General features: G+C 44.3%; 1 protein-coding gene across 4 annotated transcripts; it reads right to left on the bottom strand.

Annotated features, from left to right (window-relative positions):
- Positions 1-216: 216 nt before the first annotated feature.
- TMEM178A (transmembrane protein 178A) lies at positions 217-46,713 on the bottom strand. Of its 4 annotated transcripts, XM_037136496.2 has the most exons (5): positions 46,273-46,710; positions 45,415-45,857; positions 13,599-13,712; positions 11,358-11,495; positions 217-1,189 (listed from the first exon to the last, which is right to left on the bottom strand). In XM_037136496.2, the coding sequence occupies exons 2-5, from the start codon at positions 45,812-45,814 to the stop codon at positions 948-950; spliced, it is 894 nt and encodes a 297-aa protein (XP_036992391.1). In that variant the 5' UTR covers positions 45,815-45,857; positions 46,273-46,710; the 3' UTR covers positions 217-947. The 4 variants fall into 4 exon arrangements, with proteins under 4 accessions (XP_036992391.1, XP_053522783.1, XP_036992328.1 ...); XM_053666808.1 differs by lacking the exon at positions 11,358-11,495 and having other exon boundaries at positions 46,273-46,713; XM_037136433.2 differs by lacking the exon at positions 46,273-46,710 and having other exon boundaries at positions 45,415-45,887.
- Positions 46,714-60,948: the final 14,235 nt, after the last annotated feature.

The raw sequence follows: 60,948 nt of genomic DNA, 5'->3' as shown, positions 1-60,948 counted from the left end.
TATGGTGACATTTTTTTTAAATTTTTTTAAATGACACTTTTTTTGCATAGCAAGTGTGTGGTTGCTACATACAAAAGACAAATAATAACAACCAACCTAATCGAGATGGAGCAATCAGTAAGGCTTCATTATTGTCTTATGAAAACAAGGTTCTCATCTGTCTGTGCGGCTGGAAAACCTATCGCCACAGCTGGAAGGCAGGAAAGCACACCCAGATTAACAAGGGGCCAGTCGTTTAATGGGGAAATCCAGTTAACATAAAGAGACAGAGGGTGGACAACAGATAGGACTTCAAACAGTACTGCATAGTGTCACGGATTAGCTCTTACACGGTTGGTCTGTGTTCCTTGTGATTTTGGTTCCAGTACAAAGACGGAGAAGAGACTTCAATTCAAAAAATAAATAAGGCAACAGAAGAAGAATCTTCCTGTGACACGAAACGGTCACAAAAACAGACAGTGGGTGCTGACAGGAGACACCATTAGGACAAGTTCTGAAGGTGCTGCATTGAAATTTAACAAGCATGGTGCAATGACAAGGAAATTATACTTGCTTTGTTACGAATCCTTTTGCAACTAGAAATGACTCTCAGGTAGGCGTTATACACAAACTTGCTGAAATAAATGGCAACCATACAAAGTTTTCCATTGCAATTTCCTCTTTTTTTCCCTAAACCTAGAAATGTCTCATGGCACCGCTCCCATTTCTCACAGTCAAAGCATAAATAGTCATTAAAGCACTTGAATCCACAGTAGTCTTGTCCTAAGAAAGGTATGGAGGTTTTGCATGATTTTCTATCAGTCATCCAGAAAGGGCTGGCAGGCATCCGGTTGGAATGTAAAAGACCGCTTTGTGCTTGGGATCCTGATGCGAACTGTGCTCTGTTCCCCTCAGGAGTTGTCCGCACTGTGGACGGGCCACCGAGCAGTGAGCTTGAGTGTGGACAGTCATACCGTGGAGTCCCTGCCAGACTTTAGATGCGCAATCTTGGTCCGGCTAATAAATGGATAGGCGATGCAGAGACCTCCAGCTGCCACAATAAAGCCCAAACTGCACCAGGCACAAAAGATAGACCAGCTGTAGCCGTGTTCCACATCACGGGGAAGGCTATAAATTAGCTTTGGGAGGCGGTTCAAATCATAGGAGATGCTGGCAGCGTAAGTGCAGAGGGAAATGGTGCAAAATATCCCTGTAAATAATACAAAGAGAGCAGAATGATCAGTTACAGGGTCGCCTGCTATGAGGCAAATGCCACAGAGGCCTTTGTGAAAACCAAATCAACCAACGAGGCAATCGCTTCAAATTAATAAAGGATCTACAACGTTTTGACTTGAATTACTTTATTCAACAAAGATTGGCAAGTTCAGACCGTAGGCTAGGCACTGGAGATGCAGGAGCGAAAAACCCAGGGGAAAATTCTAATAACTTGAATTATTCAGAATTATCTTGTTTGAATGGTATGTATATTTAAATTTGTATTTGCTCTTTATTATTAAAAACAACTTAATATCGATTCTAATTACTTTCAAGGACAACACTCTTCTATAAGCACTCAAAGCCTATATAAAAATCTTCACTTCCCCTTGCTCTATACCTGACCTGCCACATTTTTATATACTGCAATCATCATATAAAATCTACTTTCTTTTTCAGTTACCATGAGCATAAGTCACCATGTTGCCTGTAAATAACATTTTAAATGAAGTTTTACAAATTCTAAATCATTTTTTAAGCCACACAGTCTGGTACTTACTGAAACCTCAACAAATCATGTGGGGTTTTTTTTTTTAAAGATTTTATTTATTTTAGAGAGAGGGAAAAAGAGGGAGACAGAGAGGGAGAGAAACATCAATGTGAGAGAGAAACATTGATTGGTTGCCTCTCATACACACCCTGACTGGGGAGTGAACTCGCAACCAAGGCATCTGTCCTGACGGGGAACCAAACCGACAACCTTTTGCTCTGTAGGATGATGCCCAACCAGCTGAGACACACTGGTCAGGGCTGCTGGGGGATTTTGTTTCTGTTTTTTTCTTAATGAATGAATAAAGGTTTTAAATAATATAAACTAAATCCAGGAAGTTGGAGATGATGTAAAAATAGCTGAATAAGGAGATCATATACTTCAGACATTCATAATGTAGGCATTTAGGATGATATAAATGGACAGACCCAAAATTTTCCTTGTTTATATCAACATATGTATGTATAATTGTTCTTCCACTAAAATCAGACTCTAATATAAATCCCCCAAACACAGGCTTTCTAGTACTTAAGTGATGCTCCAAGGATGGAGATGCTCCTAGTCCATTTCAATGGACCCCCAAGGATGTTCCTTATGGATGGGCAGGGGATTGGAATGAGGCCCTTGCTGAGCTGAAGAAGGGTAATGAAAACCGGCCCCAGTGACTTATGGGAATGCCAAGTTCTAGCCTATGTCCTACACAACTCTTCCTCCTCCTTTGGTTTATCCCCTGTGCACAGTGGGGGTTGCACCCATCTGCTGGAGAACCATTTCGGTAACCTTAGGGATCCATGCAGCCTCTCCATAGGAAATAGAGACACAGATTTGGTAACTGAAAAGAAAGAGCTAAAACTAAGATACTGCTCCTTTTTAAATAGAGCTTTTGGGGATTGGAAACACAGAGAAACAAACTCGGAGCAGGCGGCAACTGGGAAGAAATCAAGATCTGAATGCAATTTTTTAGGCGCTGGAATTCTGCCTCCACTCAAATCACATAAAAGCACATAGCCTGAATCCTTTTCCAAATGTTCATTTAGAAAAGAAATGTTTTCAATTAAAAGAGTGCTTGATCTGAGATAATTTGATATTTCCTACTCTGCCTAATTGTTTTTAAACTCTAAAGTGATTGCTTTTCTACAAAGGATAAAAGCTTGTCTTCCAATTCCTTGCTCCAGAATATAATGGCAAACATATCACTTTGAGTTCTCCAAAGAAAGATTGTGATAGGAAGAATTCTTTCATAAAGGAATGAACCAGGCAAAAAAGAATACTCTGCTCTTTTCAAATCTTGTCAAGAGTGAATGTTCTTGCATCTACATGACTGTTTTCACTGGCACCAAAACAAAGACAGTGTTTATATATAAGGAGGTCTTTCTAACAAATTCTGGAAAGAGAACAATAAGGGAGTTAGAAAATAATTGATCTTTGGAGTATCAACAGGTACAATATAATAATAGAAAAGAAACTCCATTCTGCCTTTAACTGTCTGCACCCAGCTGAATGCCTAAAAGCAAGGCTTTTTACAAGTACCATGGTTTTAATGACCTCTGAAAGCTCGAGTTCAAACTCAGACTTTTAAGCATCCTTTGATGTCCAAATGCATTAGGCTGAGGTTCAGGAAATGCAATTCTGGTCCCCAGATCTACTACTAATCATGACCTTGAAATTACCTAGCTTTGCTGAGCCTTTGTTTCTTCATCTAAGAAAAAAAAAGCATAGGACTTCGTTACTAAAGTCCCTTACAGTGTCAATTTTCTTTGATTCAGTTACTCCAAAATATGGCATAAAGCAAGAACACGTCCCAAACGTCCTAGTGAACCCAGTGCCTGGTAATATGCAACTAAATCAAAACTAGATTGTCATGGATTTTTCTTTCCCTATATACTCCCTTTGATTTTGATACTAAATGTTGATTTTATTAGCACCGTTCCCCTGCCAACTCCATAAAATTGCTTTTGGTGAAATGAAGTTCAGCATTAACACTTCAGTTCACCGGGAATAGATAAGGATTATCAGAAACAATCTAACCTGAGGATTTAACCGGAGGCTAATTTTCTCTGTCCTCGGTGTTGGGAGTGGTTGTGCTTTCCTTGGGCACTCGGTCTGTGCTTGCTTCAGGGACACTGTGAATGAGGTTGCTAATGAAATGCCTTTCTTGGACTGAGTGGCCTGAAAGCTGAAACCTCCTAAAACTGAATCAGCAGCCCACCAGGAGCAGAAGTCAGGAACTTTATGGCATGCTTCTTTGCTACTAAGCTCACCCCTAGATCCATCTCACCTTGCAAACCTGATTGCTTATCTGATTTTTATAACTTACTTGCATTTATTTTATCATGAGATAATATACGAACTTCTGCACCATTTAAGTTCTTTCTGGATTAGGGCATTCACCAAACCTTGATGAAAACCTGCTTTACTTTCTGAGGTTTTTTACACCCTCAGCTGGAAGTGGCAGAAATGGTTACTATGAACCCACAAATACACCCCTGTCTGCCCTTCTCCCAACCCCAAAACGCCCCCACTGGCTACTAATGGCAATTTTTTCTCTTTCCAAGATGTCCTTGAAGTTGTTCAGAGAGGAAAGCCAAGATTAACAGAAGAGCATATCTAAGAGTCCCTCCTTTTCAGAGGCTCACATCTCTAAAGGGGTCGCAAACATATAGCTGCCACCACTATTATTTGTGGGACGGGCAGGACTGCTTCTCATTACAAGGAAGTGCACTGAGAGTAGAAAAGGCATTGTTTCCAAAGCTTTTGCAAAAGAGACCTAACCTATGAAAGATATTTCAAACAAGTGAAAATAAAACCTCCTAGCTGCAAAAACACCATGAACGAGTGCTGTTTAAATGATGAAAACACTCATGCTGTGCCTGGATTATTAGTCTTAGGTCAGTTTTCATGCTGCGGAATCCATTTTGGTTCTGTATGAGCATCTTACCGTGCTCACACGTCTTGGTTTTCTAGGGCTGCCATAACAAAGTGCCACAGACGCGGGAGGGGAAGCTAAAACAACAGACATTTATTCTCTAACTACCTGGAGGGGAGGAGTCTGAGACTGAGGCGTGGGCAGGGCCGGTTCCTTCAAGGCCTCTCTGCCGGGCACGGGTTGGGCCATCTTCTCCCTGTGCTGCCCGTGGTCATTCCTCTGTGACTGGGTCCAAACTGCCTGTCACAAGGACCCCAGCCACGTCGGATTAGGGCCCACCCTAGGACCTCAGTTTAACTTAATGACCTTTTTAAAGACCCTCTCTCCGAATAGTCACATTCTGAGGTAGTAGAGGTCTGAACTTCAACATATGAGTTGTGAGGACACACAGTTCAGCCCATAACATTGTGTGTCCATATACATGCACGTGTGTGTGTGGTCATGTATGCAGTATACAAGGTCTAGCAGAAGTAATGCCTGCTTGGGTGTGGTTGGTAGGTTAATGATATGGGGGTAATAATTTATAGTTTTAATTTGAACATTTCACCTACAATGTCATATGGTATGCTTGAGTGTGATACTACTTAACGGAACTGTATGCTTATGATTTTATAATAAAAAGAGGGTGTTATTTGTGTGAGGCCCTGTACAAATAACCCTTTTATGGGCCTAAGCAAGATTTTCCTATTTAAAATGTTATTTAATCAATTATTCAAGAATTATTTATCAGTCATCTACTATGTCCAAGATCAGTTCTGATCATCTTAGAGGTAGCTCAGTTGAATGAGTTCCTGTGGTCACAGCCATGACTGGTACCGGGTCGCTGTGATCAGGAACCCCGAGGGTTCTGTCCACTCCACTTTCTAGCACGCATCTCAGGGAAAAGTGCAGAGACCTCCCAGATGCCCCGTAAGTTCACCACAGAGTCTAACACTGCCGGGCACATGGAGCCAACAAATACAGCTGAACAAAACTGAGTTCTGCAAGACACTGAGTGCTTCCTGCCTAAGCACCAGTTCACCCCCAGTTGCCTGTGTAGTCTTACCTATATAGCAAATGATTTTAAATAATGCTGCATTTTTATCAGTGGCAATCTAGTTAATGCTGGGTATGGGATGGGGGTATGAAAAGAGAAAGTATCATTGCTTCATTCAAAAGTTCCAAATCCAGCCCTGGCTGGTGTAGCTCAGTGGATCGAGCACAGGCCTGTGAAGCAGAGGGTCGCTGGTTCAATTCCTGGTTGGGGCACATGCCTGGGTTTCGGGCCAGGTCCCCAATAGGGAACACATGAGAGGCAACTACACATTGATGTTTCTCTCCCACTCTTTCTCTTTCCCTTCCCTTCTCTCTAAAAAATAAATAAAATATTTTTTTAAAAAGCACAGAAGTTCCAAATCCAATGGTCCTTCCTGAAAATCCATGAGGAGAGCAGTCACCTCTCCGTTCTTCTGGTAGGCTCAGCCTTCCCTGTGCTTCCCCTTGACCAGCTGGGAGTTACCCGTGGCTGCCACGCACACCCTGCAGCCCAGCTGGTGCTGCCCAGGGAGACGGTTCTTGAGTTCCGAGCTCAGTCCTGGCCCTGAGGGCTATTGCTGGTACCATCTTCAAAAACACGAATAATTACTGGTTCTGAAGAGCCCTGCATGCAGCTACTTTTCTAATAAAATATTAAAAGGTTTTCCGCTAATATTCTTCATTAGAAAATACCATGATTATCACAAAATTATAGGGCTGCAAGGGATATTTTTGGGTCAAGACAGATGAAAAATTATACTGCCATCCCAGATCATCAACCTAATTTTCCTCCCTAAAATCTTCATGGTGCCTGTGGCCAGCTGGTGAGATGTGATTAGGGTAATGGGGCCCACTGTGTGGACCACCCTCCTCGGCTGTGCCTACAAGGCAGAAAGAAGTAGAAGTTACTTCACCCTGGTTAGCCTGCTGGATAAATAACATAACCGCAGCACCCAAAGGCCTAGACACTGACCTTTTTCCCCCTTCAAACGATGATCTGCCCATCATTCTGGTCTCTTTGCAATTCCATAAAAAAGTGCCTCATCCTAAGATTGCTCAAAAAGCCATTCCTAAGTTATATTAACTAAATGACTGAGCAGGAGTGATAGAGACAAACAAAATGTTATTTTTTAAAAAAGAAGTAAATAACAGACTCACAACCTGCAATTATTAAATCCCCTGAACATCCACTCTTTTCCTGCAAGACTGCAGGAATCTCATAAAAAGGCCAAGCCTGACTTGATGGAACATAAAGCTATTTATAGTCCTTATTGATCCAGCTGAGCATATGTTTTGCTGCAGACATGTTAATGTGTTTGATCTCAGACCTTGCTGAAAGTGGTGGATAATATATGCACCCTGTTCCCTTTCTAAAAGAAAGCTTTACAGTCCTGAATTCCCAAACACACCTGGCCCCAAGGGCTTCAGATAAGACATTACGGACCTGTGGTTTTAAGTCATAATCAGTGGATAAACTAAGCAGCCTGGGCTCCATCTCTGCTTCGTCTGCTGCCGTAACACAGACCGAGTGTCCTGCCTAGTGAGCAGGGGCAGCCCGGGCACAGCCGGTGAGGGTGAGCGGAGCCAGTGGGCAGTGAGACCCCATCAAGGAGGGACTGAGCTTTATCCAGCTGTTGAAACTCCCGCTATATTAAAAGATAGTAAAAGCTCTACAACAGGACACGAAACTTGTATTTAAAAATGTTTGCATTGAAACTGAAATAAACTCAGATCCGAAGAACAGACTGTTGGTTGCCAAGGGGAAGGAGGGCTGGGGGACTGGGTGAAAAGAGTGAAAGGATTAAGGAGTACAGATTGGAAGTTAGACAACGTCTCGGGGACGTAAAGTACAGCAGAGGGAATGTTGTCGGTAACAGTGGAATGGCCAGGTATGGTCCAGGTGGGTCCTAGAAAGATCGGGGGATCACTTTGTAATGTACGATTTTCTAACCACTACACTGTACACCTGAAAATAACACAAAAGAATACTGAATGTAAACTGTAGTTTAAATTCTTTTTAAATGCTTGCATTGAGTAAATTCAGCCTTTAAGATACTGACGACAAATCATTATCATAATTACGTGACCATGGCTATCGAATGGAACGCATCATTTAATTGATGGAAATATTCACTCACAGAGCCCTGAAAGCGGAGTGTCCTTATAACCGGCAGCAGTTTACAGCGGAAGATAAACGTCTTATTCCCTCTGTCCTCCACCAGTGACTGCCACTGTAACCTCAGGGGACGTGAAGTCAAAGGGCTACATTTGAAGCCCTTGAGGGATGTGACACCTGGCCCTGGTCCTCTGGAGGACCCCCTGAGAAGCCCCAGGAAGGAGAAAAGGGGGGCAGAAAAGGGGAGAGAATCTGGCCCCCTGACGAGAACTGGCAGCCGGCAGCATGGCTGCTCCACTCGGGTGTAATCAAGAACTGTCTGTACGCAATAAGGCAGAAGGAGAAAGCTCTCAAACTGTCACCGCACTGATGTTCTTCATCGAAGGTTTGGCTGATAAGTTCAGGTGGAGAATGAAGACGCCAGCACATTAGAACAGGCTAAGTTTAGCATCAAAAATCTGTGGGAGTGATGCTGACAAGGGCTGCTGAAGAGACGTCTGCTTAATTAAAATGAATTCTTTTAACCCTGATGGCTCTACTTCCCCGCTACTGCATTTGAACATCCTACAGCTAATTTATCTCATGCACTGTATTAACATAGTTATCTCAGTGTTTACGAAGGTAATAAAGAGGCATCTGTAGTCGAAAAATAAAACAAGCCTCCTTAAATCCCACAGTAAGGGATCAGATGAATACATCCCAGACTATCCACTCTGTGGAAGAACAGGCAGCTGTTAAAAACCGAGCACAGAACTATGTAGCGACATCAGGAAAGGTGATGGTGTGATGTTAAGTGGAAATCCACAGACTAAATATATTCCATGTCATGGTGTGACTGCAAATATCTTTGTTTCTCTATCTTTCTTTCTCTTTCTTTCTTTCTTTCTTTCTTTCTTTCTTTCTTTCTTTCTCTCTCTCTTTCTCTTTTAACAATCAAGTACATGGGCAAGAAAAATAATTCAACAATCTAATTTTCCAGGTGGTGGGATCTATAAGTGAATTTCCCCTTTATTTCAAAATTGTTGTTTGGACAACCAAAAGCACAAGAAGAAAAACAACATGTGTGTCTCTTAGTCCTTCAGGACTGGTCATCAACCTTGAAGTTCATAAGTGTTGGTTGGGTATTTTGGGAGGGGCCCTTATGGGTTTTTATTATTATGACTATTGTTTTGTTTGTATTATTTTTGTGTAACAATTGCACAGGGGACCCCTGAGCGAGTCTGGCTCCAAGTTACAGTCCATGTGTGGCTCAGAAATAAGGGCTGAGCAGGGAGGGGTGGAACTGGCTGAGGAAAGCCAGCGAGTTCACCTCTGAGTCAGCCCACACTGAGCTCCCACATGTCTTCCATTCAGTACCAAATGAGCCCCTCAGCCTCCCAAGGAAAACTCACCGGGCCTGGCTTGTATGGCCCTGTGATTTATGTTATTGCTAACCGTTTATATGCTAAGCACATCCTAAATTATCTGTGTATTACCCATATTAAAAGTGTCCTTTGAAAGCAGCAGGCATACCTAGGAGACACTGCCGGGCAGTTCCAAATCACCACAATAAAGTGAGTGTCATAATAAAGCAAGTAGTAATCTTTGCTGGTGGAGGGTCTTGCCTTCCATTTGTTGGGAAAGCACCATCTGTGATGGACAATAAAACAAGGTAGGTCCTCCTGAGGCTTTTGTGGTCCTCAGTGTCTCTCATGTTCCCAACCAGCTGCTGTGATGTAGGGCCTTCCCAGGGTTGGGTGTGAGGGAGTGGATTCACATTCTTTCAGTAAATGGGGACAAGAGTCGGGTCAGTGGGGGCTCAGTTAACAAAGGGAGGGAAGACAACAGGGAGATTTTTAACGATCCCAGCAGAGGCATAAAGGGATAATATTGGGCTCTGATTCTTTGCTGTCCTAGCCCACTTAGTCTATACTTTGGATTTTAAATGAGTCCCTTAGGCATGCACCCAAAGGTCTGGAGGCTTCGATTCCTCCTCCCAAAACTCAGGGACTAGAATTTTAGCCTCCCTGTGCCACGGTCCTGGCAGCCACGGTGTATTCACCGGAATCTGGAACATCTAAGCTGGGTTTCTGCTCACAGCTATTCAGGGGCCGTGGGACTTCTGACTGGTCTGTCATGATGTTGACAATGATGACCCACAGTACTCACGAGGTGAGAAAGGGGCAGATGGGAGTTTCTTAGGCTGGTTGGAAGACCACGTCAGAAAGCAAAGCGCCAGCTACCTGTCAGCCCTGAAAGACAGCTAGAAAACGGGGTCTGCCACAGAGGGGCGCTGCTACCTCCAGTTAACAAGGCTTGAGTGAGTGACAGTTGCACTGCGAGGTGCCAAAAAACCCACTTGTGGTCGCCTGAGTAACAGAACTCCAGGTTAGTAGAAATAAGCTTATTCGAAATGGCTACATATCCAGAGTAACATTAGTTCTGGAAACAAATATACTTCAGAAAACTGCTCCTCTGGCATTCACTAGCCATGGAGACCATAACATTTTGTGAAGGAACAGGAGGAAAGATTTTGTCCCCGCAGTCATTGTTAGCCGTCAACTCAGACCCTGACTCCTTTTGGGACCAAAAGATGTCCCTCACCAGCTAATCACAAAGGCCGTAGTCATGTCTCCATGCCCACCCTCCACTCCATCCCCTCCCCCCCAGGGCCACCCCACCCTCTCACTGTTCCAATCTGCTGTACGATCAAGTCACTCCTCTGCTTAAAATCTTCTGGTGGCTTCCATCACCCATAAATGGAAATCCAAGCTGCTTCCTGCTTCCCATGTGACCTCTCCTTTCCTTCCCTGCCCCCAGGCACTCCGGTGGTCTTTCTGTGGCAAAAAATTCACCAATCCCCCACCCACCCCAGCCTTGGGCTTGGCACTCACTTCCCCTTTCCTCAGCCTGCGGCTCACTCCCAGCCACTGGCTGACTGCTTCTCACGGTTTCCCTGGGTCCCCTATTCCACCGTGTTCAGTTTTTTCATCGCCTTTATTACTCTCATGAATTGTTTACATCTCTCCACAACAGAAATGGAGAAGGATTTTGTCTGCCCAGTTCAGTGCATAGCCTTAGTACCTAGAGCAGCATCTGGTGCAGAGAAAGTCCTCAGAAACTATGTGTGGAGTAAAATGAATGAACAGTTTGTGTGTGAAAATGACTCCAGTGACACCATCACTAGGAGATGGAGTTGGAGTTGACTTTCAGCGTGGGGCGCTGGGCTGGGCCGATCTACCGCCCTCTCCCTCCTCAGGGCTGCTCCTTGTTTGCCAGACTCCGGGCCAGGGCTAGGGGTGCAGTAAGAAAGAATGGGACAGAAAAATAAGAGCCACCTCACAGGGATAAAACCCAAGACAATTCCACCTGACCTTTGAACGGGCCACAAGGAAGAAATCGGGAATGTAGTTTTTAATACTGTTGTTTCTTTAAATTCTGTGTTACCCGCCAAAGCCAAATGGCCTTTCGTCAATTTCTCACACGTGGAAACAAAGTGAGCAGAGAGGAAAGGAGTGCAGCCAGCTGCTGGCCAGCGCCTTCGCTTTGGCGGGAGGGCCACCCGAGGGTGCACGTACCTGTCATGAGGAAGAGGAGGCCGGCCACGTGCTGGGTCAGGCTTTCCTCCCAGAAGAAACTGACCGTGGCCACAATGCAGCCGCAGAGCAGCACAGCCACCGCCATGCCCAGGAAGCCAGCAGTGATTCTTCTCAAATCTAGTCCGAGACACAGACAGACGTCCAAAACAACGGGCAGAGGAAGGAAAATCACGGGACATCAGAGCACAGCAAGCTTTGTGTATGTCATGAAACTCGATACGTCACAGGGACAGGCTTGGGGCCTACAAGGGCCAGGTGATGGTCCTGCTATCTTTACTTCTTCGCTTTCTTTTCCTCTCTCTTTTTTTTTTTTGAACAAAGCCAGTTTTTAGAATTGTTAGCTAAATTTCTATGACCGTTCTTAAAAAAACAGATCCCAAAGACAGGTCTGCGGCCCCTGTGCACCTGGGGGCCCAGATGGGGGCACACCCACTGCTTGACATGGGGCTGCCCTGCCGAGGTGGAGGTGTCCAGGCAGCCGCCACCTCGTCACATGTCCACGTGGCTGCCGTCCATCTTAGGGGGCCCCCGAGAGGGTGGTTTTTGATCTTACTCCTAGTCACCCATGGATAAACCATCCCTTCCCTTACAGGAAACTGTTCATTTCCAATTTAGACAATCTAAACTAAAGCAGGACATCGCTGCCTAAAGGAAGCACAGACACCGCACAGCAAGGGGCAGGAGTGGCGATCATTTAAAGGGACTGAGGTTCACAGTAAGGGTGAAAGTGGTTTCAAGACATCCACATTCTGAGCAGGGGAAATGTAATAATAGTTCAGCCACTATTTTCTGACAACCTCCTCAATTCCCTGCGGTTCGAGTTTTATTTTCTGTGACCATTCAAAGGCATCAGGTTCAGATATAATCCACATGGGACTCGCATTAACACTGGACCTGTTAAGCTTCTCTGGTAAACATGGTGCAAATCACCAAGTGTGATTTTCTTAGGCGGAGTCGTGCATGAGACTAAAGGCATCTTTCCACGCAAACTTCAAAGAGAGTTAGGAGAGAACGCTCAGACTGTCTTGCTGGGCAACGACAGAGCACAGCCTGTTAGCGTGGAGATGAGATTCTTTGTCAGGATCCTGTGATTATTTTTCTGATCTAAATAAAACCAAGGACTATGTGCTTTTCCAGGCAGATGTGGAGAACTCCAAACATGCTCAAAAAGAATTAAGACATAAAAAGGCTTAGATTAGTGTCTAACTCAGATCTGCTGAGAAGTGAACGTTAAGATCAGCCAGCAAGAAACAACTTTCAGAATGTCCTACTATTCAGAAATGAACCACATTTTAGCCAATGACTTTCCCAGTCCCAAATTTGCCAGTCATGTTTACATATTAGACTGCAGCAACAGAGCTTCCGTGTATGCATTTGAGAATCAAAACAGAGTCTTTTGATCTACCAGAGAGATTTATTCAGAAAATGAGACCCTGCTTGGTTTTCCGCCACAGTTTTGGTCACCAGACAAGATCCTCAAAGTCGCTGCTGCTTATTTCACTGCAAAATGACAATGTCCACCTCTGGGTAAACACTGAAAAGAGTTCTATCTAGTTTTTGCTTTTCTGAGTTATCCATCACCAGGCAGTATAAATCAACAGTTTCTGAGTAAATATCAGCTCTTTTAAGCATCATTGCATTGCATGATCCTTCTGGAGTTCCACATTTGCCTCACAGTGAAAAAGGGTAGCGTCTGCCTTTGAAATGCAGAGGTAACAGACATCCTCAGAGAAAATGACGGCATGCACCCATAAGAATATTTTTGCAGAAATACCAAGGTCTGAGATAGACATGGTAGCTAAAATGAATATCGTATAAACAAAAAAAAAAAAAAAAATAGGAGTACCTAAGGTATAATCTCCTTAGTTTGCTAAGACAAGTGGCAGAGCCCACCTTAGACCAGCAGGTCCTTGTACCTGGCGGCTTGGTAAAGAGAAGACTCAGGAAGCCACTTGTGTACAGATGGCACCAGGGCAGACGCGCACACCGCGCTGTCTCACAAAGCCTCATACCTGGACTTCACTCCCTTGATGCGTAGAAGAGCTGCGGCCACGGCACAGGAAAACGCCTCCCTGAGCCTCCCTCCAAGTCGAATCGGGCTCTGAAGCCCATGCATGGTCAACACAGTGTCTGTCAGGCCAAACCCGCGAAGGCAGGTGGGAATACTTTTTGTTCAGAAAGACACCATTTCCTCCCTGCCCCCTTCTCAGAAATACTCACGGAGCAGGTGCCATTCATCCTGCTGTATTGTCTTGGTTAAATTGAAAGGAATGTTTCGTAAGCGGATTGGCTGAGAGAAGTGGTACTTGATAGCTGTGCATCGTTGCGCAATACCTTGAAGGAAATAAGAAATACAATTTACTAGTCTGCATTTGCAATAGAATTATGGAGACCTGAGGCCATATAATGTATTGTAAACTGGGTGGACTGGGGGAGGGGATAGGAATCTCTTGATTATTCTCACTAATAGAGGCCAGCCAGAGCAGCAAAAACCTGAACATGAAATAACTTTTTAAAATCACATTTCATTTTTTAATGCACTAATTAATTAATTAATTTAGAGAGAGAGAGGAGAAGTGATAGAGAAAGAGAGGGAGAGAAACATCAATGTGTGGTTGCCTCTCACGTGACCCCCACTGGGGACTTGGCCTGCAACCCAGGCATATGCCCTAGACTGGGAATCAAACCGGCAACCCTTTGGTTCGCAGCCCGCACTCAATCCACTGAGCTGCACCAGCCAGGGCTGAATGTATTAAATTTGATAAGGATCTAAACTCCCCTAATTGTGTTACAACACTGAGTTTATATTAACTAAATGCAAAACTCCTGAAGGAGAAATGGCCTAGAAGTATACAGATGGTTGGGAGAAATCAGCCTGAAATATTGTTAACACAGATAAATTGCACGTGTCTGAATCTGATCCAATCTCTGACTCTCAAATGGGTTGCATCAAAAAGTTCATTAGGAAGTGTGTTTTCTGCAAACCAGAAGACATTTTTTCAGAAAGACAACCTTCTACTTGGTGCTTTAGGTGGTGATTAAGTCTCCAGACAACCCAAGAGAGTCTGTTTAACCCCAGGCTAGCTGATGTAATTCCTCAATAGAAGCTTCACTGACCTGAATTCTGGGTCCTGAGAGTAAGGGTGTTACTTACCCTCCCTTTCCTGGTTGCAAATTTTGAAACGGGCATGTGTACCCATTGCTTTATTTAATACCTTCTCCTACCCTCCCTCCCAATCTATATTTTTATTGCATAAATTAATACCAGCCTATTTCTCCTCTAAAGTCTTCTAAATCCCATAAAAGTATCTACCCTCCCTTCAAATTAAAATACGATGGTACATACTTCTTTCACTGTAAATCCTCTTGGTCAGTTGTTTGGATAAGTGCAATTTGATTAAATTAATTTTGAAGAGATGTGAGTGGATATTAATCCTTTAATCCTGGCAGCTGTTAAAAACATTCTTATACCCCAGTTGGGTGTGGCTCAGTGGATTGAGCACCAGCCTGTGAACCAAAGGGTCACTTGTTTGATTCCCAGTCAGGGCATATGCCTGGGTTGCAGGCCAGGTCCTTAGTTGGGGTGCAAGAGACAACCACACATTGATGGTTTTCTCCCTTCCTTTCTCCCTCCCTCTCCCTCTCTCTAAAAATAAATAAATAAATAAATAAATAAATAAATAAATAAATAAATAAATAAATAAATTTAAAAATCCTTATAGATGCAAATAATCTCTAATCAGTGGCGTTTCAGTAAGTATAATATTTAATATTGGACATGGAGTGTGGACGAGGGAGAAACTGTTCTCCCGGACTCACAGGGAACCAGAACAACCTGGCCCTGAAACAACCGCAGTGCCAGGGAAATGTGTGGGCCCCTTTTACATCACTGCAAATATGCTCAGGGCCCATTTCCTCCTCTGGCCCTTGCTGGGAGCAGTCCCAGTCCCAGTGGGCGGGAAGGGTAACGGGTAGGAGGTGGGCAGCCTACCCCGTGCTCTCCCCCTTCCCCAGGGGGGCCTGGCTGGTGCCAGCAATGAGGTAAGCAGTACACATATCACCACATTGCCTTTCCTTCCCCACCAGGCTCCCAGGCTAAATTTAAACTTCCAGGATCCCTGAAATGAGAAGAGAGAGGAGGTGGGGAGAGTGATAAGGTCTTCCCTGCACAGCAGTAGTAACAAGCTGTCCTCAAAGATCCCTAAGATGAGGAGACTGGTGGTGAGCCCCGAGCTCCTCAGCTGAGTCTGCAAGAAAATGTGCTCCAACCCTGGTGCTCAACTCCCTTGGAGATGATTAGAGACCTCGGGCAGAATTAGAAGAGAAGGTGGGAGTGAAGGACAGATCAGCAGCAGTGTCAGAGGCCTGCCATTCCCTTGTCTGATTTCCTTGTTCTCAAACACTCGTCCCCCTGTCACAGCAGAAGGTCTAATAGTTTCAAAGAGGAAAGTATATTATTAAGGCTGGGCTTCCTACATCATACATGGACGATTGACACAATGCAACTTGACGCAAATCACACAGGAAAAGACCAGTAGTTTCTTGATGGCTTACCAAAGCCAATTAGGTCCTTTGGATAAAACGATGAGCACACGCATGCACATGGATGGTGGTAAAGACAGAAGGTCCATGCAGTGTTACGGTGAAGAGTGATACTGTGAAAATCCACAAGGAGGCATTAGATTCAAATTTTTTCAAAGCCATGCTTGCAAACTTTGAAATTAACTGGCTTTCGGGGTTTAGAGAGCAATGAATCTGGCTGGCTCTCTGAAAAGGAACACAAAAAGCATGATCTCATAGCAGCAGATGGCATCACAATGGGGGGAGGAAACATGCAGAGGGCTGAAAGGAACAAGTTGTGGTCTATATATAGTGATTAATGAGCTTCTTCAAGGGCCGAGTAGAGCCACTTAAATGATGATATAAACCGTACAATAAGATCTATTAATATGCCGCATGGGGTTACAAACAGGGTTTATGGGCTGGTGAATTTCTACTGCTGTTGGTGCTTAAAGAGATGAATCAAATTCCAAGCTCCGTCATAGAAACCTTATTCTAGGTTAAATGAGGGGCAGATGTAAGAAACAGCAGAACATGCTGTAAAGTGTCATTAGTGCTAATCAACAATGAGGCAGTATACAAGAAGGTCTGTCCAGAAAGTATCCAGCTATGCACTATGAGAACTAGAGACATTTATTGAAGAAGATACAAGACACACAGTACATAGGACAATGACACCTCCATCCCCTTCAAAGTGTGGCATTACCTTGGCACCTCACCCAGTTCTCCCAGCATCTCTTCCACTGTTCAAAACACTGCAAAATCCTTTGTTGGAATCTCTATCAGCTGCCCTGTTGTATTTTTCTGAATCTCATCAACGGTTGAAATCTCTTCCCTTTCAAAGCTGATTTTAGTTTTTGGGAAAGTCAGAAGTCTTAGGGCACCAAATCTGGGCTGTAAGGGGTCTGAGTCACCTGGGTGATTTGATGTTTCACAAAAAACTCTGCATGAAACATGATGCATGAGCGGGCACGCTGTCATAATGAAGCCGCCAGTCACCAGTTGCCCATAGCTGCAGCCTTCTGAATTGTGCAAATGGTTTCCACAGAGGAATGTTCAAGCTTAACGCAAAATCTGGTGCCCTACTTGCTTAGTCATTTTGAATGTGACAGACTCACAGTACACATGCTTGCTCAACAGCCCTCACTGACTAGTATAGTGAAGTTTTCATTGTTCACACATGCGAATTCCAGTCCACTCTCCCTGGCTGCCAGGTCACGTCGATGTTGCACAAACCACTCTTGTTATATTAACGATGGCTGGACTTTTTCCGTACAGACCTCATATGTGGTAGTGAAAGTCCTTGCAGTCAGACAGCCTTGGGTTTAAATCCCGGCTGTGTGACTTTTGGCAAATTACTTAGCATCTCATAGCCTTGGTTCCCTCATCCGTAAAAGAAGGGGAATAATGGCAGATACTATATGGGGTTACTGTGCAGAATGAAGGACTTGGCATATAGGACGTGGCCCACTCTCAGCACTCAGTGAATGTCAGCATTCGATCCTGAGGCCTCTCTTGGCGCCTGCCCGCACTCACTGCACAGAACCACTGCCGCACTAGGAGTCCGTACCCAAAATGGGCATCACAGATGAACCCAGGTAGACACATGTAACAGCTGACTGAACAGCGGCCCAACCAATGGCTCTCGCGTTTCCTCCCCACTCTCACCCCTACAAGTTAGCTCACTGGCTCCTTGCCACTGCTCCCTCTCCCCTCCAGCCCGCCCTGCCTGCCTCTGCTTCACAAATCCACGGTCTGAGGACTCGGAGCCTCTGGAGCCTCAGTCGCCCATCTGTGATGTACAACTTGAAAACCTCGAGGATTTTACTATATCCACCTGCCCTTTACGGTATCCTTAACTCAGTATGTTTCTTTAAATTGATTACTATAAGTGGGAAATAGTTTCCTTGCCATGATGTAATTATGTATTTATTCAAATATAAAGTGCCACAGAGGAACTGCTCCATGGTGGTTCATTGAATAGTTTAGTGCTGTGCCCATGTGCCACTTCCGCACTTTGCCACACAGAAGATGGAAATGGCTCTGGTGGCCCCTGAGAGCAGTAAAGCCTGGGCTTTCATCGTCCAGCTCTGTCTGGGTCCTTTCCAAGAACACACCACTGGCTTCCCCCAGAATCAAACAGGCTCTAGGTAGCTAGCATCTATCCTTACCCTCCCCCTCGCTTCCCCCTTTCCATCACTGGCCCTGCGGTGCCCATTTCTTCCTCTACCTGCACCCCTACCTTAGAACAATCCCAAACCCATGAAACACGCAGGCCCACTGCCTTCATTCAAGAAGCCTTCCCCAAGCACAGCAGCCCAAGCCGCTCCCTCCCTCTTCTGGCTTTCTTTTGATGTTAGAGGCTGAGCCACACAATCTGGCTCTTGATTACTCGGTCTTTGTCGTTTCCCAACAGATCGAAAAGTGTGCCTCCCTGTGCATTGGCCAAGTTCCTTCAGAGTTAAGACCATGACCTTTTCCTAGGTTTGTGACAGCTAAGAGACAAACCAACAACCGTTGAGTGGCACTATAACTGAGGCTTCAGGCTCTCTAGCAAAGGAAAGGGTCAGGGAACAGGCTGTACTGTTCCCTAAGACATTTCAGAGGCCCTTGGAATTCCATACCTGACCCGCGGGAAGAAAAGCCAAGGGCTCTTCCCCCCAGCTCTGTCCGCCCACAGCCCAGTTTCAAAGGAAAGGTCAATCGTGGGGTCACGGGGCAGAGTTGCTGCCATGTTCCTGTCAGAGACGTTGAATGCCAGAGGAATCAGGTGCTAAGCAGACAAAGGAAAATGTTTTCATCACCTGCTTTCATGAGTACAAACAGCCCTTACTTCAATAAATAAGCCAGTGCAGACAGTGGAGCGGCTCAGTGCTGCCTTCTAAGCCTCAGATAACCAAAATGAGTCCTGAAAGTGAAGCCCCCTGAGGGCAAACCCATCATCGAGTCTCCAGATCTGAAAGGGGAAGTACAAAGTGAGCAAGTCTGGACCAGCCCTGCCCAGCAGAACAGTGGGGCAAGTTGCAAGTCCCATAAACAATGCTAAATACTCTGTCACACTAGAAACAAGTCAGATTAAGTTTCATGCAGTTTCATTTAACATGTAACCAATATTCTTGAAAATTATTGAGATAGTTTATGTTCTTTTCTTTTCATTCTAAGTCTTCGAAATCGAGTGTGTGTTTTCCTCTTACAGAACATCTCCTTTCGGGCACATCTAATAATTTCAAGTGCTCAACAGTGTCATGTGGCCGGTGGCTACTGTACTAAGGAGGAGAGATGTCCAGGTGAAGGTGAGTAACACCCCAATTATAGTAAAAGCAATAGAAAGCAAGAATGTTTGATATAGGCAGTGCCTGAAAGGTGTGAAAGTTATTATTTATGGTCTCTCTCCACAATATACTATGCTGTTCTGCTAAAATTGTCTCTTTTTTTATTCTGCACTGTCTAACCAGGGCAGAATCAGCTTCTTGTAACATAAAGCATTTGTATCTGCACTCACTCTATACTCTCTTTGGAGCAAGACAGCCTGGATTTGCATTCTGGCTTCACCCCTCACTAGCAGTGTGCCCCTGGCAAGTTACTGAACCTCTCTGAGCATCAGTTTCTGCAGCTGTAAAACACAGACAGTGATGGTTCACCTGCCTCATAGGAGGATTAAGTGAGACACTCATATAATATTATTATTAGTGTATTGTTAGTATTAGCTCCTATTGTTATTACTGCTACTACTATTATTAGTCTATTTGCCTGAACAAACCCAGATAACTGAACTATTTTTAAAAGATTTTACTTATTTATTTTTAGAGCGAGGGGAAGGGCAGGAGAAAGAGAGGGGGAGAAACACCAATGTGTGGTTGCCTCTCATGTGTCCCCTACTGGGGACCTGGCCTGCAACCCAGGCATGTGCCCTGACTGGGAATCAGACTGGCGACCCTTTGGTTCTCAGGCCCGTGCTCAATCCACTGACCCACACCAGCAGGGCTAGACTATTTCTTAAAGGCAAGACTAAGGTGAGTTCCTTGAACTATAAAGCCTCTCTAGGGTTCAATGACAAGTCTGACTAATTCAACCTATTACAGAAATAGTAAACATTAGGACTGGAATCTTCTTTTTTTAAGTGGCAGTGGAGAACACCAGGAATAATGGCGGTCAAATAGGCACAGTCTTGTACAAAGTGGAAATTGTCAATCATTTAGGGTAATGAATGCCCCCTGGTGTCCCTGAATTAACTTTTGTTCCATTGTTTTTAATCTCCACCTGAGGACATGCTTATTCACTTGGAGAGAGAGAAGGGAGGGAGAGAGAGGAGGGGAGAAACATCAGCGTGAGGAAGAAACATTGATTTGTTGCCTCTTGCAAGCACCCTGGCTGGAGATGGAACGCGCAGACTAGGTGTGTGCCCTGACCTGGAATCCAACCTGCTACCTTTTGATTCACGGGAGGATACCCCGATCAACTGAGCCACACCAGCCAGGGCACCCTGAATTAAGTTTTAGATTTCCTTTAACATGGTTATTTTTTAATCTACAATAACACACAATAAAATATTTAAACCTTTAAAACCAGAGATTCTCAGCCTCCCAGAACCACCATGGCATATACAGTTGGTGACTTAGCTGATGGGATGGAAATTCATGATTGGAAAGGATGTGATTTTAGGTGGCTTGTGGGGGATTTCAGCCCAGCCGAGTGCTCTCTGCTTCTTTCTCCTTCCCCATTCTTCCTGCCCCCTCCCCTTTACCTTCCCTCTCTAGCAGAATACTGGAGAACCAGCTCCTATTAGTTTTTCTCCATCTCAGAGTCTCCAGGGTGGGAAAGGGGCTATACCATGCCACCGGATCATGCCAGTCCTTCTGCGGAAGGCAGACAGGGGCAGGAACAGGCACCCAACCCACACCTTGCTCCCTGAGCCCTGACCCACGTGAAGGTGAACACAGCCATTGACTCAGCACCTGCTCGAGCACAGCCCACTGGGGGGTTTCCTTCGCACAGGGGATACCCAGTTACAGGGACAGACTGACAGTTGCTGTGGTTAATCCTTGCTCCGGTCACAACAGGCTGACCTCAGAGACAGCAACACAGTCTGAACAAAAGCTGTCTTAATTGTACATGGGTCTAAAGCTGTTGTTAACACACACCTGAAGTTAAAATCTCCTGTGTTCAGAGAGGCACCCAGTCAGTATGGGAAGCAATTCTAAGCTTTCTTCTCTCTCCAGCATGACTTTTTCCATTATCATGAACATCAGTGATTGACTCTACAGTGGGCCCTTCACATCCCAGATGCATCCTAGGACCCGATGGAAAACAGTATTTTCCATCTGCGGTTGGGAAGCCACATTTGGGAATGCGAAAATACTGTTTTCAAACCAAGGTTGGTTGAATTCGCAGAGGGGAAACCCGTGGATTGTGGGACCAAGTGTATTTACTGGGAAAAAATCTGCGTATGAGTGGACCTGAGCGGTTCAAACCTGTGTGTTCGAGGATCAACTGTACCCATCATTTCATCCTCATCTCCAACCAGCATTTGGGAGGAAGGAAGATGCCAAGCTTCAAACACTACCTTTTGCCATCACAAGTCAATCACGTGTTCTTGCTTTCACTCATTCATTTATTCTTTTTTCCAAACAAACGTTTATTTAACAAGTGCCTTTTAGACAGAGAACCTACTTTCCAAATCTAGAATGATAGCACAAAAACAAAACAAATAAGGTGAAACTAACTGTAACTCTGAAATGGAGAGCAGGGAGGAAGAGAGGTTGGGGGGTCTCCCACCTGCCACATGATGACCTATGAACAGGAAGGGCAATTTCACAAATACTCAATAAAAAAAAACTACTTCCTGGAAAAAGGTGGTCCATTTCAGAATGGGCTGGCAGTGGTCCAGGCAAATAACCCTTCAAAACAATGTACTGTTGGCCCTTCCAGGCGCCTTCGTAAAATCCTTCTGATGGAGCTGCACTTTCAGAAGTTTGTTTCCTTTCTGAAAATGAGCCCTGGATGAAGCTGAACTGACTGATTGCTACTGTATATAGAGACTAGGAAAGCAATGTTTGGTAGAGCTAATATATGAAAACATAGTCAAGGGCAATAGCTCTGCTCAGACTGTGAAAAAAATTAAATGTATTTGCCACTGTGAACAATGTTCTCTTGTCCCTTCACCAGATGGGCTGCTGGATTTATAAGGGGCTGTGTCACAGATACCTATGAAGATAAATGGAAGATAGGAGCCCCTTCAAAGCAGCTGGCAGGGTCTAAACAGAGAGCCTTTTCAGTGGCTGATGGAGTTGTACTTCTGGGCTTCGATGGGTTAGGGAAATCAGTTTTGAAAAAAACAATATAAACTGACTTGAAACAGTATTTCCTGCTTTTTCTAAGTCATGATAAAGGCTAAGCAATCATCAAGCAAAACTGACAAGTCGGAATTTCATTTCCTTTAACTTCTTTAGCCCACCTTCTCATGGTTAGGTGGCCTGGTAGGTACCAGGGATAAGGAGTCAAATCTCTAAATTGGATGGGTGCTCAAGGATTCATTCCAACAAGGGCAGGGGATGGCATTAACCACCTTCCAGAGGCAAAAACCTTATGGCAGGAGGAAGCCAGATCCCAAAGCCATTTCGCAGCAGCCGCGGAAGATTCCGGGGCAGGGCCCTTGGTCTTTGGCAGCCTTTATCACCACTTCCCGTGCATTTTGGTTCCTCCAACAGCTCCACAGGCATCGCTAAATCAGGACAGAAATCTGCAGCAGATAAACGCACTTTTGAGACCACCAGAATTGCGTTAGTGCAGTTATAGGAAAAGGATAATCACACTCTTATTTATGACACAGCCTCATAGGCTGCATTCCAAGTGCCTTCTCACACATCTCTGTAAGTTACAGAAGGCAGCCACTCTCCCCTTTTTACAAATAAGGAGAACAAGGCAGGCACAGGCCACTTCAGTCATCTAAATAGTAATGATCACTCCCCAAGGTGTCCCACAAAGCGGGCTCTGTGCCGAGAGCTTTACTTGCGCTTCCCCCATGAGATGGGTTCTGTTATTGCCTCTGTTTTACACAGGGGAAACTGAGGCTCAGAGAGGTTAAATGATCTGTCTGCCCGAAGTACCGCAGCAGACATGAGACAGAGCTGGCACTGAACTTGCCTCTGCCTCCCCAAAACCAATTTGTAGATATCTTAACAGACTTTGTCAGATGAAAATCACTATGACTATATCTGATCACGACTAATCAGTTCCCTTAAACAGACACGGACAAAGCGGGCAGGCAGGAACGAACCCGTGGCACTGCTTCTGTCACCATATTAATCTCTGTATTTCCAGTGCTCTCACGCCACCCTCCACCCAGCAGGAGGCAGAGACAAAGACTCCAAATGCAGCATGAAGATTTCCTTCCCTGCTTGCTGAGCAGGATTTCAGGTGCCCGAATCCCTGACAGAGGCCAAGGAAAACTAGAAGGGTCAGCGGGATGACTCTGGAAAGAGAAGAAGGTGCTAGAAGAATGGGAGGCAGAAAAGGGCCACAGGGGGAAGAGATTCTACCCCTCTGCAAGCCCAGAGCTCTGGGCGCACCTGAACCACAGGCAGAAGGTTGGGGGCGAGGGTGCAGGAGTGGTTAAACAGCTCAAGTGAGGACGGGAAGGGAAAACCACGACCTTGATCCAGTGGAGCTCCCACCAGCCTGACGGGCACCTCTCTGTGTGTGGGGAAAGAGCTGCCAGAATTTTGAGCTGCCTCAAAATTCTCTGAGCCCTAGTTGATCTGTAAAATGGGGCTGGTAACATTAATTTCATACCTTACTCCAAGGACCCTAACAGACTAAGCATGCGTTGTGTGCAGTCACCTTTCATCTGTGCTTTCTGCATCACCCCACCTGCATACTGAAGTCCCCATCCTTCCTCCTATCAGAACTCACGCCCCCAACCACAGAGTTCAAACTGTCCAAATCACCATCAGGTGCTGGAGCCTGAAATATAAATGGACTTCTGGTCTGGTTCCAATGACAGTGTGAAGGGGAGCTGTAACTCTCTTTCTGTTTACCACCTGGGCTTATCGCATCGATTCCTAACAAGTCCTTGCTGGAGGACAAAGAGAGGACGAGACAACTTGCATAGAGTTCACAGCTATCCTGTACCACCGTTCTCCTTGCATCTTAGAACACACACACACACACACACACACACACACACACACGCCAGCACCATGACCACCCCACTTCAGCCCACATTTCACCAGAACATGCCCACAAACTGTTCCCAGCCCTAATTTTACATCAAGCAGCATGAATGACATAAGACAAATGGACAGAAAAAAGAAAAAGTGCCAATAAGCAGTTTTAATCAGCATCACTTAAATCAGCTATTTGGGGATACAGCAAGGAAAGAACTGGAGGGCAGACAGAGTTTAGCAGAATCACAAAAATTAAAGGTTCCCCCAGCCCCCACTCACCCTGTGGGTCAGCAGCCCTGCCCCAGCTGCCACTCTGGGCCTCCCATCTGCTCCCCACCCTGCCCCCAGGCCCTCTGCCACCACTCAGCCCAGCCCAGCACAGCACAGCACAGCACATTAGCATTCTTATCACTCCCCTCAACCAGAGAGGAAAAACTTCCAGCTGCCTGGTACTTAAGCATCACCCTTGGCACTGCAAGCCCGTAAGCCGGAGCCTGTGCATAATTGACAAGGAATATGTTGATAAGAAATGGGACTGTTCCAAGTTTCTGAAGGATAACTAGGTAATTAAAAGAAAAATCTAATTTAAGAAACTTCTGAAGAAGTTCTTTTAAACTCTCGGCAACATCCTTTATGGATTACTCGCTTTTACCGGTGACTTCCGCTTTGTTTGGTTTTCAAAGCCTGGGGTTAGAGATCTGACATTCTAGGTCATCCCACAGTCCCTCAGCCAACTCTGGGTAACTTGAAAAGCCCTAGACTAGACGCAGAAAAGTACATCCGTTTCCTTGCATGGCTCAAGCAGCCGAGTTTTCTGAAGCCTGAGCGCCTGGTGACTTCCTGCTCTGGACTTACACAGTGCCCTCTGGGGGCCCGGGCACTCCGGCCAGCAGCTGTCCCCACCTGTGCAGAGCAACACAAGTCTCAGAGAGCACTGTTCATTACCAGGAGCGCAAATGTGCAGAGACAGAATCAGCCTATGCAGTGCTCTCTGTTCCTGGCCACCTCACTTGGCTGCCTGGCTGTTTTAGGGCCACGTGATGAGCCAACCAGCTGCCCAAACACCCAGAGACACACACAGGAACATGTGGGGCTCTACAGTCCACACACCAGGCGGTCGGTTACTTCCTACCCAACAGCCTGGACTAGCGTGTTCTTTACTCCACATCACCTGCCTCTCCCGAAGGCTGGCTTAACGTCAATGTATGGCCTACTCCCTGCTGCCTTTACAAAATTCTCTGAGCCCTAGTTGATCTGTAAAATGGGGCTGGTAACATTAATTTCATACCTTACTCCAAGGACCCTAACAGACTAGGCATGCGTTGTGTGCAGTCACCTTTAATCTGTGCTTTCTGCATCACCCCACTTGCACTAATGGGTCTTATCCAGCCCGACCTATTGAAGAGCTTGTCTAACCTCAATGATTGGGCCTCGTGATTTTCCTCCAATTCCATCCCACCTACAAACGGAATGAAAACAAACATAGGCCCTGCCCTCGGAGAGTTTAGAATCTAGCAAAGGACAGTGACATTACTGAAATAATGGTACTAATATTGTAGATGTAAAATTACAGCTCTGCTATAAAGGACCCCACAGAGCAGGAGGTGGCCCAAGAAGGCTGGGGTCCCTAAGGCGTACAGGACTACCCTTGTGGGGCAGAAGGGAGGGCAGGTGCAGGGCTTTGAAGAGGAAGGCCTGCAGAACTGGGGTACAGAGTATGAGGGGGTGTCGGGGAAGATGATGCTGGAGAGGAAAGTGAGGGCTGGACCACAGAGGGGCCCGAAGGCAGGCTGAGACATGATCTCTATTGTAAGCCCCAGTGGAAGTCACCACAGATCGCAAACTAGGAAGAAGACATGATCAAAATCATTTTTTAAAAAACAAACAAGCATAAAACACTTCACTCTTGCTCCAGTGTGGAGAACAGATTGGAGTGGGCCAGAAGTCATTGAGGTGATGGAGATCCGAGCAGAGAGAGTCAGGTTCTTGTTGAGTGCAGGTCAGAGAAGGCCTCCAGGAGTGGATTTGAGAACTGAGTCCATAGCCAGGTGGAGGGGCCGGAGGTGGGTGGCATTAGAGGAGGAATGGGTGCTCTAGACAGAAGAACCGTGAAATTGCAGGTATAGAAGTCAGGACTGTTTACAGGGACTGGAGGTTTGGTGTCCCTGGAGTGTGAGGGGTGAGATGAAAAGTGATGAGGAATAAAGCTCTAAGGGGAGGATGGCAGAGAGGGGGCAGGAAGAGCTCCTTCCCCCGAATTGTGCGGCCTCACCATCCTGTTATCAGGAGCCGCAGAAGGGTTTAAGGAGAGAGGTGATAGGATCAAGTTTCATTTTAGATAGATGATTCTGTCTGTTGGGCAAAAGAGGTTTATGAGGAGCCAGGGGGCTGGAAAGGCTGGTTCTAGGAGGCTATACATCCACAGTTAAAATATTATGCAGGTATTAAAAGTGATTAAAATAGGAAGATTCTTGTGGCTTAATCCTAGATGCAAAGCAGCATATATTGTATTCTCCCATAGAGATGCTTGTGTAAATATATGCATAAAGACTGGATGAAAATAAATCACATTTTTTAACAGGCTTATATAACTAAGTTGCAGGATTATCGATGAGTTTTATTCTTTTCAATTTTCTGCATTTTTTTAACAATGTGCATGTGTTTATGAAAGTTCATAATTAGAAAAAATAAAAATTTGAACTACATAAAATCAGCACGGATGGTCCTATCCATCTGATAGCAACAATTTACATTTTGCTGGTGCCTGATATTTAGTGACCCTCAATCTTAAGCCACAAGATAAATATCATTCTCTCTGTGTTCACAGAGAGGAGAATGAAAAGCAGGGAAGCAAAATGATTCATTTAACATGACACAAAAGGCTAGAGGCAGAAGCAGATGAGGACTAGGTGGATGCATGCCCTCTTCAGCTCATTCGATCCTTTCTGCTGAGAAATTATTTGAACAGAACAGATCGTGCACAATCCAATAATTAAGATAGCCAAAATAATTAGAGAGACAGCCCAGCAGACTGCATGATTATCAGCCTAGATCAATAAAAAAGAAGTCAATCCACAGCCTTGAGTAAATAAGGCCGCAGGCTACAGTGTGCTACAGGGACTGTAATTCCAGGATCCTGAGCTCAGTTACGACACTGTTTTTCTAGAAGTGAGGAGGCTCCAGCATGAGAAGGGAAGGAAGCGGAAGCGGCTCCCACCCTGGGCCTGCCCATCCTCACCCACGCTGACTGTGTGAAAAGAGAGGATAAAGCTATGCAGCCATACACAACCGTGGCACACTTCACGCCCACGCCGAAAGCGATAGTTCATGCAGTCCTGCTTCTTTAATTACTGATCATTCCCCGACTCTTCCCACCACTCTGAAGAGCTGCATGAGCACAGTCCTGGATGAAGTGACAGCTACAGATATCAGACCCTTGTGGCTCCCTCGTGGCTCCCTCCTTCCCAGGATGAGTACCCATCAGTCCTGCAGTCCTGGGCAGGGGAGCCACGGTGCCTGGAGAGCACCAGGCCTGACTGCTTCTCTTCTCTGTGTACCCAGAAAACACAGCAAAGACTGCCCCACGGAAGACTGGCCTCTGTGACACTTATTTTTACTTCTTTATATTAAAACTTCAGAAAAGCCTAGAGAAACCCAGTGGTATTTTTTCTAGCCTAATGTAGGATTCTTGGCTTTGTTGGAAGGGCAAGGTGAGACGATGCGGAGGGAGAAAGGAGGAGGTGGGAGGCTTCCCAAAATTGCCAAGCTTGCGGATTAAACAAGTGCAAATTAGTCAGTGTCCAAATTTATGCTGAAATGGACAATACTGTATTTTGCAAGCCAAGAAAGTGGCATTTACATGTAAATACACTGAAAATGAATAACCAATTTAGATTTTCTTAATCTACCGCAAGTGGCCCTGAGGACCAATAGGATGACAATTAACTGGAAGTTCAGCATCCATGGGTTCTAATTCCACCTTGCTGGAGCCAATCCCCCTGTATTTGCTTTTTCTAAAGGACGTAGTAACAGCTCTCAGAGGAGAGACTGGATGGCAGGCCAAGGCTGTGAACAAGATGGCTGAACGGAAGGCCTGCAAATGAGACCTGACCGTGCCTGTCAATCATCTGGACACTCTCACAGAATCGCCCATCTGTCCCCCCTGGTCACATCACCCTCTCTACTTCTGAGCCCTCGGAGTAGTCCCTCAGGTTTACCCTGCTCTCACTCTCATTTTCTCCTCTAGAAAGGATGGTCACAAACTTTCCATGGTTCCCTAAACAGGAAGCACCAAACACCTTAATACTGGGCTTACCTAAGACCCACTTACTGCCACACAGAACACCCAAAGGCCTCAGTCAACAACAAAACGTCTCACCCGCAGGAGCAGCTCCTGAAACCTCATCTCAAGACTATTTGCCCTAATTTCAGACTTAATTCCAATTTGCTTCATCTATGGACCCCTGTTCCTGGACCATTAGAAGCAGCAGAGCAGAGAAAGGAACGGCTAGAGGAAGGCAAAAGAAGCAGAAGGAAGCGATATTTAGAAAGGTAGCAAGCATTAGAAAATCAGAACAAGCACGGTCATTTTGTTTAAAGGACAGTAGACTTCCAATAGTTTTGAAGCAAATAGTTCTCCACACCTCGGTATTCCCCAGGGACCTCAGTATTCCATCACACTGACAGCTCATAATGAGAGCCTTGCATCTTTAAGCCCAAGTTAAACCTAGTGCTCTGGGTCTCAGAAAGCAGAAATGTGCATAAATGCTTTGAATAAATATATCATTCAGTTAAACAAAAGCAAGTTTTAATGCACAGAAAGGTAGGTTTTAGCTATCTGGAAAACTTGCCCTTTATTTCTTGATGCTTTAACTAAATCATAAAATGTAACAATTTAGAAAACTCTTAGAAATCATGAAGGGTGATGTGACCTTTTCCTTCCCTTTTACAATGAAAAACTGAGATCTAGAGAGATTTCAATGACTAAGCAAGCTCCCATCTGTAGCAGGAAGAGCCAGGACCAGACCTGTAGCTCCTGGTGCCCAGGGTTCCTCATCCCCCCCACCCCCCACCCCTGCCACCCTCCCACGAGAACATGTGACCCTCTGTAAACAAATGGTAATCACCAGCAGTCCCAATGTTATTCTCCTCCATCCTACATGCTAGGTCAGGGAGCACAACTCCTTTTTCTGTTTCTGCAAACTGGTTCGGGTTATATGGAAGAAACATGCTGTATGCACTTACGGTGCTTTTTCTTATGTTTTTCTTACATTCCATGAGTATAGCATTCTTGGTCATATAGCTATTCCAGAGTAATTTCGCTTCCCTAGTTCATAATCTCCCACAGATTTTGTAAGGCTCTTCCTATTATTACTGTTTGTAGAAGGAAACAAACAAACAAAATCCCTAGAGGATGCAGAAACTTTCTAAGAGATGTATTCTGGATCAAGAGACCAAAATTAAGACCACTCTGGGATGGCTCTCCCCTCATTCTCCATGGAGTTGCCTGCCTCCCCCCCCCCAACTTCCCCATCACTGTTCAGGGTAGGTTACTTAACCCTCTTTGAACAGGCTGATTTTCCTTCTCTTTCACAATCTTCTAAGGAAGTCTTCCAAATGACCCAAATGCTTGAGATGGGCAAAGGTGAGGAGATACGCTCTATACCTTGACCCTACGTGGTCTGTCTTGCTCTCTCAGGAAGAACCAGCCTGACCCTGACGGGGATGACGCACATGACTGGCGTGTCTGCCTCATCTCTGCTTCACATGGAAGGGTTTGAGTAAACACAACTGGTCCTAACAAGCATGAGTAGTTGAGCAACAGATCTACCGTTTTATAACAGATCTACCATTATAATCATTACCATGGATGACTAACAAAATTACCTTTCCTCTGCACAAAGGAGGAAATTTGGGGTCAAAAATGTTGTAGCGTGTTCAAATTTTGGGAGTAGGGCTTTCAGCCCATGTTCAGAAGGTAACTATTATGCCAGCTGCACTGTGTAGCCAGCCATCATTTGAGGGGAAAAAAAGAAGGAAGTAAAATGAGTAATCAACATTCAAAATTAAAGTGATCAAATATAACTTCTAGTAGATTATTAAATTCTGAAAGCGCCCCTCTAAAACTTTTGAACAAAATGAAGCATAACACAACTGCTGAATTCTCATTTACTTCAATAGATTACGAGTATTAAATACCCTTATGAAGGAAAGAAGGATTAATAAACCTAGAATGTTTTTCCTGTAGTAACAAAAAAGTATATGATGTCTGTCTTTCATTAAGCTCTTTTCAAAACTTCTTCAAAGAAATTAAAAATGAGCAACTAAGGCAAAATTTAATTATACCATGCAATTTTCTAAAGGGTACTCCTTTTTGCTCTCTATTATAAACTCTAACTCCAGTTCCTAAAAGCAAACGTTCCTATAACGTTAGTCAATGAAAGGCACATTGGAATGTGTAAGACACATTCAAACCTGTCGAGAACTTTTTGTGAGTTTATTTGAGCCAAGCTGATGACAACCGCCAGGAAGAAAATCTCAACAGAATGAGGAATGCTCCAGAGAATGGCAGCTTAGCACCTTATTTTACACATTATAGTCAAAAGAGGATGCGTAAGGGGGTTACATGAAATCCATTGGTGATAAGAGGAAGGCAGGAGAAAGCAAAGCAGGGTGGGGGGCCAACTGGGATTGGATAAAAAGTAAAATGATAGACGGTTTTACAAAGGTGAGTGCAGGGTAGGGTACAGTCAATAAACACACACCGGTGCCAGCTGAGACTTGTGGTCTCCCCCAGATGCGGTGCCTGTGCTCTGGGGGCTCTGGAGAAAGGAAATTGGACATTCCAGAGGTATGCCGTCACCCATGCAAAGAGAAAACAGACCGGCTCAGTTAAGGTAAAGCCTGACCTTTGTCAGGGAAAAATACCAGCCTAGGACTGCTCCCCACCAGGAACTGCTTTTAGTTAGAAAGTTTTAAATTTTTCTGAGTGTGTAGGGCTGCCACACAGGCCTCCCTCGGGCTTGTTAGTTTGTGCACATGGCCCCTTTTCCTCCACACTTATTATTACCAATTCCCTGTGAAATCATCGGAGAGGAAAAAAATTATACAGTTGAGACCTTCCAACCAAATGTTCCCACAGAAGAGAATTCCTGGGATAATGTAGAAAGTCCTGCTTTCTCCTTTTTGAAACCCTCAGGAAATGAGAAAGAACATTAGCAATAAGAAAGCATGTCACATTTAAAAGGGCAAGAGAAAGACCTGTGGGTGAACAATCTGAAAACAGGAAAAGACTCTCCAACAGGGGTGTGCTAACACTTACCTGCTTCTGGAGAGAACTGACCTTTTCCTCTCTGTACACTTTGCTGAGTTAATTAAGCTGCTGTTTTGTGGGACTCTTATAATTACTGCCGGTTAATGTTGCCAGAGACCCGGCAGGTTACACGGATCCAACCTCTGTATTTACAAATGAGAAAATGAGGATCTGAAGGGGAGAGGCGACCTGCCCAAGGTCATACAACTGGTTAATAGCAGAGGGAAGAAGATGCTCCAAGTCTGCCGACTTCTGTCACCTCAATAAACTGCAAAATAAACTTAGTGGGAGGGGAAGCACTCCAGAATGCCAGCAATGCCAGCAATGCCAGCAAAGCCACCGGGCTCTTGGAGCGCTAGCTGTCCCTGCTTGAAGAGTCTGAAGGGAACTATTGCTCTCCATGTGATTCTCGAGGCTTTTTCAGCACGCAAGAGCCTCCCTAGAAACAAGGCTGACACAGCAGAACCGCTCTGTGAAGAGCCGGAGGAAGGGCAGCAACCTCGAGGCTTCTAGCAAATCATCCCAGGGGTTCTGCTTTCTGGCCAAAGGAAGTATGCCATTGGAATTGCAACAACTTTACTGAAAATAAGAAATATTGACTATGCCAAAACTGCACATGGAAATGCTCAGAATGAACTTGACAAAACACCACCTATGTGTTGAGTTCTCAGTACTTGAAAACCACCCTACTAGGGCTTGTGAGAGAACAGAGACAAAGGAACTTGGAGGCAGGGACTTCCAATGGGGATGAGCAGAAAGACGAGAAAACGCCAGTAACGAGGTAACCTTCCAGTTAAGGATTCAGAATACCGTATGGGGAATATCCCCCTGTAAGAAGTGCTCCATTCATTTTACAGTGATTTCTTTGGAATACTTCAAAACTAAAAAGCATAACATAAATGTTTTTTTTTTACTTCTGCTGTTATTGCTACTTTTTTTTCAAATGACAACACTTTGTCTTCTTTGAATTAATTATTAGTGTCCTAGTCTTTGAAAACTAAGAATACTTCTTTCTTCTCCTTGCCCTTGAATTGAACCACAAACTCACCCGCTTCATTCCCCTCACAATGAAGCGGGTGAGAAGAAAATGGACCAGATACAACAGTGATTTGAATCAATCCAGCGTAATTTTTTCAACAGCCATTCTATAAACAGATGCTGGCATCTGTGCCTGGCCTTCAGGTAGGGAGAAAAATAGATAAGAAAACAAACCACAGGGCAATGCAGGAAGCACTATAATAGAAGTATGTGTGAGGTACACTGGGGTCCCAGCTAATAAAGCAATTTATTCTTTATTAGGGAATGAAGGACTAAGGAGGGAGTCGAGGAAATTCAGGGAGAAAATAACAATGGAACTAAGCTTTCCAGAAAGAGGGCGCAGATGGGCAAGGAGGGACAGTGTCCCAAGCAGAGGAACCAGGACACACAGTGACACAGAGGGTGAAGGGCAGGTGTTTTGAGGGAATGGCCACTGGGCTGGTGGAGCCCAATCCTTGAAGTCACGGAGCAGAGGCTGGGCTCACTAACCAGAGAGGTGGCCACGCATTGAAGGCTGATTTGGGACCTGCTGAGAAGTTTAGAATTGTAGCTGTGGGCTGTGGGAGACCATTAGAGACCTTTTTAAAAAATTTTTACCATTTTAAAATGCACAATTTAATTTTATTTAGTGCACTGTCTAGCCATTCCTACTTTCTACTGCCAGAACTTTTTTTATCAGCCCCAAAGAAAAAAAAAACCCTGTGCCCATGAAGCAGTCACTTCCCATTCCTCCCTTCTTGTTTTCAGTCTCTAAGGATTGGCCTATTCTGGGTATTTCAGTAAACAGTATCTTACACTATATTGCCTCCATGTCTGGCTTCTTTCATTCAGTGCAATGTTTTCAAAGTCCACACATATTGTAGCATGAATCAGCACATGACTCTTTGCTATGGCTGAATAAAATTTCATTACATAGGTCTAGCACGTTGGGTTTATCCATCCATCGGTTGGTGGACATCTGGGTTGCATCTACCTTTTGGCTAATGTGAATACTGCTGCTGTGAACATTCATGTAGATATTGTCGAGTTTCTGCTTTTAATGCTTCTGGGGGTATATTCCTAGGGATGGAATAGCTGGATCATTTGGTAGTTTTTTGTTTAATGTATTGAGGAAACCATCAGACAGATTTGTAATAAAAGGAAAGACACCATTATATTTTAGAAAGATAAATGTACCTGGTAGATATTTAAAGAAAGTGGTCCCATAGAGATGGTACCCCAAAGGACCACCAAATAGCTGCTTATTTGCTTCTTTCTGCTTTCCCTTTTTTCCTATCTGCTCTCTTGGTTTTCAATTTTTTTCCTTTGTCTTTTTTTTTTCTTTTGAACCTTCAAATTGGCATGCAATCTGGTGGCCCAAATATATGCCCACCCACATACCTTGCGGCTCTACACCATCTTCCGAGGCTTCTATGCTAAACCCCTGCTTCCTCGGCCCATTTGCAGCAATTCAGACTGTTCTTGCTCTGATATTCCTGTTCTAAAGAGGTATCAAACTTTAATAAACAGGACTCTGGCTTCAAATGAGAGGTCCAAGCGGAGCACAGCAATTCCATCCAGAAATGGGAGGTTGCCCCGGACTGGACTGACATGAAGTGGCCTGCTGAGCTATCTGGGTTCATCTCAGTGCCCTCTCCTTCCACCCCACTCCTCCAAACACAGAATCGTACACTGCTGCGCAACTGTTTCTCAGGGGGCCTTCCAGGTTTTTAATGTCGAAAGCAGACAATTCTTTATAGAAATTTCAAATATTGTTCAAGCCCAATACGGAACGCACATAAAGCGTCATTTCTTCAAACCAGAGTCAGTCAGTTTCTCACATATTGAAGAGGGGCCTCTGTCCACACGTCAGGACCCCGGCAACAGCAAAGAGTGATTTGCTAATTTTCTTTCTCAAAGTTGTTACAGCCAGAGGTGCACTTGGCGGTTGTAATAATGGTGGCTCAGTTACCAGTCAAGGGATGGGAATGAAATGTGGCATTGCCACTGTTGTTTTCCTATAAAAAAATTAAAACAAGTCATATTCATATTGTAGGGTAAACAGATTTTCATAAATTGGCTTGGGGGCGGGGTGGAGGGGGCAAGGCACTGTCAGCACCCCGCCCTCCGTGCGTGAGGGGGTGGGAGGGGCGGAGGAAGGAACAGGAGGTCGCACGGCTGGGAAGCCTTGAAAGCCCAGCTCCCCAAACCAGTGTGTGTTAAATCTACAGTAACTGCACGACCAAATCTTAGAGGATGCTGACAGCCCTGAAAATGCACAACGTGTACACTTTACATTCCATTTAAATGTAGAAGCACAATTATAAATAAGCCTCCTTAGAAACAACCATGCAGTCTCTGAGTCACTAGAGAGTGAAGAGCTGTAAAAGTAAAGCACAGGACTTTCAGGGAACGTCCACGTGCCCGTGAGGGGTAGGAGAATACGCCACCCCAAAACAGGCCTCTTTGACATGGGGATTATTGTCAGCTGAAGGCAACTGAGAAGTAAGTACAAGAAGCTCTGAGCCACACTCCAAGTTGGCTAAAAACAGGACATAAATCTATAAAGGTTCTCCACCTCCCTTCTCTAACAGGAGAGATAGAAGTTAATCATTGCAGACAACTCTAGACCCTTATCAGCCCAGACACAGTACCAGAGGAATGTACATAAAAAACATGGCTAAAATTAACCCTTATCTACCATTAGTTTTCCCCATGTATTTGCCTTCCCACAATCTGCCAGCCTTAGAAACTCAAAGACCCTTTCCTTTGTCTTGCCACTTCTCTAGAAATGTATTGTTCTTCTGTTCCAATGGCATTTAAGTCCAAGCTTTAACCACCTCTTTGAGTTACTCACCTCCCAGCGCTCCCATGTACAGGGTTTTGTTTTTCTCTTGTTAATCTGTCTTTTGTTCAGACTAATGTGTAGGGTCCCAGCCAGGGAACCTAGGAGTATAGAGGGAAAGAGATGTTTTTTCTGCCCCGCGTCAGGTCAGGGTGTGAAGAGAGAGTGTAGTAAATCTGGAACAGCTAGAAGATCTGGGAGCTCCTCTCAGTCCAGTTTGGCAGGTGGGACAGGACCGCCCTGCGGACTTCCCTGCCGTGGCAGGCACCAGGGTCCTATACACAACAGCAGTGCTTTCCTAGCTAACAGAAACCAGACTTTGTTCAGGTGTTGGGCAGCCAGGTGCTTCCTGGGGAGGGCAGGGCCCTTCCCCTGCAGCAGGGGCGAGGCTTGATTGGTCTTGAGGGTATTATGATGATTCCATTCCACTCATCAGGGACTGGTTTAGGACTGGTCGGTCATGTAACATAATTCTGACCAATGAGATCTGTGGGACATCTGCAGGCAGCTTCTAGGAAAATAACACTTATTGTAAAACAAGGACCAAGAAAGGGGCGTGGCCTCTCCGGCTTCCTAGCCTTCCAACTGTTGCTGTGTGATTCACCTCGCTGCTGTGAGCAGAAACAGACAAGCCTGCAGGCAAATCTTCCATGTCAGGACTACGGAAGCTCGACAGCACTGATTGTTTAATCAGCCCGCGTACAGGCTTCCTCCAAACTTCTTGTTATGGGAGATGACAGGCACATTTTCCTTGTAGCTTAGGCCATTTTTATTTGGGTTTTCTGTTATTTGGCATTAAAAGATGTTCAACTGGTGAACTTACATGATTGGATAAATGTTTATCAAACACTTTTATTAACTGCATCTAAAAAAATTAGGCCTACAACCCAAATTATGATGTTTCATACCTAACCAGAAACGCTGCTATACCTGACCTTTCCAGACATAATAACTCCGGAAAACTACATATATAGAACACTTGGCTGGGGGTAGGGGGTGGGGAGGTGGGACCATGTCTGCCATTATAACCTGCAAATAGACTAGAAGAGTGCTAAAGCAAGAATTCTGTGATAATTTAGAAATAAACACACACTGTAAAAGAACACCCCTGCCACAAATTTCCAAAATGAAAACCTGGGGCCTATTAGTAAGAAGCATTTGATTTTACCCTGTGGCATAATCAAAATGTTACTGCAAAGTCATCTGTACCTACAGTTGAAACCTAGGGAACGCTCTGTTTAATGCCTTTCAGGGGCTCCCAGACATAATTCCAACAACTCTGTCACATTGGGAAGGCATACAAGACTGTGACATTTTATGATTTCTCCTCTCATTTAAATTTTTTTCCCAAATCAGGTGTGTTGGGATCAGAAGACTAACAGGTAGTAAATTATTTATAGAGCTCCCAATTTTCCGTATCAGTGGGATCTGGGTATGACTTTGGCCTCTGAAGCACCCATGCTCACAATACCCATCAGCTACCCTTACAACTCCCACCCCTAAAAAAAATACACAATCTGGATAAAGTCCCCATCCACTCTGCCAGTCAGATTGCTGTCCCTAAGCCTCTTTTGTACAAGAGTATAGGGCCACCCCTGTCCAAGCGATAGACTCTGTTTTATAAATTAAAACTAACTTGAGATTATGCTGATAACATCCCGTCCTACACAGGCATTCTGACAATATGCTTTCAGAAAGAAGAGGGTGGGGGTTAGAGCTGGCATGCTGGAAATTCCATGTATTTGATGAGAGTTTGTAGAGCAAGTGAAACTTTCGAGGGTGTCACGGTTAAAAAAAAAAAAACTGGGTAAGGATCAAGCTGAACGTTCTTTCTGCTTTATGAATTTTGATTCTACATATGCTTCCCCATTTTCCTCCTACCAATTTGACTTTCTCTCAGAAAGAAAAAGTAACCCTTGAGGGGAAAAAAAGGAAAGAAATACAATATGATTTTGATGCTTCTTTGGTGGATATCTTCTGGCTGGATTTTACCTTTTCCTGATGAATAGTAAACAGTTTCCTTGTGTCTTTGCACCTAAACAAAAAGATAGCATTTTGCAGAAACATTTACATTAGTAGCTATTGGTTTTCCTGTCACTCTTTAGTTCAGCTTCTCTTTTATTTTCTAGTGCTTGTTAGTTTTAGATTCCTTCAATCAATGGTCCCACTGACTGAGCACCAAATGGAAGTTTCCCTACAATATGTTAGTCGTTAAGGATTAAATCACCTGGGATGGGTGGTTCTTAAATATCAATGACATAAAACAAATACTGAGCTCCATTTGGCCTGGACTCAGCTATTCCCATTAGCCATTATATTCTTGGTTTCTTCCCCCCTACAGTTTATTTTATCTTCTATGTCAAATTGTCATGCTGATGATCTGTTTCATAATGTTTCAATCACACAACAGGTGATCTGTGGAGTACTATTTGACAGACTGCACATACTTAAAATTCCATGACAACTGTACACGTTACTAAAAGCAGCTTTCAAAATTGTGAGAACTTAAGAAATGGCATTCAAACTCGAATTAACCAAGAGCCCTCTGCCCGCCAACTCCAACCCCCTTCCTCACTGCTCTGGGTGTGCTTTGGGGAAGCACGACCCCACGGAATAAAGAGAACTGAGCGCCCATGTTTTTCACCAAGCAGCCTCTTATCTTCAAAGCATTTCTTTCCCAACACTCAGTAATAACATCTGTTGGCTGACTGTTGGAGTGAAGTGAATGCTCACATCCCCTACGCCAAATAAGCATTCCTTAAAATGTAGCCCAAAGAGATCCAAGCCCAGTATAGCTTCCCATATCTCATGCCCCCTACCCAGCCCCTTCCACTGTTATAGACCCTGAGTCTACAAATCAGAGCTTATTGGCAAGGCAGATGGAAGCATCAGCATTAATTTGCAGTGGAGCAACCTGTTGAAAAGGGACAATTAAGCCTTCTGGAATTATCCAAACACTTGTATTTCTGGAACCTCTTCCCTGTCTAGCTGCATAGCATCAAATAGCTTGGAGAACCAAAAGGGAGTATATTACATGCTTTAGCTCCTTAGAGGAGCAATGAGCTGATTGATTTTTTTTTTTTACCAACGAACAAAATATTAAAAAGTCTAAACACTGGGGGACATCCAGCAAATTACAGAGAGTAATTCAGTGTGTCCTCAGTAATTCAAATAATGGGAACTAAAACATGGTTTGCTCTGTTCCCCTTTTTTCACTTGCTAATGAATTCCCTGATGGGTGTCCCCATGACGCTACTGTTTGGTCTGCACTCAGCTCATCTGGCTGAGTTACAAGAAAGATGGAGAGCGGCGTGTAGTTCCCTGTGACTCTACAGCAAACGAAGGCTGTCGGCTTCCTGCTGGCTCTCCCCTGCTCCAAGTCCAGTTACTTCCTTTTAGTTAAAACTTGCAATAAAACAGATTAATCACTGCAATCACTTTTCACCACAGGGAAACACTATAAGAGGGCAGATAAAAATAAACTGTCATGAATTTTACCAGGTTTTGAAGATAAAGTCCATTTTCTATTTACAAATCCCTTTATTTTGATAACAATCTTTACAACCAGTGGTGCACAGCTTTAGACAATATCGATGGGGTGGTGTTTCTTTTTTTAAAGTAACTGTAGAAAAACCAATTTTTTAATCTGAAAGCAAGTCTACGTGGTTAAAATGATCTTATCCGAACTGCCTCCAAGATATTGAACTGAGGTTCTCCTCCAGAATAGGCATATTTGCTATTTGTATTATTCGCCAGTCCTGCAGTTTGGTTGTCTTCAGCTATTTCCTTTCATTTCTCCAGCTGTTTTGCAAGGGGGAGAGAATTGAGGATGACCGGATCTGATTAGTTTTATTCTTTTTAACCAGCAAAAAAACACAAGAGAAAGAGCCCCAGACAGTCACACAATTGAAGGACAGTGGAATCTCCCCGAAAGAAAGGTGGGCACAGAAAGGTGGGCACAGGGAATAAGGCAGCCCGTCTGCGGTCAGAGCTTGCCTGGTAGGGTCCCAGATCAGTAAGCTGGGGTATACTGCAGGTGTACTCAAAGATGAAGGGGAGTTCATTCTTAGTAACCGTAGGGAAAGCTCTGTCTGTGACCAGCCTACATTCCTTCAGTGTTCCCAGGCCTCGTGGGCTCCCACTTGGCATTGACATTGGGAGGCTCGGTTATTCCCTCAATGAAATGTAACGTCCAGATGCTCCCTAACACCAGCTTATCTTCTGTGGCAATCAAGAGCACTTGCAATTATGAGCAGTCTGCCTGATGGGGTTTGAGAGCTCTTTTGAGCTTTAAAGAAGAAAAAATCAGTAGCTAAGGGAAAAAAACCCCACAGCAACTTGGGTATATAATTGGATGTGAACTATCTATGACATAGCAAAAATTCTTCTTTCTTTCCCCTCAAGACCATTGCTAAATGTTATCCATGGAACATGGTGGATACAAATGTCATTTCTTCTGGCAATTTTTAGTACAAACCACTTAAAGCACCATCTAGTTTTGTGTTTATAAATTACTTTTAAAAGATAATTCTTATATTCAGATGGACAGGATAGAAGCAAGTATCTATTTTGGAGGGCAGAGTGGCAAGGGAGGATTTCATTGCTGTTCAATATAACCTTCAGGAGGGTAGCAATAGGATGTGCTGAAGCACAGAGTATCACACTCAGGTGTGGTGGGCCTCGAATGCACCATGGGACGCAACTACAAATCCTCTCATCAAGAGCCGTGGAGTAGGAGCCGGCAGTTGTTCAACTGAAAAGGGTTCATTCAATCCTGTCTCTAATGGCAGAAATGATACGGAAATAAAACACACCTTCTTCTCTCCCCTGTGCAAGATAGGTGTGTGTGAAGTAACAGTGCCCTGAGAAACCCACTATCAAGTTTACCATGGTGGGAAAAATCACTCCCTCGTCCACTCAGATGAGAAACTTGACTCTTCCAATGAGCAGCGACAGCAGCCTTAAGAGTGGAGTGTGTACATGAGGGGGGTACACAAGCAGCCCTTTGGAATGTGGGGTGAAATAGTTGAACTTTCACTGACTTCTATTTATAATCACATCCCTTCACCATTTGCTTTTGTCTGTGCTTTATTATGTCTATGTTAGCACGATCCAGGCGCATGATTTAAAATGATTACGTATAAATTATATAAGGTGATGCTCAAAATAAGTTTGGAGACCTCTTGCCTCAATAAGTAAAGAGAAAAAGGAAGTCTTAAAGATATCCCCAGCACCCCCAAAACTGAAGAGTCCTTCTGCCAGCAGCATGTTGTGGTCCAAGAGAAGGTCCGAGAACAGTAAGTGAACTAAGGGGTCAGAAAGGAGAAACAGTGCTAGCCTCTCAGCTTTCCTAGATAATCTGCTCTTGGAAGATAATTATTCCAACACAAATGATACCCTGGTCTACAGATGCACTGAAGAAAATCATCAATCTATTTCTGTGTCAGGTAGAACTTGGTGGGTCTTGTACAGACTATTAATTTCATGGAAAACAAGCAACAGGGGAAACAAATAAATCATTAGCAGAGTGAAGAGCAGACCCAATGAATTGCTACCAATTCCTGCTTTCCTTTTTTTGCAGAGAGCAAAATGACAAAGTATTTATGTCCTCCTGCCTTTTATATCTCTGTTTATCTCATTAGAGAAGAAATGCTTCTAAAACCACAAGGACATGTTTTATTTCAAGTTTCAAGAATTCAATCCCAAATGATTTAAACAAGGTAACTTTTGGCATAGAGAACTGTCATCTTCATATTTCTTAAATTCTATCACTTCAAATTTCATCAAAACAAAACACTATAGTATTAACTTTCCTTTTGTTTATTGCAGGTAATATATAATGTTAAATTTGATTTACATAAACAGGATACATACATTTGAAAAGTAATGTTTTAATGAAAATTTTTAATTAAAAAATTTTAATAAGTTAAGGCTAGCAAGAACAGTTGGAACTTTTGAAATAATTGCAGTCACAAATTCCTATTTAAAATTAATTTCTCCAAAGTTCTACACAATGTATCTGCCAGTCTCATCAATGTTTATTTATTAAAGTCAGTGTTTTTAGTAACTGAAAGAAGCATTATATAATGCTTCTGAGTCTCTTTCCATCTGTCCTCTCATTTTACTATTTATCCAGTAGTTGAAACATGAGAATCACACTTAGAACAGAATGGCTAAGTGTCCCCTAAAGGGCACGGTGCGCCACCATTTTGCACTCTGTTTTCTATCATTCACTTACCAATTCCAGCAGCCTTCCTAAAGGGCTTGTCCCATAACCTACAAGAGCAGTTCTTGTGTCGTCCACTAGAAAACAACTCCACTACTTATGAAGGCAGGTATTTTTTTATCCATTTTGTTCACTTCTGTATCTTCTATGCCTAGAACAATTCCTGACACACAATATATATTTGTTGAGTAAGGAAACAGGGTGAATGAATGAATGAATGAAATGTTATCTGTTCCATTGTACAGATCAACTAAGACTCAGGAATTTTGTAAAGGAAGCAGTGGTGGGGCCATAACTTAATGGTGAGCCAACCTCCAGGACAGGGAGATGAGGTGGAATAAAGAACCTACCTTTAGGTCACCTCCTCTCACGTCCTGGGCTGCTTATACAATCCATGCCGCTTTCCTACCTTTCTGACTTTCTGTAACTTTTACATACAAAATCTTCTTTCAACCCCCCCGCCCCGACAGCCCCAGCTGCCCTGAGGAGCCTGAGGGCCCAGTGCTTTCAGTCTGTTCTCTCAAGTTCTACCACTAGGCTCCCTCAACTTTTCTACTTTTTTATTGCTGAGTGAAGGGTAACTTCATTTGCATACTTGTCAGAGACAGTTCTTACTTTGACCACCAAAGCTTCCTTAGCACCCAAAGTCAGTCTGGTAGAAGAGTGTTCTAGTCTTGGTTCTTAATGGGTTTATCAGTAACTTCACCTCCATTCTCATTGAAGGTCCTTGGGTTGAAGGTTCAGTGTAGACCTTCAAGGGTCACTCTGGGCAAGAAGTGAACAAGAGCCATGATGAAAGGCTAAAAGTCAGAACTGGATGATTTTTCCCAACTACTTTCCCCTTTGAGATCAATCCTTTTCTGGCCAATGTGATTCCTCTTAAACAGATTAAGACTCTAGAGTCTACACTTTTCATTTCTAAACTGATCTCTCGCTGTCCGCGTTGACTGTTTGTCTTCTACAGCTCTCAAAAATACTTGCTTCCAGCCGCAGGAAATGCAATCAATTCCAATTGTGAGAATGTTTTCCATACTATCAACTCTTCAACCCTGCATTTTCCTCTGTGACTTTCACCCACCTCCTCCTTCCTGGCTTTGACCTCTAAGTCCAAATGAGGAAAGGCAGACCTCTTTTCCTCTCAAAAGCTCACTGAATATGCCAGGTGGGTCTTGTAGTCCTTTCCCAACCCTCCCCACACCTCTCATCTGAGTCTACTTTTTTCCCCATTTCCTATTATTAAAATCCGTAAATGTCAGGACTCATAAGCAAGGTAATTCAGAGAAGAAAGTGAGAACAGAACTTGAGACCCTAGTTATCCAACTTTTTAAATTGGGTGTGATGTGAATTTCTAATTATATAGGACTCATTTAAGATAGTCATACCACAGCCACTAATGTCAAATGTCAAAACAAAGGTAATAATGTTTACCTAATACTAGTGCCAAAATCATCTGAGAAAGAAAAACGTCAGCAGCATTTTCCTGCCTCAAATTATTCATAGAATTTTAAAGCTGTCCATTTTAGCCCTTCACTTCACAGATGAAACTGCGACCCACAAGACTTAGCTAACTCACCCAAGGTAGGTTAGTAACGATGCTGCAAGTAGTTGAGGCATTTTGGGCCATCTTCCAAAGAACAAGGTATGGTTCTATAAGGTACCCCGGTCTGTCATTTTTCCCAAACTCTGGTCTCAATAATGTCAGCTTATTAACTCCCCCGGAAGCTGAATCTCCATTGTTATTCTTACAACAATGATAGATTTCAAAACTAGAAAATTCCCTAAAGAATAGTCAGCCTTCCTAAGACTACGGACAAGAAACTGAAGGCCAAAGAGGCCTGGCCACCTGTTAGAGGCTCTGCTGCTCAACTGCAGCAGAGCCAGCCACGGAGCCCGCGCCTTCGGATTATAACCTCAGATTGTGAAGTGTTCTGCACAAAGGATTAGCTAAATGCCATCCATATTATACACCAGAGACTGTCTTAATCTAAAACAATCATATCCAGCAAAATAGAATGTTTTTAAACATTCTGTCTTATGAAAGTGCTAGGCTAGATAACCATTTGTCAGAAAGATGGTAAATGAAGGGAGTTCGAAAAATGGGCAGGAGGTTGGATTCAATGACCTCTAAAGTCCCTTCTGTCTCTAGGATCATTTGCTCCTGGACTGACCAGGGGCCAGCACCTCAGCTAGCCAGAGCACCTGCAGAGGCGGGGAATGTGCCCTGTGGCGTAGAGGTCCCTCTCCTGTGCTTGGGTTGGACCCTGCCCTTCTATGACAGCCATTACTCTATATCCGCTTTACATGCAATGAAATACCCGAGGCTTAGAAAAAGTGTAAGGAAATGCAGCCCTGTCATTTCCAAAGACAGACTACACTGTTTAGCTTTCAAAACTGCCTTGCTTAAATGAGCATCCCACAACTGAGCCTCCAAACTCAGCCTTTACAGTTTGTTCATGTGCTCTGCTGCTATCAGAATTAATTATGCAGCATCTTCCTGAGGAGAAATCAGATTTGGATGCAAGTTAGGAGAGGAAAGAAAAAGGTGCACTACCCAAAGGCAGGTTACTGTGTGTGACCCCCCAGAAGCTCTGGAGTCCTTCCAGGAACAGACAGGTTTCAGATGGCAGTCCCCAGCTGAGCTAGCCACAGGAAGGAGGAAGTTGTCACATTTGAGAAATGAAGAGTATGCCAACAAGATTCTGAAGGCCAAAATATTATTAACCCCCTCTTTTCTAAGCAATTCCATTCCAAACTGGAATTCAACACAAGTCTGTTCCTTTGTCTTCCTGAATGGCTACTATAAACTAAGATTTTCTGATTTTAGACTTTCTTTTTTTTTTTGATAGTTCAAGGGAAAGAAGGTTTATTTTTTTATCTCAAAAATTATATTAGGGGTGGTGCTCTCAAAGTTAGAAAGGAGCTTCCTCAATGGGGCTGTCACATTGAATATTTTTACATTAATGAGATTATTTTTAAAAATCAAACTATCTGGTCACATACAGGGGCCCCAGGTGTTGCAGAGATTTCAGAAGAGCAAACTGATGCTCTACAACTCAGTGCTAAATTACCAACCACCAAAAAAGCCTTTCAAGACACACAAAAGTAAAAGGAAGTGATTCTGTAGAGTCCGGGAGCAAATCCAAAAGCTCTGCTTTCCAGGGTTGGGGCAGGTTCTCCCCTCCCCTCACCCTGGTGTGCCTAGGCCCTGAGGACGGTGTGCCCAGTCATCACCACAGGTGAAAAAGGGTGGATGTCCTATCCGCGTCCAGCTGCCGCCACCAAAGCACTGAGGGTATATGGGAGGTCTAACCCACAGGAACCCTGCACTTGGGAGGTTTGGAGAAAGGTTCCCAGGCCTCCTTAGCTTCCCATTAGCCTGCCAGCCACAGCATCAGCTCCGCCTGCTACCAACATTGGCTCGATACAAGAAAAAGCCCCTTTCCCCCTCTTCCGAGTTTTGCGGCACTTTTCTTCCAAAGGTATTTCTAAAAGGAAAGCACAACTCGAGGAAAGGAGCCTACTGGGAAGCCCATGGGCAGCGGCTTCAAGAACATCGACACAGGCATTCCGAGTGAGGCAGGTGTACAAAGACAGGGAGGAGGAGAGGGAAAGAAGAGGGAAACAGGGAGGCAAAGAAAGACGTGCGAAAAGGGGAAAAAGAAGAACAGGGTGAGGAGATAAGAAGAGAGTCATGGGAAGATGCGTGAGAGGGAAAAGAAAGGAGGGACGGGGAAGAAAGAAAGGGAGAAGGATAAAGAAGGGAGGCGGCGGGGAAGAATGAAAGAATGTGCAGGGGAGCGCAGCACGGGGACTCGGCGGGGAGGTGGCCACGGGGACCGGCGCGCCCACGGGAGCCGAGGGCTGCGCTCCATGCGCGGGCGCCCAGGACGCAGGGCGCGCCCGCCGCTCACCTTTCAGTATGAGGGTGTCGATGTCCCGGTCGATGCCCAGGAAGTAGCACTTCCTCCAGAGGCCCGAGTAGGTGGCGAAGAGTGGCCGGCCGCACTCGGCGTCCAGCCCGCCGAGCCCCAGCAGCGAGCGCCAGGACTCTGGGTCCGCGCGCCCGGGGCCGCCCGGGAGCAGCCGGCGCCCCAGGGGGGGCGAGTCCCGCAGCGGCAGGTGCGACAGCGGCATCAGGCGGTTCTTCTGGTCCGGCGGGTCGGCGCCGGTGCGGCTGCGCTCGCAGCTCTCCTTGTGGCGCCGGGGGTCGGTCTCGTACCAGTGGTCGGTGAAGATGGCCGTGACCAGCAGCCCCAGGGAGCAGAGGCTGAGGCCGAGGCTGAGCGCCGTGACGAGCGCCCGCGGCTCCATGGCTTCCCGCCCCGCCGCAGCCGCCGGTGGGATCGCGGCGCCGCTGCCAGACACAATGCACTTGGCCTCGGCTCTCCTCCGCGCTCCCCACCCCCCGCGTGCCCCCACCGGCCCCCCACCTCCCTCCCGCGGCCTCCACGCCCCCGCCCGCCGGCCCGCGGGCTCCCTCTTCCCCTGCCTCCTCTCTCCTTCCCACCGCCTCCTGCCCCCTCTCCGCCCCGGCTCCTCGCCCACCCCCGCGCGATCGCACTTTCCTGCCCTCCTCTTCCAGCCCCCTCGGCTCACTCTCCGCGCCCCCTTGGCGCTCACTCCCTTCCACCCTCTCCGCTCCTCGGGTTCCAACTGTCTGCCCTGCTCTCCAGCATCTCCCTTCCCTTTTTAATCCCTCCTCGCCGCCCTCACTTTTCTCTCTCTCATCCTGCTCTCTCCCCTTAACCCTGTCTCCACTTTCCCCTTACTTTTATTCAGCTCTTCCACTCTCTTTTCCCCTGCTCATTTGTCCCCGTTTCCCGGCTGCGTGTCCCTTTATGTCCCTTCCCTGGGCTCAGTGCTTCTCTCCAGCTACCCCCAGCGCACTGTCTCCGGTCGTCTGCCCTCCTACGACGTTAAAAGACGTCCACCAACATCAGACTCAGTCTTGTCACTTGTCCAACTTGATTTTGATCAGCGTTGCGTTTTGTTCCCAGAAGGAAATCCCATCAGGTCAGGCTGCGCGGTGGGATTTAACTCTTGGGAATCTGGGTCCAGAGCTGAAGACCCTTTTCCCCCCACCCCTAGCCGCTCTCCGTCGCCTTCCTCTTTCCCTCTCACTCGACCATTGCAAGCTCAGCGCGGTCTCTCTGCTCCAGCCCCTCTTCTGAAAGAAAAGACTCCGAGTGTCCCTGGAGCGATAGAGACTGGAGAGTTTCTCCCACTTCAATTCCGCCAGCTCAGAGATGGACTTGTCTTTCTTTGACCTTCTCCATCTCCAGAGTGACGTCCTCCTGAAATTTCTAGAAGGGCATAGGATCAATAAACCCCTGCAACGGCACCTGCTCTGTGAGGTGATCATTGCCTTTGAATAAAGAAAGCCCTGGTTATAAATCAAAGTAATGATTTCTCTCCCGAGCAACTTTCTTGAATGGCCCGGGAAGGTCAACAACGAAGCAATGCCACGCACCAAATGCAACGTGGCAGCTCCGCTCTATTCTTCGGGGGCACCCAGTAGTCACAGATGTTAACTCTGAGAATGGCAAGCAGATTCACACCTGCCCAAAGAGGAAGTGTTGGGACCCGGGTTACTGGAAGGGTTAATCCTTTATGTTGTGTGTTCTCACAGCAGAGGAGCAATGCCCTTGTGCCACCAAGCGCCCAGAGACAAGAAACCATGCTGCCTGAGCCAGGGATGCCCATCCTTGTGTTCTTATGCCATGAAATATTAATGATCAAGAGATTACGAGGCATTCATTAGATGCTAAATGTCATTACTCCACGATTTAATGGGCCTTATTAATTAGTGACCCACATCAATTGGTATTAATGTGATTTATATATTTCCTCTGGAATGACATCTGTAAAAGTGGTATAAGAATCTTGCTTGAATTTATCTTCATTGCTGTTTATGCTCAGTGTCTTCAGAGGGTGTATTTCCAATGAAGACTTGTATTCCTTGTGAGCCATTCAGTTCACACATAGATCGCGTCAGTAAACCTTTCAGTCATGTTGGACCCCCATGCCCATCTCTGCTGATCTGACAATGTGAATTATTGCTTGGATTTTCTCACAGCTTCAGCAAGATCTATGGTGAGCTCCAGTCTAATTAAGGGAGAGAAAGAATTATAATTTTAGTGTTTCTCTCACCTACAAGCTTTCCCTAAAAAGGAAATGCTAAGCTCATCAAAGGAGTCTTATCTGGACTTACACAAAAATGATGGGATTTAGAAGCTCTCTTTTATTTATACTCTATTATACATTTAAAAAATCCTAGATCTTTATGGATACGCAGAGAGAATACCTTTCACTGTGAGGCGACAGTGACAACTGAAATTCACTAGAGTTATCATGTGCCCTTTTATTTTTTTTAATGCCTCTTGAGATAAAGTGATTACAAACCTTTAGCAAGTCTTCACTCCCTTTCCAAACACTGATGTTCTACAGGAAAAAAATATTCCACCACATTTCAGAGTCACCTGATTCTCTTCACACACTACCCCTGTCCCTAGCTGGAGTAGACAGAAACAAACATCCTTTTCAGGCACATCTGATGAACTTAAAAGGACATGAGGTCCTGCTTCATTTTTCCAGCCAGAACCCTTGGATCGTACCCTTTTTAGGAAATAGCATTATCCTCGAAGTTCAATATGTCTATGTTTAAGACCAGTCTCAGCATATAACCCAAAAGTTATGGTATGATGAATTACCCTTGACAGTATTTCATTAAAAAATGTCACACATTACAAATATGGGCCAGCAGCATGTAATGAGCACACGGCCTCTGCTGGTGCGGCAACAACACCATCGGCAGGGATGTGACATATGATGCGTACCCAGGCTTGGCTATGGCGACTGCGCATCGCTCTCTCCGTGTTCTTAACATTTCTCTTTTGGGCATTTCCAACAATGAAATACCACCCTCTAGCCCCCACTCTGATAGGGGAGTGGGGAATACAAAGAGACATAAAAAGTTCCCGTCTTCAAGGGACACCCCGCCGAGTGGTGACAGACACAGAGTCTGTCCCATGGGCTCTACTAGAAATAAGAACAAGGTGCTGTGGGAACATGGACAACGAAGTAAACTGACTGCCTCCAGGAGTCAAGTGGCTGCTTAGAGATGGTAACTTTTGAGTTAATTACCAAAGGATGAATTAAACTGGACCAAGAGGATTCAGTCGGGCATATTGTCATTACAGTCAGAGTCTTAACTCTTTGATTTACGTGACTACTTCGCAAATTTGGAGGCTGCAATCGTTTGGACCACTGTAACCTAAGAACTGTTTCTACTCTTTAAATGATAAAGTCATCGTGTTCTAATGCCTGACTACAAGCTAAATACTTGTAGATGAGTGGAAGCAGAAATCTAAGCCAGAATCCAGTCACCATTTGAGAACATTTAGCCTGGCAGGGAGTCAGCATGCTGTGAGATCAAATATCCAGCCGGAGCACTGTAGCGTGTCTCAGCTGTGGCTGTGCTGTGACCTCAGCACTTTCAAACTTAGCTGGTTCTTTACTTGTCTTAAATATCTCTTTGCTGTCACCAGATCTGCTATTCCTTAGAGAACAACAATGTCCTAAAATGGCAGGGATGGAGTCAAGAGAATTTCTACCCGGCTGTCTCACTGTGTGATTGAACTCAGCATATCCAACAGTAAACTCTTCTATTCCCCTATAGAAGAGGGTTTCAGCTGCCCCTCCCTGCTTCTTTCTCTCTGTATTGACAAGTCATTCAAGTCACCCAGACCCAATCTTTTAGAATTATCTATCACATTCACAGAGGCATAGGGATTTTCCCTCTGACATGTCTTTTATGACCAATTTTTGCTCTACACTTCTACCACTTGCTGTCCCTATGCCTCTCTGACCTCACATCCAGATTACTGTTACAGCTGCCTCCTTGGTCCCCAGCACTCCAGGAGCAGCCCAGCCTGCCCTTAGCCTGTATACCCTTGCCAAATGCATCTTCCTGAAATGGTACTTTGATTATGTAACCCCTCATCTTCCAACTCTCCTTTCTAGGCTAGAGATAGTCCTCTGCTCTATGACCTAGAGTCCTTCTTTGTTTCTGTCAGGATTCCCAACGGATGTGTTGGCCATGCTTAAATATTTAGAAAACAAAATACTTAGCCTGCTCTAAACACACTGTCATAATGCATGGGTGCTTTATGACATTCATTGTATTTCTCTTTACAGTCAGGAAGTTTGTAAATAAATATTTCCCTATAACAATGTTCAGGGAGAGAGAGAGATCTCTAGTTACCACAGAGCCATGGCAATGATTTATTGACACACCTATGCTAAGCTAACCATGAATATTCTAACAGGCTTCCACCTTTTGCTCCAGTGCCAAGACCAAAAGCAATACTCTTCTTTATTTCAAACATTTGGATTCCACAGAATTTACACAATGCAATTTAACCTAAACCATGCACTGGCTTTCATAAAGAGTGAGGATTTTTTTTCTTGGTAATTTTTTTAGCATTTACTCTAAGGATATAGTCCATTATGTTATTGATCTACAATATGTCATGTCTGCAAATAATTGAGGTATCTTGTGTTAAAGTCATGATTCTAAATTGTTTTTCTAAAACAATTCTGTTTCACTTCAACAACCTATATTGAGCACCTCTAATGTAAATTACTGTGCTGGGTAGGCCCCACTGGATTACGCAAAGATGAAGCAACCATGGCCCGTGCCCGCAGGAGCTATAGGTTAGTGGAGGAGGGAGATAGAAATGCAAGAGGCTAGAAGGAGGATTCTAGCACGCCCGGGAGAAGTGCTATCACAGAGGCGTAAACAAAATGCAACAGGAAGACCCGGGACAGAGAGGTTCCTACCCATTGGGAAAAATATGTATTAGCCAAGCAGATTAGATGTCATTTCCATTAGGCCTTGGAGAAAAAGGGGTATTTTCTGTATATGTGTCAACTTAGTCCAAAGCAAAGCCAAAGTAACTTTCAGAAGTAGCACCTCCCATGGTGCTCTTCTCTACCCCACATGTGGTAAGTCATCTTGGCAGTGCCATTATGTCACTAACTGGAAGCCTGGAACCATAAAATACCACAAACTCCCAGAAATAGACAGTGCCTGATAAGTTTCTCATTCCACTGACACACTACAGAATGTCACCATTCTTTTACACATTCCCGTTTCCTTTTCAGAGACTTTAAGCACATATGGTGAAGGAAAAAAAAGTTCAAAGAAACCCATAACCATATTAAGTCTCACTTAGTATGTGATGTTTTAGCAGATGGCAGCTTACTAATTGTCATACCTAACTGTACTCCCACCTCGTCTGTGGGTGTGGGCACCGGGTTCTCAAGCTGGGGCCCAGTTCAGCTCCTGCAGGCTGTGTGTGACCACCGAGGCAGAACTGGATATAACTAAGATGCCCAGACTCTCTAACTCACAGTGGCTGGTGATGCTTCCCACGTGAGCAAAAAAGGCAGTGTTCCAGGTGTATCCCCCTTTTCTTATCCTTAAACCTCATCTCTCAGCATCTGCTCCAAGGCACCAGGACCTGGGGACCACCCATGGATGCTGGCATCAGACCACCTGTAAATTCCAGACCCACTGCTTCCTTCCTGCTCTCTCTTAGCCAGTTATCTGACCTCTTCGAATCACCTACGTTCTGAAAAACAGGGATATTAATATCTATTGAACAAGAATGAAGATTCATGATTATCACATGATAAATGTTTCCTCCCTCTTCCACCGCTGCTCCCTTCTCCTCCCTACCCCATCTAAGTAAACATGCTTTAGATAACCCATAACCTAATTCTATAATTTAAGTGTCATAAATACAAATGGCTAAATAAGTTATTAAAAACATAATTTTTCATATTACTTATTATTTATATTATTCACGTAGGAGAGGAAATCCACTATTGTCATTTGTTTAGTTAACATTTATTGAGCCCCTATGGGCCAGGGAGAGAGTATTCCAGGCAAAGGAAACACTGGGTGCAAAGGTCCTGAGGCATGAAAGCTTTGGACCACTGAGGAACTGAAGCGAGGCCACTGTGGGTGGAATAGAGAATGGGACGGCAAGTAGCATGTGGTTCAGTTGCAGAGTTAGCACATGGTCAGATCATACACAGTTTTGAAGACCCCCTGTGGAGTGTGGACATAGGTCAAAAATATATTTGAAGAGTTTTAAGCAGTGGAGGGGAATGGTTTGATTCATGTTTTGTATGTCGCTCAGAAGACTATGTGACAAATGAATTGAGGCTGGGGGTGAAAAGCAAGGAAACCAGTCAGGAAGCTATTGTAATAGTCCAGAAAGGGGTATTAGTTAGTTACACTAAAGGGCCCAAAGCAGAAACACACAAGTAGGTAGAGAAGGAAGTCACAGGATTACTGTGAATCCACACCAGGGAAAGGAGAAATCAAGACCGGTGCCTAAACTTCTGGCCTGAGTGTTTGAATGGTGGTATCAAGTACTGAGATGTGGAACATTCTAGAGGAGAAGTAGAAAAAAATAACAAACTTTTTTGGACTTAAGTGTGAGATGCCAATTAGAAATCACAGCTGGATTTATGAAACTGAAAGTAAAGAAAACAGTCTGGAATGAAGATTCAGGTTTTAGGGATGTCAGCATGTAGGTGTTATATGTATGTTGACATTGAACTTCACAGGACTAGATGAGACTGCTTAGGGGAATGTGTACCTAGAAAAACAAAGAGGTTTTGGGCACTCTAACACTTAGCGCTCCCCTGCAAGAAGGTGAGGTGCCACAGAGGAGACTGGGACAGAGGGTAGGAGGAAAACCAAGAAAATGCATGCAGCCAAAGCCAAGACAGAGGAGTCTAATGATATGCCATGAGGACACAGGGCCAGGACAATACAGTGTCTGGGGTATGGAATCAATGAGTTTGGTTCAGATTCCAGTGTGATTTTTTTGTGTGTGGGCGAAAAGAACTTACTTAGCCTCTCCAAGCCTCTCTTTCTTCATCTGCAACATGGGGATAAGAGTAATAATATCCTTCTTAGGGTTGCTATGAGAATCAAATATTGTGACTATAGAGCTCTTAGCAACAGAGTGGATGTGAAGGTTGACATACAAGTGCTCCATATATAAATGGCAGCTGTTGCCATTGTTGTTATTTATCATGGTCGACAATATCTGGGGACTGCTCACATTTGCAAACCATGATCTTTGGTGCAGTACAGAACTTTATTCTCCCAAGAATGGCATCCTAATGAAAAGCATGGAAACCTACCATAAGGCACCTAAAAACATAAATTGTCTGTAGTATTGGTGGAATGGTAGGCATTCAAAAGTATGAGAAACCATTATGCTCCATCAATAGGCTATTCTGTTATGAACCCATAAAAGGGGTTTAACACTGCTTTGTGAATAGCCGAAATAAGCTGTCAGAGTACAATAAGGTATCTCCATTTCTCGGAAATTTTAAATGGACTAGATAGAAAATCCTCTGCAGGAAATGATTGTTCGTAGCCACTACATTTTGGAGGTAAAAATGATGTTAGGGGTATTTAGGGGGTGCTGGGACCTTTTCTTCCCCATACAGGGGTCTGGGGAAGCCCTGAGAATACAAGGGGGCATAAAACCAGCTGTGGATAGCATCTGGATTACAGAAAGAGATAGCCCCTCTCCTAGAAGGGTGGGGAGGAAAGGGTAAAGACTTGGGAAAGACCCAAGACTCAGCCAAGATGTAGCTACTTGAAGCCAAAAGGCAGCTCTCCATGAATGAGGAGAAATCCAAACTTTGCCCAAATAAGCTAGGTTAGCATTCCAGATTTACATTGTCAAGACCAGGAGACAAAGATTGAGTCAGATGAATTTGACACAGGTGCTTCACCTTAGAGAGCAAGGCCCCCACCTTGGACAACTCTGTTTCTATCTTCAATTCTTGATTTGGATAAACCTCTTGAAAATTTGCTTGAGTCCAAGTAATCATTTGCAAGCACGTGAATAGCTATCATGAATCAGATAGTCTGAAGAATACATAACAATGTTCTCTATAGCTCTCGGCATGCCAGTGTTCAGAAGGCACTGTGGAGTGTGATCGTCTGAAGTGCGCCCTGCCCAGAGAACCATCCTGTTCTTTTGGAAGGAGTATCTGGTTTGGCAGGCCTTGGCACACACCTTCCCACAGCCACACCTGAGCCTTGTAATGAATGGATGCCACATGGCATTGATGGTCACTCAAGTGGAGAAGTAAATGAAAGCTTGAGGACAAATTAACACCTCACCTCCAACTGCTGGTAAGGAGAGGTAGGACCTTGTCAGGGTCAGATTTATGAGGCTAATTAAAAAAGAGAGGGAGAGGAAATGCACCAATGGCCAAAAAGGAATCCAAGTAGGTGGCTTTGATGTGTGAATTCCATCTGCCTAATTTATCAGGCATCTGCAATCTGTATGTGATCAAGAGCCCTAGACTATGTGAGTGGCAAGTCAGAGGGGGGGTTGGTAGTGGGGAAGATGTTTCTTAGTGTTTTCCCTACCAGCTCACCATGTGCCCTTATGAATCTAGCTGAATCAGAAGCACAACAAAAAGGGGGATTTTTCTCCTAAGGATGATTCTGTTTAGCCAAAAGAAATCCCCAAAGTTTTAAACATTGAAGTTTAATCCCAATTTCAAAAAGTTACTTTCTGGATATTTGAGGAAATTCTTTAGTTTCTCAGTTTCCTTTTCTGCAAACTGTCTGACTCTTTTTGCCCTGGATTTGGTGGCATGGTTTTAATTACTTGCTTTCTCCATTCTCACTGGGCAGTTTACTATTTTCCCCTCCATATCAGTCACGTTTGCCAGGAGACCCAGTATTTTTGTGCCAATAAAATAATAACTGGAAACAGCTCTCACAGCAGTATTGTTAACTGGGTTTGTAGAGCACCCATGTAAATATTATATTTGTAGCTATGACAGAAAACTCACTATGGAATCCCAAAAGGGGAAAGTCAACCCAGAATATAGCCAGGATCAGGACTAAGACTGTCTGAGGTTCCTGGGACTGAAAAGGACATTTGGAGAAGAAGAGCTATAGAAATTACTTCTCAGACAAAGGAAAAAGGGGTGATAATGGCAAATAATACAGATGAAGAAGTGTTAGCTATGCCGCAGTTGGCCCTTGAACAACACAAGTTTGAACTGTATGGGTCTACTTAGATGTGGATTTTTTCAATAAATATATAGTTCGCCCTCTGTATGCCTGGTTCTTGCATCTGCAGGTTCAGTCAATCACAGATTGAAAATATTAATATTTTCCATCCACAGTTAGGAGTCTATGGATAAAGAGGGCCAATTTTATGCATTGTTTTGTGCCATTTTACATAAGGGACTTAAGCATGTATGGATTTTGGCATCCATGGGTGTCCTGGAACCAATCCCTGGTGGATACCAAGGGACAACTGTAGTTAACTTTGGGGGAGTCAAAAGTTATACATGGATCTTTGGCTGCATGGGGGTTGGTGCCCTCTAACCCCTGGTTCTTAAAGGATCAGCTGTATTATTTTCTGAATCTATAGGTAAAAGCTGTGCAAAGTAAGCAGCATACTAAGCAGTAGGCACAGACCAGAGTGGGTTGGAACAGTAATTCCACAGCCTGGTTCAATGTGGACTTGGGTATTGAAAGATTTGGACAACTCATGCGTAGGAGAATGGCCATTCTCACATTTCCCTCATCATCTTGCCTACTACTTTCCATCTATTGTCATGGAGTTTTTATAGCTTTATAGAATAATAACATGTACCTAACATTTGTTGAACACATACTATTTGCCAGTCACTCTGCTAAGCAATTTATGTTTTTCTCATGTAATCCTTGTAATGATTGGAGTGGTGGTACTGTTGTTGTTGTTGTTATTTACAGATAAGGGACTGAAGCACAAAGAGGGTAAATAACTTTCCCAAGGTCATACTCTTAAGCAGCAGCAGAGCTGGGACTGAAGCCTGCAAGGTGTATCTCCAAGGCCTGCACTCTTACTGTTACTTGCATCATTTACAGAGGACAGAGATTAGGTGATAACAGTAGAGTGACAAGAGTAGCCTGGGTTCTGGATAGATATTGAAAGTAGAGCTGACAGGATTTTCTGATGTACAACACGTAATAAGAGAGGAAAGGGACGCAACTAGGTGGAGATGCTTCCCCACTGGACATGGGGAAGGCTGTGGAAAGTACAGGAGCTCAGTTTGGGGCACACTAGATTTGAGATGCCTCTCAGATACCTAAGTGGAGATGCTGAGTGAGCAGGGGAGGGGTTCAGACTAAAGATATAAATTTGAGAGCCAGGAGGATCCACATAGAGATGGTACTTTAAACCATGAGACTGGACGATGTTGCCCAGAGATTAAGTGTTGACAGAAGAGAAGAGGGCCAAGGAGTGGGACAGTGCTACATGGTGAGGTCTAGGAGATGAGTGGGAACCAGCAAAAAAACTGAGGGGGAGCAGCCAGAGACATAGGAGAGTATGGAGTTCCAGAAGCCAAGTGAAGAAACTATTTCAAATAAGAGAAAGTCATCAAAGTCTCAAAGTTTCTGACTGGTCAAGCAAGAGAAGAAATGAGAATTAAGCATTGGATTTAGCAAAGTAGAGGTCTTTGGCAGATGGGCAAGAGGGAAGGGATCTGAGAGACTAGGGGAGAAGTTGTCTTAGGTAGATGCATGAAAAATTTGTGTGGTAAGAGTGGAAAAAATTAAGGACATTGTGACAGTTGGAGGAAGATGGGTGGGTGGATGATTGGACCTTATAGAAATCCTCTGCTGGCCTATAATATGTTCAGCAAATGTTACTGTGCGCAGAGGGAAGAGAAATCTTATAAATAGAGATGGCCCAAAAAAGGATTGATAGGGAAATTGGAACTTGAGCTTTGAAAGATCTATGAGAGAAAAGTGGTAGAGAGGAAAAGAGTATTTCAGGAATGGAAAACTGTGTGAACCCAGAAATAGTAATGAACAAGTTATGTTCACAAGACAGTGAGCATGGAGGTTTTGTTTGAAAAAACGGACAAGTTTAGGATAAATTTGGAAATACTGATCAGATTCAGACTGTAGAAAATGTAAACAACAATGAGATCTTAGGCAATGAAGAAAAGAAGAATAACATATTAAAAGGAGAGCGATTAGGCATTTAGCAGTGATAGTAAAGTGATTAGTGAGAAGAACTTCAGCTCACCTGGGTCTGGCTGTTGAGGGTGGTGACAGCAGCCCTGGAAGCAAAGGAAGAGATGCCAGAAACAGTTTGAGTAAAATAGTGACTAGGTCAACTCAAAGGCAAAAAGAAAGAACCAGACACAAACCCTAGAGATGCAAGCCAAAGATGACTAAGATGATGACGGATATGTTGGCAAAAATAAATAAATAACCTTTATATAAGCAAGTAGTAAATAAATCAAGAGAGGGAACAAATTTGGAGATTCAAGCTCTGGCCATTTGAGTTTGAGAGGACAGAAGGTTATCGATATAAAAATGTCCACCAGGTAGTTAGAAAAGTGAACTTGGCAGGCATCCATGTAGAGGCACCAATGCTGGGAAGTCTGTGAGAGCCAGTGTAGAAGAGAAGAGGTCATGTGGGGAGGCAAGGGCAAGGAACGAGGGACGGGCAGCACATTGTGAATGAATCAGGAGAGCCACACAAGCCAGCAATGGGGAGTTTCAAGATGGGCCTGGTCAGTGTATTGAGAATTGCAGGAACATCCAGCAGAAGAGAGAAAGGGCCTCAAGGACATGACCCCTGGGGTCTTCAGCAGGTCAGTGTCAACGGTGAGATTAGGGCACATCAAACTTCCTGCAGCTGAGGGATGAAGAGAAGGTAGAGGGGGTTGAGGAAGTAATACATGTTGATTAATTTTTGGAGAACTTTAGCAATCAAAGGAGGGAGAGGAATCATTCTGTAGCTAGAGAGTCAGGAAGACAAATTATTTTGAAGGCTGAGGAAGGCCATGTATGTTTGAAAAAGAGATGTGAAGAAGGAAAGACCAAAGGTACCCCTAAAACTTAAAGTACTAGTTTGAATAAAAAATATGACATCATTAATATTACATTGTTTTCCTATAATAAGGGTTCATTTGCCACGGATGAATTTGATGTCAAATGGAAAACAAAAATTTTTAAATCTATGGAAATCCCATTAGATCTGATGAAGACAAAAAAGGTGTAAAGGTAGAAGCTTCTATTTTGTATCTCAATGAAGACTTCCATTTGGTAGTTGTGGTAGGATGGAATAATTCCCTTCCCCCTCCCTCAACAGATGAAAATGTTACCCTGTGTGGCTAACAGAACTTTGCAGATATGATTAATGATTTTGAAATAAGGAGATTATCCCAGATTATCTGGGTGGGCTCAATCTAACCCCATGCATTCTTAAAAACCTTCCCTGATTCTCCATTTTTAAACTTTCCCATTACTCATTTATGCCAAACCAATGATCTGCAATGTGTTAGTACTCTAGTATTATACAGAGTGGTAGGTTAGATATTCAATATTTATTTGCACTTATATTTGCCAATTCTTTGCTTCCTTTTAAGTCAAACCTAATTTATATCATTCCGTGTTAAGTAGACCTTTTTATTCTGAACCTCTCAGAAACAGGTGTAAAATGGGAAAGCAGGTAGAGATGATTTGCTCCTGGCTTTGAAGCTAGGGGTGGTCAGCCAAGGAATATAGGAAGCCTCTGGAAACTGGAAAATTCAAGAAAACAGATTATTCCTTAGAGCTTTGAGAAAGGAATTCAGCCCTGCCAATGCCTCGGCTTTAGTCCGGTGAGATTAATTTTGAACTTCTGACCTACAGAACTGTAAGATAATAAATTGTCTTAAGTCCTTAATGTGGGGGTAATTTGTTATAGCATCAATCAGAAATGAATACAGTGGTAACTGCTTCCTTCCCCAGACAGGTAGCCCACAACTCCCCACTACTTCCCCTCCTCCTTTACCCTGCTCCCTCATTAATCATGCTCCAAGGGGCTACTGCACCCCAAAGGTATGATAATTAAAATTCCTAACAGCTGGAGAGTGAATGTCTGTCTGAGCCAATTCTCCTGAGCACCAAGTATTCTTTTCCTTCAGGCATTTCTTTCAGCTGAGCACTCATCCCCTCGCCCAAGGTGCCACTCTATCTGCCATCCGGGAGTAGAAATGATTGTGGTGGGTGCTCTGAAAAGCCCTGGAGAAGCCCGAGTGCACGTGAGTGTGTCCGTTACAGTCACAGGAAAGATGCATTTGGAGCTGATCAGATCTATGCAGAACCATGAGCTGTTTCCTGTACCAAAGGGCAGAGACTGTTTTCAACTTCACTTTGAATTCAGTCAGAATGAATTTCTGCCTGGCATGTAACAGAATGAAGCATATGTAGCTATCGCCCTAATTACCTGAAGCCAAGTGATCAAGGCCCTAGAGATTGCCTTTGGACTCTGCAGATGGACTGTGACAAAAACTGCAAGTTTTCTGAGAGTTACCTATAGGGCAAGTACATACTGAGTGAGCAGTTATTGATCAGAAGAGGAAATTATTGGACAGGAGGAAGAAAAGACATCAAGGCTAACCTAGTAGAAATAAAAGGAGCTAAGATAAGTTGAGGGTAGAGATGTAGAAAAGTCATGAATGCTTTATGGAGAAACAGCCAAACACAAAAACCAAAACTGAAAAAAGGAGAAACTGAAGAACGTTTATATTCTTAGCACCAGAAAAGTGACAGGTGCCAAGAACACAGTTGAGGTTTAGGTACAGAACGCAGAAGGTTCCACTGAGGCTGAACTACACCTGCCCCCACTTCTGTTGCCCCAGCATTGGGGCTTGTTTCCCCTGTTAATGACGTTCTGATAAGAAAAAAGCATATTACTTGGCGATGAGAAGCTGGAACACGTGTGTCTAGGTAGCACCATTCTGAGAGGACTGAGTAGGGTTTTTGAGGAAGGGTGGTTGTGCCACTGTGGATGAGGTTATGAGAGAAGGAAATCAGTTATGTCTAAAGGGTTAATTCGGACCCTTCCAGCAGAGAGAGCTTCTGGCCTGAAGACCTGTCACTTTTCTGGTTGAACAAGCAAATGGATGTAGGTATTAAAATATGTGTCTGTGTATAAGCCTTGTCTTGCCCATCCTGCATGGAAGGAAATCCTTGGCATACGGGTCAAGAAGCAGTTCAATGTCCCGGTGCTTTGCGGGGTCCAGCGGGAGCACAAAGCCTTGGTGGCAGCCTGTGGCTTGCCCTGCCTCCCTGGTGTTCACGAGGGTGTCCCCGCTCAGGCACATGCACAGAGAAGAGAACAGAGTGAATGTCACTCATCATTTGTTGTAAAAACAAATCAATGTTCAACTGTCTATATGTGGGCTGGTTGTTAATGGAGATTCACTTAAGGGAACCATACGATCCAGCAAACTAATGTATTGATCTTGATGGTATCTTAACATAAATCATTCCTGAAAAAAGGAAGGATGTGTGCTTATCTGTACATTTTTCAGAGACCTTTTCTCTCTAACGAGGCAAGGGAAGGGGTAGGCAATGGGGGGTGGAGGGGCAATAATGTGATATATCTTGTTCAACTTTAAAATGCATTTTTGTTAAAATTCCATAATACCTTCCTGTACCTTGAAGAAAGGTAGACAATAAAAGTTGTGTGTTTATCAACTTGCATTCATTTACACGCATCTTTGTAAATATATACCGCCTATCAACTTGACAAACGAGTTAACGATATGTGTGTTTATGTATATGAAGATGTGATAGAAGGGGCTAGAAAATCCCACCATTAAGTACCCACCGTCACCTAAATATGCCAATAGAAAGGATGCCTGCCCTGGCTTTACAACTTCACTATCTTTAAAGGCGCCCATGGAATTGTCCCAAAGTTCACTGGGGGAATGGGGGCAGAAAGGACTTACTAGGCTTCATTTAAATAATACTTTTATCCTCAGAAAACTTTTACATCCCAGTTTCATAGTTGAAGAAGCTGAGACCTAGAAAAACAGTGATTTCTCTTGAATTAATGGCTGACTGGGGATGGGACCCCTCCCTGCCTCCTGCTGCAGTTCTGCCCCAAGTGGCTGTGTGAGGTAGAGCACGTCGGCTAATTTCCCTGAACCTCAATTACTTTTCCTGAAAATGAGGACAATAGTACCCCTTCACAGCTGTATAATTCAAGATTCGAGCAGAAAGTGCTCTGTAAACGATAATGTGGAAAATGAATGATGTATATTATCAGTAAAATAAAGGGGCCTCAGTAATCAACTCAGATTTCTAGTCCTACCTTCTTTCAGAAGACAGAAACTGTGTCTTAGAAATATGCTTGTAAGAAATGTTTTGTCCAATAGCCTAAGAGCTACTAGAAAACTTCTGTTTGTAATTATGGATTTATTCTTTTTGGCTACTGTGTAATCCCAGGATTACTGTGGGTATCTTGACTGGAAAGCTTTTAAATTATTGAATCTGCTTTTGCAAATATACGTTTAGTTCCAGAAGTAATACATGTTAATTGCAAACC

Source organism: Artibeus jamaicensis, unplaced genomic scaffold, assembly GCF_021234435.1.
Source record: "Artibeus jamaicensis isolate MK-2021 breed Jamaican fruit bat unplaced genomic scaffold, CSHL_Jam_final contig_465, whole genome shotgun sequence".
NCBI classification, from domain to species: Eukaryota; Metazoa; Chordata; class Mammalia; order Chiroptera; family Phyllostomidae; genus Artibeus; species Artibeus jamaicensis.
Note: the sequence above shows the minus strand (reverse complement) of the source record. Positions and strands in the feature narration are given on the sequence as shown.

Coding starts and splice junctions, on each gene's coding strand:
- TMEM178A (XM_037136496.2), bottom strand. CDS start 45,814: ATGGAGCCGCGGGCGCTCGTCACGGCGCTCAGCCTCGGCCTCAGCCTC. Junction 11,496..13,598: donor GGATGAATGGCACCTGCTCC/GTGAGTATTTCT, acceptor GTCTCGGACTAG/ATTTGAGAAGAATCACTGCT. Junction 1,190..11,357: donor CCTCCTCTTCCTCATGACAG/GTACGTGCACCC, acceptor TATTATTTACAG/GGATATTTTGCACCATTTCC.